This window comes from Chenopodium album, chromosome 7 (genome assembly GCF_948465745.1).
Source record: "Chenopodium album chromosome 7, dcCheAlbu1.1, whole genome shotgun sequence".
In the NCBI taxonomy this organism is placed as follows: Eukaryota; Viridiplantae; Streptophyta; class Magnoliopsida; order Caryophyllales; family Amaranthaceae; genus Chenopodium; species Chenopodium album.
In genome coordinates, this window is record NC_137840.1 from 69,277,065 (window position 1) to 69,348,367 (window position 71,303).

A 71,303-nucleotide genomic window follows, 5' to 3' on the forward strand; every position below is an offset into this window, starting at 1 on the left:
GAACATAGGAAAAAAAAATTAAATCACATGTTTAGAACATAGGAAAACATTTAACTTAGATAAAAAAATAATAATTTAGAACTTAAGAAAAAAATTTAGAACATATGCAAAAGAAAATTTAAAACATTTGAAAAAAAAATTAGAACATAGGCCGAAGAAATCAAAATATAGAACATAGGTAAATTTAGAACATAGGCTAAATAATTAAAAAAAAAAAATATTAAATTAAAGGCACAAGTTTAGAACATAGGAAAACGTTTAGAACATAGACAAAAATACAATTTAGAACATAAGAAGAAATGTAGAGTACATGTTTAGAATAAAGGAAAAAATTTAGAACATCGGAAAAAAAAAATTAGAACATAGGAAAAAATAATATTTAGAACATAGGAAAAAAAAAATTAGAACATAGGTAGAAAAAATTTAGAACATAGGAAAATAGAACTTTAGAACATAAGTAGACTAAATTTAGAACATATGAAAATAAAACTTTAGAACATAAGTAGACTAAATTTAGAACATAGAAAAATAAAACTTTAGAACATAATTAGACTAAATTTAGAACATAGGAGTAGGCAAAAAAAAACTTTAGAACGTAGGAAAATAAAACTTTAGAACATAAATAGACTAAATTTAGAACATAGGATAATAAAACTTTAGAACATAAGTAGACTAAATTTAGAACATAGAAAAATAAAACTGTAGAACATAATTAGACTAAATTTAGAACATAGGAGTAGGCAAAAAAACACTTTAGAACGTAGGAAAATAAAACTTTAGAACATAAATAGACTAAATTTAGAACATAGGATAATAAAACTTTAGAACATAAGTAGACTAAATTTAGAACATAGAAAAATAAAACTTTAGAATATAATTAGACTAAATTTAGAACATAGGAGTAGGCAAAAAAAAACTTTAGAACGTAGGAAAATAAAACTTTAGAACATAAATAGACTAAATTTAGAACATAGGATAATAAAACTTTAGAACATAAGTAGACTAAATTTAGAACATAGGATAATAAAACTTTAGAACATAAGTAGACTAAATTTAGAACATAGGAGTAGGCAAAAAAAACTTTGGAACATAGAAAAAGAATATTCTGCTTATGTTCTAAAGTACGTATAAAAGTTTAGAATATAGATATAAGAGTTTAGAACATAGGATAGATAAAAGTTTAGAACATAGAGGAAAAAAAAAAAAGTTTAGAACACAAGAATAAAAATTTAGAACATGAACAAAAAAAAAATTAGATCATAGGCAAAAAAAAAAAAAAAAAAAGTTAGAACATAGGAAAAAAATTTTAGAACATTGAAAATAAAGTTTAGAACATAGGAAAAAAAATTTAGAACATAAGAAAAAAAAATTTAGAACATGAACAAACAAAATTAGATCATAGGCAAAAAAAAAAAAAAATTAGAACATAGGAAAAAATTTTAGAACATAGAAAATAAAGTTTAGAACATAGGAAAAAAAAAATTAGAACATAAAAAAATTTAGAATATAGCCAAAAATATTTAGAACATACATTAAGAACATAAGAGAAAATTTTAGAACATACATTAAGAACATAAAACCCTAGATTCCGTAATTTTCAACTTCAGGTACATATTCCTTCAATTTCGTTAGAAATCGTTGTTTCCGTCTATACATTGTTTAAATTTAGAACATAGGAAAAAATTTAGAACATAGGCAACTGGGAAAAAAAAATAGAACATAAAGAAAAACTTAGAACATAGGTAGAAAATTTAGAACATGGGCTTTAAAAATTTCGAATATAGGCATAAAAACTATAGAACATAGGAAAAAAAAAACTTTAGAACATATAGGAAAAAAAATAGAACATATGTAGAAAATTTTAGAACATATGAAAAAAAATTTAGAACAAATGTAAAAAGTCATAACTTAGGCAAAAAAGTTTAGAACATAAGAGAAAAATTTAGAACATATGCAAAAAAAAAAAAAAATTAGAACATAGGATAAATAATTTAGAACATAGGCAGAAAACTTTAGAACATTAGAAAACTAATTTTGAACATAAGCATATTACTTTAACTACTTTTGAACATATGAAGAAAACTTAAGAACATTGACAAAAGAATTTAGAACATAGGAAAAATGATTTAGAACATAAGGTTGTTATTAGGTATGCTAATTGCTAAAACCTATTAGCTCAAGTGGTAGAGCACTATGCAAATGCATAGGGGATGTAGGTTCGATTCCTACATAGGTTATCTTTCAAAATAACTTAAAATAACAAAAGTAGACCAAAATATTTTATAAATAATCTAAAATAACTCAAAGTAAATCAAACTAGTGTTAAGTTCTATAAACAAAAAATTGGCTTGAAATCATTAATGAAAGTCTGAAAACTTTGTGACAAACAGATCTAATATAATTCTCTTTTCAACATTACACAAATTAACCTACGTGGGATTCAAACCCACATCTTTGTGCTTTTGCACACTGCTCTACCATTTGAGCTAGTAGGCTAATGTTTATAAAACATCATCTAATTTGCTACTAAAACCATTGACCTCTACACAGACCAAAACTTATAACACAACACTTTATGGTATACATTATGCCATGTGCCCATGCTAATATGATACATTGTCATCTCTATAACTTGGCTCATACCAAAATTAGGCACTAATATACATAGTGCTCAGACAACTGTCAAAAATGGTAGTCTAACTTCTCTCATTGTTAAAGAGATGCCTGGGATGAAAAGCCTACCTCAATCTCTGTCAAATTGTTCTAGGCTAGAGACTTTGTATATTAAAGATTGTCCAAAGTTAGTGTGTTTACCCAGTGGTCTGAGTTCCCTTGTCTCTCTTAAGCATATGAAACTGTATAGCTGCACAGCCTTAGTTAGTCTTCCAGATGATATATTCCATGGGTCTAGTCTCTCTTCCCTTTGTAAATTAATTATCTATGGTTGTTTCAACTTGGTTTGTTTACCTGATGATATGTTCAAGGGTCTTTCCTCCTTGCGTACATTAAGAATTGTATATTGTCATAGGTTAGAAAAGATCCCAACTAGTGTCACGGAATGCACATCTTTGGGAAAACTACAAATATATGGTTGTAAATCACTAAAGCATCCCATCCCAGATTTGAGTAAATTGCAGGGCCTTGTTGAGTTGAAAATTCGTGATGTAACAAGTTCAGTGCTAGAGTGGATTCCACATCTTCCTCACCTTCGATATATAGAAGCTGATGTGGAGCATGAAATAGAAAGCAGAGATAATAGTCCTAGTCCTAGTCCTAGTCCTAGTACAAGGTGTATGTCTTATTTGACGGTGTTCTGTAATGACAACCACCACACCATCACTCCTCCACCCCATAAACCCAATAACTCCCTTGAATATCTTTTTTTGTATGATAGATCAAAAAATAACCAGCAAAAAATGAAAAGTCTGCCTCAAAAACTACTTCAACTCCACCTCCCTAACCTTGAATATCTAACACTTGAACATTTTAAAGAGTTGGAAAGACTTCCAGAGTGGATAGGCACCCTCTCATCTCTTGAAGAATTGCAATTATGGGAGTGCAAGAAGTTGAGACATCTACCTGCCAAAAAGCATCTTCCCCAAAATCTCAAAACAATCGACATTAATGATTGTCCAATTTTGAAAGAAAGATTAAGGGCCAAAGAAGATTCTGGATCTGAATGGCACAAAATCTCACATGTTCCCTTTATTTGTATCGATCATGAAATTATACAAGACCACAGAAAATTTTGAAGGAGCATGGAGTCTGCTTGTATCCTTACATACAATAAGGTTTTTTTTAAAAAAAATTATTTGATTGAATAGATTTTACTAAACTTAATTTTCCCTTTCTAATTGACAACATTTCCTCTCTTTCAAATCAGAAGCAATTGCAAGATTCAATTATATGGCGTCGATGGTGGTGCGTGTTTCAACTGATCGAAAATGAAGGTAATTATCAAGGACTTTGTTTTACGCTTTGTTTGATACTTATATATTACTCTTACGTTATTGGGTGGGGAGCCGGAGCTTGAAGTTGGTTTCCTTTTAATTTGGGTGTCATATACTTATATTCCGTATTCAATTATATAACATCTTCCAAGTTCCAACGTTTGGACCTTCAAAAAAAAAAAAAAAAAAATTTCCAACGTTTGGAAGTTGTAGCTAGTTATATTAGAAACGTTAAGTATGTCGTCTAACAATATGTTTTATCTAAATTTGGATTTATAACAGCCAACACACTCATCGACATACAAACTCTCGCCCTGAAGATAGTCGAGGCGGAGGCTGTGGTGTTAGGCTTATTATACATTGATGCAAAATTGATTGTCGTTGAAGTAGATTGATGCAAGATATAAATAAATACAAGCATTGGACTTGTTTGTGATGGCTCTTACTTGAATGTAATTTATAACACAACTTTGTTAGTTACTTAATTTGTTTGTTCATGTTATTTTTAATAATGTACTTGGAAATATAAATGTTCCAGCATTCATCCTCACACTCTTCTTGAATTAGTTCTTGATCCAGAATTTTATGAATAAAAGCTAGTTACCTTCGGTTTATTATTAAATTATATCAATCATATATACATAATACCAATAACTAGACATTATTAGGATGTTTGTCAGATTGACCACTTATAAAACAAAAAATACAATGTGATCATCTCCTTTTATAATTAGTCATCGTCATCAAACAAGCACCAACTAACTGATTAAGATTAGTAATTAATTAGGTTTGATCATAAGATTTTTCAGCTGAAACTTGCATTGGGAGAGCAAAGTAAAGTGGTATCCCAAATTCCCAACAACATCAAGCCCGGCCCCACTCTTTAAACGTGAATAGATCATTCATAATCACATTGATAATTAAATTGACATCCAAAGTACTATATGTGTGGTAAAATATACTCCGGGCCTCCGTCTCCAAATAATAGTCAATGAGACTATTGAGTTTTATTTAGGGATAAAAGGTAGTAACAAAAGTTACCTTTTTTTTAATTGTTTATAATTAAAGAACTGAGGAGCATTGAATATAGAAGAGGAGAAGTTGAGTTTTGCATCAAGTTCAATTTTAACAAAAATTAGCTTAAATAAACACACAGTAACGAATTCAAATAAAGAGAATATTTAGATAAATTTTCAAAAAAAAAAAGTAACACGTTTAGATAAGTTGTTAGAATTAGAAAGAAATTAAAAGACCTTAATAATCTCATCAATAAGGGACGAATATGAGTCAAGAAGATTTACGAATTAGAAAATTTAATAAAGGCCTTATAATTGTCCACAAGCAATATAATGTCGGAAGCAGATAAGCGAAAAACATCTCTCATACACCACGACAAACCTTTAATTTTACAAAATATATATTTTTAAAACTTAAAAGACTCAACCGTGATACATAATAATAAAAGAAATATTAATCGATATAGAATAGTATTTCATACAATAATATGAATAATGCCTAAATCACAAAAGAAACTCGGTATTTCTTTGAAGAATCACAAATCTTGTAGTCTCAAATTGGGACGATCTATGCACCAATAATAATAACTAGGACCGTTACTGAGAACTTCAGGAGGCCCCATATAATTTCGGCAATGAGGACACACTGGATTTTTATGAAGCCATTCAAGAATGCAAGGCTCATGAAACATATGCTTGCACTCGCACGCCAATTTTACAATCGATTCAAGGGATTGTTCAATTCCATATAAGCTTACTGATAACCACTCGTCGTCAATATTTGAATCGAAATAATTCTTTTGAGACTCCCTATTTAACAATCCTTCAAAACAAATTGCACAATTGATGTCCGGCAATTTATTCCAGTACACAAATTCTTGGTAATGACGAGAGGTGTCGCCGTACACCCACGGCTTTGAGCACTTCAACCAGGGTGGTAACGCCTCCTCCTTTTCGGTAATAACCCTTGAAATACCCTCGAAAGTTAGTATGGCTCTGCAATAAGCATAGTTACCGGCAGTGATCCACGCACTAAACTCGTTCGCATCACAAAGTCTGTCGCCAACTAAATTGATAGTAGTGTTATAATCATATATTATCTCAACATCATCATCTTTTTTTAGTTTTGATGAGCTCTTGTACTTGATCCCTTGCCTCGTTGTTGAGACGTTCTACCTCTGACTTCAAGTTTACCATTGTAGGATACTCTCCTTGCCTTTATATAAATAAGTTATCATACAATAATATAGTTTGAGCTGGATAATTTTATAGTAAAAATAATGCTCCGCTACTTTGATACTTGGTATTTAATTTGTATCTATTTTCTTATATTTTGTAGGATTTTATTTCATTCTTTTGTCTGCTTTTAATTTCTTCCTATTCCAATGTACAATGGACTGATGGACGAGCATTGGAGCCTCTTGTATTGGATGATCTTTACAAGATTCGAACATGCAACCTCAAACTCTTATATTAAATGTTTCACCAATAAGGTATGACATATTTTATGTATTCTTTGTCAAACAATATTTATATATCTAGTGTTGAAAAGGCTTTCCGTATCGATTTTTAAGATTTAGTGGCGATTGTAAATGATACGATTTCTCAAAATTATATAAATGTGTAAAAATAGTGTGGATATATATTATTATGTTTTCCGTATCGATTTTATATGGGAAAACCATGGCGATTGTAAAATGATACGACTTCCTTAACTATTTCACAAACATACTTGCATATTATATCGAATGTACAATCGCTACGAAATAATTGCTACGAAAAGACATTTTTCTTGTAGTGAAACTAGTATAAGTCATGCCTTATCTACTGTCTAACACTCTAACATAACAACAAAGGTATAGTTAAGACTTAAGAGTTTGGAGTATTGAATTTAATTTCTTTCTTTGTTTGTATCCATTTCATGTTATACGACTCAATTATGTATAAGATGGTGTAATGGTGTTTTTTTTTTTTTTTTTTGTTTTGAGAAAAAATGGTGTTATTGCTTGGTGAATGTTAATTATATTTTTTTTTCTTTATACACGGAGTATTTGATTACATCACTTTTCTTAATTTAAGATTTTATCCACCTCGTATATCTACAAGACTACAACGCTCACATCACCCGATGCATTATATTTGAAAATTGTTTTATAAACTCGGGTGTATTATGCACCCAACTAACCCATGATTAGGTTTTGTTTTTCATTTGATGATTAAATAATGAATAATAATAATAATCATTAAAATGAGATCGAGCAAAATACTAATGGGTGCACCATACGTGCATACGTGCACCTAAGTGTATGTGACAATCTCTATACTTTTTTTTATTATTAATCAAAGATTATTTAGAGAATGTTATATTCACTTGATTATTATCACTTATTTGAATTTATTTTGGTTAAAATTTGTTTTTTGGTAAATGGTAAAAAGTGGATGGGTCGTGGGATAAAAAGACGAGAAGGGCAGGCGTAGGTTGGGCTGTTTTAGGTACGGGCGAAGAATAGGGGAAACATGGGGTAGCTGCTTCAGCTTTGCACTGTTCACATTTACTGAAATGAGTTGAACTGAACTGAACTGATTGGAGCTGAACTGAACTGAATTGAGCTGAAATGAATATTTTATAAGAGAAGGAAATTAGGAGCCGAACTGAACTGAACTGAACTGATTGGAGCTGAACTGAACTGATGATTGGAGCTGAACTGAACTGAAATTAAGTAAATATGAACAGGCCCTTAGGATCTGTTCATATTTACTGATCGAACTAAACTAAACTGAACAGATTGGAGTTGAAATGAACCGAACCGAACTGAACTGAGCTGAAATGAATATTTTATGAGAGAAGGGAATTAAGAGCTGAACTGAACTGAACTGATTGGAGCTGAACTGAACTGAACTGAACTGAAATTAAGTAAATGTGAACAGGCCTTTAGGGGCTTTAGATAATGTTATTTTACTCTTTATATCCATCACATCAACTCTTTATTCTCTCTATCTTGATTTTTTTTTTTATCATACTTTACAAATTTCTATAAATCCTACATTAATTGGCTAATTGTGAATAAATACTACTTTTAATCACTATGCAAAATACATAAGAAATAAAAGGAATTAAGTTTTTTTTTTTTTTTTTTTTTTTGGACATAACAGAGTACATGCAACAAAAGGGTGTTTCTCTAATCACTACTGAAAAAAAAAAAAAAAAAAAAAAAAAAAAACAAAAACAAAAAAACGCAACCGAAAAGAAAAGCTTAATTTGCTACTGCTACTCTGCTAGTCACTATTATGAAATTGTGATTCACATCTACCCTTACCAACCCAACTAAATAAGTGACTATGACACAGATAAATAACGAATCAGCTATCTTAAAGAGTATTTCTATTATTCTATATATGGACATATGCAATAGGAAAAAAAAAAAAAAAAAATGGTGTTCTCACTAATCATCTTAAGACTAATTCAATTTCAGGACTCAATTCTAAGTGGGTAGGATGCAGTCCCTTCTCAATTATCGACGAGAGATCATTAAACACGTAGTCCTCGATCCTCCCTACAAGTGCAGCCCTATAGTAAAATCAAATACTTTAGATCTATACCATTATCTCTTAAATATAATAATGGGCGCATGATCAATGTCATTGTTTTGATTGTATCAGCGGAATCTCCAGAGATTTGATGATGATCATGACGCGGGCAAATTAATTGTAGATTTTTGCTATCAAGAGATTCTTAACTCTTAAGGCGATAACTACCCTGGATTGTAGAATATTAATACTTCGAATAAGTATATTAAGCATCAACTACATTAGTACATTGTATGTTTGTTTATTACCGTATTTATTAAAAATAAAAAATAAAAATAAATAAAAGTAAAAAGTACATTACCTCCATTTATATTAATTGCAAATTTGCAACAAAAGAGTTTCATTTGTTAGACATATATAAAAAATTTCTTTCTTATAATTACAACAAAAGTGTATCATTTATGAGACATATATAAAAATATTCTTTATTGTTGTGAAACAGGATAGTATATTTGTTAACAATTTATGATATTTACAATTGAATATATATATGCATCAGCAATGTGATAAAATCATAACTATAAAACCATACGTTGTTGTAATCTTATATTTCATAAATCCACGATGTTCACAACAATACCAAATGTATTATATATCTATGTTAAGTTAATTTTATACATATAAAGTATCTTTAAGACTGTTAATTCGATCTCTTTAGGTAAATTAAACAACATATTCCTTCTTTCTCATAAAAGATGATACAGATTGATTTCTCACATAATTTAAACTGATTTGTTAGCAAGTATGTCAAATTTGATTGTGTCAATATGATATGATATCAATATTCAAACATTAGTAAAGTTTGAAGTTCTCTTTTTCTTCATCCCAAAACTAAAATGATTCCAACTAATATTAAGCTAATTAATAATCAAAATAACTTGACTTAAGATCTAACCAAACCAAAAGTCTATTGAATCCATTTTGACCCACGACATAAACCAGGTTAGACCCGAATCCAAACTCACCTAATTTAAACTCTATATGGCTTGACCCGAATTTTACTTAACCCAAATTCGATTTGTACCTGACCATACTCGAACTCAACTTTGGCTCGAATATAATCGAGCTTGACCCAACTTGATTTGACATGTTAGGATAACATTACCCGTCATCATCCAATTCAAACATCCCAACCTATCGTGACGAGTCAACCCAATTCCATCCGGGTACCCAATTTGACACCTATCTAAGTATCAACGATAATTTACTTACGGAGTAATTACCGAGTGTAATACGACAAAGTTTATGATTATTGAAACATTATATTTCTCTATCTGATGTACATACATCGTAGAAAGATGAAGTTTAAGAAGAGCATTCCTTGTGGTTGGCTAGATACTAAAGTGGACGTTAGCATGTGGACTACAATTTTTTTTTTTTATTTGCATGCAATTAATTTGTCTGCATGGTGGGTCCATTTTATTTATTTTTTTTTGTTAGGGATTCCCTTCATTACAATTGTTTAGATCTGAATTTTAGAATATTGATGTTTTTGGTACCTCCTTTTTTTGTCATTTTATTCATGCTTGCTTTGTTTTTTTATTTTTATAGATCTCTAATTTTGTGAGAGCTTCACTAAGCTGTAAACATGCACTTTAGGTTCTTAGAATAAAAAATTAAGGGGCATAACGGTATTGGAAATTATAATTGGTGTTAGTCATATTTTAATTAGACCAAATTGTGATGATTAATTAATTAGGTAATTTAAAAATCTTGTTTTTATAGGAAGATCAATTAAGATTAATTTTTATAAGTAAGATATTGAAGGTAGTTAAAAAAGTGATGTATATGTGAATATGTGATATACTAGACATTAATACGAATATAATAAGATCTTAATAATTATATTACTTCTTATAAATTAGTGTTGATTTATGCATGGTCAAAGTTAATTTATTCCTAATACAAAATTAATATGTGATGTTCCTTTGTTGAAGAATAGACCTCTTATATATCACCACCTGTAAGTGTCCCACATTGGTTGAAGAAGAGATAGTAAGGCTCTGTTCTTTCGAGGTCGGAGGTCAACAATAAAGTAGAGTAGATTTCAACAAAGTAGTGCAAACTGCATAGCAGAGTTGGACATATTTCAAAAGAGCTCATTTTATAAGGCTAATTAGGAGCTACTCCTCATATTGCCATATGATTTTAGGATGGAACCTCCTTTGGACCTGTGAAGTTAACTATCTCTCTTGATTTGCGGAAGCGGCTCAAACCCGTATTTAACATCCTTTTATATTATCCTAATATCAAGAATAGTTAATTATCTTTTTTACATTATAATTGTATAACTCTTCATTTTTCCAGGCTTTACATTTAACAAATCATACATTTCAGTGTTACACGAGCTAAAATGTTAATTTATTTATAAAACACAAACAAAGATTGAAATGATATATTTAAATAGTGTAAAAATTTAATCGGACAATTATTTGAATACAACATACTCGCATCTTACATTCTTAGGGCCTGTTCTCATTGACTGAAATGAGCTGAACTGAACTGAACTGATTAGAGGTGAACCGAACTGAACTGAATATTTTATAAGAGAAGAAAATTAGGAGCTGAGCTGAACTTATTAGAGTTGAATTGAATTGAGCTGAACTTATTAAAGCTTAACTGAACTGAAGGAAATTAAAATGAAAATAATCGTATCAGAACAGGTGTCATACTCTACACTAGTTTCTTACATAATAGTACATGTCTACATGAATATTTATGGAGTAGAAACGAGAGGGTACATACAAAAAGTCAAATGTCAATATCAAAATGTAATTTCGTTCCTTTTCACCTGACACTCAAAATCACGCAGCAAAATAAACTTTAAACCTTCTAATTTTATTTTTCAATTTTCTATTTTACCAAAAATAATACAGTAAACCAATAATATTGCAAATAATAAAATTTAGAAAAAGACCATCACATGACAGAGAAAGCGACGCAAAGAAGACTGTTGTTTGCGACAGAAAAAGAAATTAAGAAGAAAGAACAAACTCACACTCAACACTGTTAAGTGTTTCTTAACAGAAATAAAAAATTAAATAAATTAATTTTACCTCTTTCTCTCTCCTCTTTCTCTCTCTTCCTCCATTAACAAACCTCCATTTTTTCTCAATTGTACAGTAATATTTTCAACATTTCCTACGTTTTTTTTTTATAATTATACTACAAGTTAATTTATAGTTTATGCAAATTCATTATTTTCATAATTCAATAATTTATCCTTTTTTTTTTTTTAACCTAGATTATTTAATTTTTATCTGATCCGATCTTTGCACATTACTATTTGTGCAATTCGAAGTTTGTTTTTCCGATTAAATTTCGCCATTTTTCGGAATTTCTGTTGAAGATCGGATTATACTTGGCACAATTTTTGGTGGAGGTAATTTATATTTTTTTCTTAATTGTTTGTATGTTTGATTAATCTTTGTAATTGAGTGTTGCGAGTTGTAAATTCCACTGAATGAGTTTTGTATTTTTTTTTCTTTCTAATTTTAGCATTGAAGCTGTAGAATTGGTACAAATGGGATCACTTAGGTTATGAATTTTAGTAGGTGGGTTGTTTGAGACTGAATTGAGTGAACATTATTTTTTTTCTGGGTAATTTATTAGTAATTTGGGGATTTTGAATTGCCAATTTAGTAATATTTTATTGATTGAGTGGATTTTAATTTGTGTTTGGAATGAGCAGGTGGCCAAGTAAATTTCTATAGCTGGCGTTGTTGATGCAAATGCCAAATCTCCCATCCCCTGAACCAGGAGAGCTCGTATCGACTTCGCGGCCGAGGTTGATTTTTGTTTACTCTACTGGACCTTTGTTTAGCAAATTAGCATTGTTTTTGTTGATATTCCCTGCTTTCAGATTAATAGTTTCGTTGATAGTGTGATTTGAACGAGTAATGTGACAACTGAATCTGGCCAGTAGGAGCATGTGCTAATTGAGGAAGAATAAGAGGGAAGTAGGTTCTTGAGAGAAAATTGTAATCTCCATGTATAATGTGTTATGTTTGTATGTTAGTTTGGTAATTTATTCCATGCCATGTCTGAAATTCGGGTATCTTGCATACCCTTAGAAAAATAGGTGGAAGTATGAACCTTAGAATGGTTAGTTAGAGTTCTTTGAAATTTCTTAGTTGCTGTTGGTGTTTTTTTTTTTTATTATTATTATTTTTTTTTATCGTAAGGGATGGAGGAGGAAGATTTTTGTGGGTGACTCTACGGAATAATCACTTTTAGCTCATGTAGCCAACCCCACTTATGGGGTTAAGGCTTTGATTAATTGATTGTTGTTGGCGTTATTTTTCATTTATTTACAATTGCTGATTTTTTACAAGGTAATTGCATGATCGATTTCTCAGGGAACCAAATGGAGCAGCACAAATGGATGAAGAAGAAAGTACTATGGCTACAGTTGCTCGACTTGTTGAGCAGCTGCATGCCAACATTTCTTCACCTCATGAGAAGGAACTTATTACAGCACGATTGCTTGGTATTGTTAAAGGGAGGAGGGAGGCAAGGACAATTATTGGCTCCCATGGACAAGCAATGCCATTATTTATATCTATACTCAGGGCTGGCACTCCTGGAGCTAAGGTGAATATTGCAGCAACTCTTAGTGTTCTTTGCAGAGATGAAGACTTAAGGTTAAAGGTGCTCTTAGGCGGGTGTATACCTCCGTTGCTTTTGCTTTTAAAGTCAGATTCAGTTGAGGCTAGGAAGGCAGCCGCAGAAGCAATATATGAAGTATCAGCTGGTGGATTGGCTGATCACGTGGGTGTGAAAATATTTGTCACGGAGGGTGTTGTCCCAACTTTATGGGAGCAGCTAAATCCAAAGAATAAGCAGGATAAGGTAGTCGAAGGCTTTGTGACGGGAGCCTTGAGAAATCTTTGTGGTGACAGGGATGGCTACTGGAGAGCCGCACTTGCAGGTGGAGGTGTGGATATCATTGTGGGCCTTCTTTCTTCTGACAATGCTGCCTCTCAATCCAATGCTGCTTCTCTTTTGGCCCGTCTGATGTTAGCATTTAGTGATAGTATACCCAAGGTAATAGAGTCTGGAGCTTTTAAAGCTCTGCTCCGACTCGTTGGTCAGGGAAATGAGGCCTCTGTTCGTGCAAGCGCTGCTGATGCGCTGCAGGCTCTTTCTTTAGAGTCAGATGAAGCTAAGAGAGCCGTTGTTGATGCTGGCGGGGTTCCTATTCTTATTGGTGCAATAGTTGCACCTTCTAAAGAAGGCATGCAAGGGGAGTTTGGTCAGGCTCTTCAAGGGCATGCCACTGTGGCTCTGGCTAATATATGTGGTGGAATGTCTGAATTGATCAAATATCTTGGAGAGCTTGCCCAGTCACCTCGGTTAGCTGCTCCAGTTGCTGACATAATTGGAGCACTGGCCTACTCTTTGATGGTCTTTGAACAGAAATCAGCCAGGGAAGAAGAACCCTTTAATGTGAAGCTGGTAGAAGACATTCTGGTCACATTGCTTAAGCCTCGCGACAATAAGCTAGTCCAGGATCGTTTACTTGAAGCTATGTCTAGTCTCTATGGGAACATTTATCTTTCAAAATGGCTTTCTTATGCAGAGGCAAAGAAGATACTAACTGGCCTGATAACAATGGCTGCTCTTGAAGTGCAGGAACACCTGATTGGTTCTCTGACTAGCTTGTGCACAGATGGAGTAGACATCTGGAACGCCATAAAAAAGAGGGAAGGAATTCAGTTGCTGATGTCATTGTTGGGGTTGGCCAGTGAGCAACATCAGGAGCATGCTGCTCAGCTGCTGGTAATTTTAACTGATGAAGTTGATGATAGTAAGTGGGCTATAACTGCAGCGGGAGGTATCCCCCCGCTAGTGCAACTTTTAGAGGTAGGATCTCCAAAGGCAAAGGAGGATGCAGCTCATGTTTTGTGGAATTTGTGCTGCCACAGTGAAGATATTCGTGCATGTGTTGAAAGTGCTGGAGCTGTCCCAGCTTTCCTATGGCTACTGAGGAGTGGTGGACAAAAAGGGCAAGAAGCATCTGCCAAAGCACTAATGAAACTTGTCCGGACAGCTGATTCTGCAACCATCAATCAACTGCTTGCTATGCTTCTGGGTGAATCTCCAAGCTTTAAAGGCCACATAATCAGGGTTCTGGGTCATGTGCTCACTATTGCATCACACAAAGAGCTTGTGCAAAGGGGAAATCTTGCTAACAAAGCACTGAAGTCTCTTGTCCAAGTGCTTAATTCTTCAAATGAAGAGAACCAAGAGGGTGCAGCTTCTGTTCTTGCTGATCTCTTTAGTTCTAGACCTGAGATTTGTGAAAGTCTTGCAACTGATGAGATTATTCAACCTTGCATGAAGCTTTTGACTAGCAAGACACTACTTGTGGCTACCCAGTCAGCTCGAGCCCTTGGTGCATTGGCGCGGCCTACCAGAACAAATACTTCAAATAAGATATCTTGCATATCTGAGGGAGAAGTCAAGCCTCTAATTAAGCTGGCCAAAACTTCCTTAATCAATGCTGCTGAGGCTGCTGTTGCTGCACTTGCCAATCTTCTTTCTGATACTCGGATTGCATCTGTAGCACTAGCCGAAGATGTCGTCTCAGCTCTGACAAGAGTATTGGGAGAAGGTACTGTAGAAGGCAAAAAAAATGCAGCATGTGCCATATACCAATTACTGAAGCACTTTCCAGTTGGGGCTGTGCTAAAAGGGAATTCTCAATGTCGTCTCACTGTGCTTGCTCTTGTTGAATCACTAAATACAATGGATCTGGAGGAGATTGGTGCTGCGGATGCCTTAGAAGTCCTTTCACTTTTGGCTAGAACAAAACAGAGGGCTAATTTTACATACCAACTCTGGTCTACCCTTGCTGAAATCCCTTCAAGCTTAGAACCTCTCATTCATTGCTTAGCTGAAGGGCCTCCTGCAATTCAAGACAAGGTGATAGTAATTCTTTCTAGGCTATGTGGAGATCAACCAGTGGTGCTAGCCGACATGTTGATTGCTAAATCAAAAGCTATTACTTCTCTAGCAATAAGAACAATGAGTTCATCTTGCTTAGAAGTCAAAGTTGGAGGGACTGCATTGCTTACTTGTGTTGCAAAGGAGCACAAAAAGCAGTCAATGGATTCACTTGATTCTTCAGGATATCTAAGACCCTTGATATGCTCTTTAGTTGACATGATAAGGCAAAATTCTGGTTGCTGTTCGTTGGAAATTGAAATAAGAACTCCAAGAGCCTTGAGACAGAGAACATCTTTTCAAGAAGAGGATGAGTGTGAGGTTCCTGATCCAGCCTCTGTATTGGGAGGTACAGCCGCCTTGTGGTTACTTTCCATAATGTCTTCATTTAATGAGGAAAATAAACATGCTGTTATGGAAGCTGGAGGAGTAGAAGTCCTGTCAGAGAAACTCACAAGCTACACTTCCAATCCACAGGTATAACTTGACTTTATGTGTGTGTGGGGGGGTTGCTTTATATATATAAGACAGTTTACTAGTAGTTGAACCTAATTATTTTGCATTTTGAGAGTGCCACCGAGATGATCATGCTATATCCCTAATATAAGTTTTTGTTGCTTCAGGGTAATAACAACTGTTATATCTAACGAATGGTAATCACAAGTTGTTGATGAATTTAAATACTGGACTGGGTGTTTATTTATTTATTTATTAATTTTTCTAATACAGTAAATCAACTGGAGTTCCATGCTATATAAAGATAGACTTGTGAATATTGTATTTATCTAGGTCAATTGTTGTTTATATAGGTTTAGTTTCCAACCAACTCTGTATAGATAATTGTAAGCTTTTGGAGAATAGCTGATGGTCTCATGTCCATAAAGAATGAGATACGTAATGCATTCTTGCTCATTATCATTTTTAGGGCATGGTTGTTTAGATTGTTGGTCTTTTTTTATAAGTATTATAACTCTATATGCATAAGTTAATTAAAAATTACGCTGCTCATGTTTGCCGAGTCCACTTGTTTGATTTTATGCAAAGATTTAGATTCCTCAGATTTCATGCCGCTGGCTTGTTATTGCTGTCATTTGTTATAATAGTTTGATTCTCATTTCTGCAGTTTCACATTAAAGATAAAGTGGTATATCAGTATTCATATAGACACCCTAACCTATCTTCTCATGTCAAATAATTGAAGAACTTCTGTTTGCATTCAAATTGGTTTTTTTTTTTCTTTTTCTTTTTCTTTTTTATTTTTTTTTATTTTTGTTATTTTAAGATGCTATGATCTACTTTTAAATCGTCACAATCTGTTGATATAAGTCTGATGACAATGATGCTCATATTTAGCTACTTCTTTTACATTGGCAGGCCGAGTTTGAAGATGCCGAGGGTATATGGATTAGTGCTCTGCTTCTCTCTGTATTATTCCAAGATGCTAGTGTTGTTTGTGACCCTGCAGTTGTCCGTGTCATACCTTTGCTTGCACTGATGCTGAAATCTGATGAAATGATTGACAGATTCTTTGCCACTCAGGCAATGGCTAGCCTTGTCAACCATGGAAATAAGGGGATAATGACAACAGTTGCAAACTCAGGTGCAGTTGCTGGCCTAATAACCCTCATTGGTTACGTGGATACAGATATGCCAAACCTTATTGCCTTAACTGAGGAATTTTCTTTGGTAAGGAATCCTGAGAAAGTTGTGCTGGAGCACCTCTTTGCGATAGAAGATGTGAAATTGGGTTCTACTGCACGTAAAGCTATACCATTACTGGTTGATCTTCTGAGACCGATGCCAGATAGACCCAGCGCACCTCCTGTTTCTGTCCACTTATTGACCCTTGTTGCTGACGGTAGTGATACAAATAAACTTATTGTGGCAGAAGCAGGAGCTTTGGAAGCTCTGCCAAAGTATTTGTCATTGGGCCCTCAGGACATCACCGAGGCTTCTATTTCTGAGTTGTTGAGGATATTATTCACCAACTCTGAGCTATTAAAGCATGAAGCTTCTATAATTTCACTCAGTCAGCTAATAGCCGTTCTTCGTTTGGGGTCAAGAATTGCTAGGCTCAGTGCTGCAAGAGCTCTGCATGAACTTTTTAATGCTGAAAACATCAGAGATTCTGAATCAGTCAACCAGGCCATTCAGCCTCTGGTTGACATGCTTGATGCTACATCTCATTCTGAACAAGAGGCTGGTCTTCTTGGACTTCTCAAGTTGACTACAGGAGACACTTTGAAGGCTAATTTGTTGATAGATATTGAAGGCAACCCACTGGAAAGTCTCTGCAGGATTCTGTCCTCTTCTGCATCATTGGATCTAAAAAAGAAAGCTGCAGACCTGTGTTTTGTTTTGTTCAGTAGTCCAAAAATAAGATCGACGCCAGTTGCCACTGATTGTATACAGCCTCTTATATCACTTATGAGATCTGATACTGATTCAGCTGTGGAATCTGGTGTCTGTGCTTTTGACAAATTGTTAGATGATGACCAACAGGTGGATAATGCATCAGCATATGATGTTGTGGATCTCCTTGTTTCTTTGGTTTCTGAGTCTAATTATCGGCTTACTGAGGCCAGCATATGTGCTTTGATTAAGCTGGGGAAGGACCGAACTCCTCGCAAGCAGGATATGGTCAATGGTGGAATTGTTGATAATTGTCTGAAAATTTTCCCTGCTGCTCCTAGCTCTCTTTGCTCAACAATTTCTGAGCTGTTTCGCATCTTGACTAACAGTGGCGCAATTGCTAGAAGCTCAACAGCTCCCAGAATAGTGGAACCACTTTTTAGTGTCCTGCAACGTCCTGATTTCAGTATGTGGGGACAACACAGTGCTCTGCAAGCACTCGTGAATGTCCTGGAGAAACCACAGAGCTTAACAATCTTAGAACTCACTTCTAGTCAAGTTATTGAACCGTTAATATCGTTTTTAGAATCACCGTCTCAAGCAATTCAGCAATTAAGCTCTGAATTATTATGTCACCTTCTTGCCCAAGAGCATTTCCAGCAAGATATAACAACTAAAGGTGCAATTATTCCTCTTGTACAGATTGCAGGAATAGCAAATTTGAACTTACAACAAACAGCTGTCAAGGCACTGGAAAAAATTTCTCTGATTTGGCCAAAAGATATTGCAGATGCTGGAGGTTTATTTGAGCTCTCCAAAGTCATAATTCAGGATGATCCTCAGCCACCTCACTCTTTATGGGAATCAGCAGCACTAATCCTCTCTAATGTTTTAAATGTGAACGTAGAATATTACTTTGAGGTGCCGCTGGTGGTTCTAGTGAAATTGTTGCACTCATCGCAGGAAAGCATTGTCAGTGTGGCTCTTAGTGCTCTCATTATACAAGAAAGAAATGATGTCCGCACTGCTGAATTAATGGCTGAAGCTCGAGCTACAGACGCTCTCCTAGACCTGCTAAGATCACATCAGTGTGAGGAAGCAGCTGGAAAATTACTGGAAGCCTTGTTTAATAATGTGAGAGTTAGAGAGATGAAGGTTACTAAATATGCAATTGCACCTTTATCACAGTATCTCCTTGATCCTCAAACCAGATCGCAACCTGGCAGATTGCTTGCAGCTTTAGCTCTGGGTGACCTCTCACAACATGAAGGGCTTGCTAGAGCAAGTGATTCTGTTTCTGCTTGTCGTGCTCTTATAAGTTTGTTGGAAGACCAACCAACAGAGGAAATGAAAATGGTCGCAATTTGTGCATTGCAGAATTTTGTCATGAACAGTAGGACAAATAGACGTGCTGTTGCAGAAGCAGGTGGCATACTTGTTGTTCAGGAGCAGCTATTATCCGCTAACTCAGATGTTGCCATCCAGGCAGCTTTGTTGATTAGGTTTCTATTCTCAAATCACACACTTCAGGAATACGTATCAAATGAGCTCATAAGATCTCTCACAGGTAACTTCCGATTTAACCATCCATAATTGTATTTGTATACGCTAGTCAGAATCAATCAATATCTCTTATTTAACATTTAGGTGGAGTTCCAACTAATTGTATTTACTTGTTCAATACCAATTACTTAGAGGACTGAAATAATACGATAGAAAAGAGAAGATAGAAAAAAACACTATAGCCCTGTTTGGCAACAAGAGATTAGTTGTGGTTAGTTGTTAGCTGATTTTATGAGCTGGTTTGACTAGTTACTTGTATTAGTAAATTATTGTTAGCTGATAGCTACTTTATTGCATAAAATGACCAACAAGGATATACGGACATTTTATTTTTAGTTTGAGCAACCTTGATAAAGGGTAGTAAATTTGATCAACATTAGGATAAAAATGCCATTTCCTCTCAACTACCAAAACCTCTCTCACCAAAAAGTTCTATTTTTAGGTCTTTCAGAATTAGCTTTTTGGACTCAAAACTCTTATCAATCCTCTCGACCAAACATTCACATTAGAGGTAACCTCTGTTTTGCTCTAAACCTCTCTTTTTTCCTTAAACCTCTTCTAACTACAATTTGTCTTAAGAGTATTAAAAATTTCCTACAACTTGTCTGAAGAATATTATTGAAAGACATCATTGGTACAAAAATGGGAAATCTGTTGCGAACCTAAGAACTATTTTGCTTCAGTTAAACACAGGATGTAGTGCCTGATCCTTAAATATTGTAATTTTACCTTCCTGGCTCCAACCAAACACTAAATTGTCATGCAATTAAGCTCGTTAGTTATTTGCCCCTCTTCTTCCCTAAATTCGCAAACTTTTATCATAAGAAATACTTCAATTTTTCTGAAATCCTTTATTTGAGATCACTGTAATTTGATTTCTCTAAAATTCTAAAGTTCATGATGTGTGGATAATGGTTCTGCTTTTTATGAAGAATTTAATTCTCTTTTTACTATTGGTGGCTTGCAGCTGCATTGGAGAGAGAATTGTGGTCTTCAGCAACCATCAATGAAGAGGTTTTAAAAACGATAAATAAAATTTTCACCAACTTCCCTAAGCTTCACATATCTGAAGCTGCAACTTTGTGTATTCCCCACTTGGTAGCAGCATTAAAATCAGGAAATGAGGCTGCTCAAGAATCTGTGTTGGACACCCTATGCTTGCTAAAACATTCATGGTCAACCATGTCCATAGATACTGCTAAATCACAAGCTATTGTTGCAGCTGAAGCAATCCCGATCCTACAGATGTTGATGAAAACGTGCCCTCCAAGTTTCCACGAGAGAGCAGACAGCTTGTTGCATTGCTTACCAGGGTGTTTGACTGTCACAATAAACCGTGGTCACAACCTAAAGCAGGCTATGGGAACCACAAATGCTTTTTGTCAATTGATAATAGGCAACGGCCCTTCTCGGCAAACCAAGGTAAACATTTATAACTGTATGAGCCTTAATTAAAGAAGAGGAGACCTTTGAAAAAAAAATTCTGGTTTTGACCACCTCTTATATTTATCAAGTTTTTGTTATGATAGATCTTTGATGTTTTACTGCCATTTTGAAATATGGGAATTTCAGTATTTTTCGAACACCATGGTGATTTTCTTACTATGTGTATGCGGATGTATTAAAATACTGCCTCATTTTTCACTACTAGCAATATCGAGATATCTAAATATTATTGGAGATGGAGAGTGGGAGAGAATGTCATTTTTGCCAGTGTGATTCAGAGAAAAAGAGTGTATTTAAAGCTACCAAAGGTGGATTGATCCGTATTTTCCCTACAAAAGTTGAGAATTATGTGCTAAATTTACGTATTAAAAGTTTCCAACATAGGTAATGTTGCAAGTACTGTGAAATGTGAGAAGTGATTTGTTGCATGTAGAAATGAAATTTATACATTCTGTCTCTCGTAAAAAACAAAAATAAATAACTAAATAAATAAAAAGGCATTATAACCCTTAATAGATTCCAGTGATTGTTTGTTTATCATAAATTTGGCCCCCAGAAGCACAAACTCATTCGAAAATTTTCTCTACTGAGCTTCAAAGAAAATAGGAAATCATTTCCCTTATTTTCTTAGCCCTGTGTCTTTGCAAGTTGTAGCTCTTTCCGTCAAGTATAATCTGTTCCTATCTAAAAAGGCCATTGCATATACATAACACATACCTGCATTCTCTACATGTTGCATAAATTTCATGGAACTGTTTTCTACCGGGTGAGTTTCCTTTAGACAGATAAGCTCATTGTTATGAGATTGTAACTTGCTCCTTGTGCTGGTTTTCAGGTCATGAATCATAGCATATCTCCCGAGTGGAAAGAAGCTTTTACATGGGCATTTGATGTGCCACCGAAAGGACAAAAACTTCACATCATATGTAAAAGCAAGAACACGTTTGGAAAGGTGACAAGCATTAACACTGACTGCTTTTATTACTAAACCCAAAAAAGTTATATTACCTAGATCTCTTCTTTGACCCAACAATGTTAGACTGCTAGTGTTCAGTCACTGACTGCAACACTAGTTCTGACAAGCGAGGGGCTTCATTTATACAGTAGATCATTCGGATAAATTTTTTTTTTGAACTTGTATCTCTTGTTGTTAATTGCGGCCTAGAAGCCATAAATCTGCTCTAATTGTTACTTTCTGATGATATGGTCCTCTTTGCAGGCAACTCTAGGTAGAGTCACTATTCAAATAGATAAGGTAGTGACAGAAGGAGTTTACAGCGGCTTGTTCAACCTTAACCATGATAGCAATAAAGATGGATCCAGAAAACTCGAAATTGAGATTATGTGGTCCAACAGATTGTCCAATGATAGTCTGTAAACAAAAAATCATTAGAGAAGGAAGTTCTATGAAGCAAGTGAAGTTGCAGCAATGCTGCCGGTGAAGTTTTGGTGGTGTGCTGTCCCTGTAAATCCAGAATGTTCCTTGCATTGTATGTACTCTCCTCTAGTCTCCTTTACAGCATACAGTTTTGTAGTGAAGATTTTGATGCCAAAATAGAATGTATGATCTTCATCAAATGTTGAGGTGAGAATGATCCATACTTCCTGCAGTATGAGGAACTTTTACGATGTTTCAAGTTGGTTGTACAGCTGAATTATAGATGCTAGGAAATCCATTTCTGGATAAGTTGTCCAGAATTTATATTCTTGAAATCAGAAAGGAGAAAAAAAAATGTATCATTAGCCTTATAAAGTACTGGCAAATTGGCAATCTGATATTGCAAAGTTAGAGGTGAGAATTGTCTTGTGTTTGTATCTTACCCCTTGGGAACTTGTTTATGTATAGAAATAGAACGACCATCAATTGGTTGTATTAATTATATGAAGTAAATAGTATCAGAAAGCTGGTCACTATTGCAATGTATGGTTCACTGTACACTTGGCCAAAGAAGGCCATACTTGAATTGTTCAAATGAAAGTACCTGTCCTAATTCCTGTCCATCTTTGCTGTGGAGAAAGTTCACTGATATTTAACGCTCATGTTTATTTCAGCAGAGCTATGGCAAGGCACTTGTCGTCTCGTGGCACCATCAGTGTAAATTCTGATGGCTTCACTTGCCAAGTTGCCATGTGTTAGTGAATTTGGGCATATAATTGCCGATATGGGTTGCTTTTAAGGTGTGGTCCTTGGATTCTCCCTGAGTAGTTTGTACAATAGGTACAATCCCAATCCCCTAAGGCTCAATTGAGCAACAACATTGTTCATTTCTGGGATTTGCACGTTGGAAAGGGAAAAAACCTTAAAAAAACCTAACTTTACGACTGATGACTTTCATCAAAAAAATAATAATAATAAAATAAAATAAAACAGCCGTATTTTTGTTTCCTGTGTTCATATTTTTGTTTCCTGTGTTCACATTTTACTATTGAGGGAGGTATGGATTAGGAATTTAGGATAGCATAATTTCTACCTACCTTGCTCATTTGTAAAACAAACAAGAAATGACGTAAAAGACTAAAGGGGTTTCATGCCAAAATCTCACTTCAAGCTTCCTTTTTGTCCAGAGAAATACTTGGCACAGTACAAAAGATTAAGCGTTTGAGAAGTTGCCTGCACTGATCATAAGAGATTTTCTAAAACTTTGCTGTTACATTTCTTGCCTAATATTTCTTCAACTTACAAACTTGAAGCCACGATAACTTACTCAGGTGGACAACGAAATGGACAAAATACATTCCAACCCTTGAAGAGGTACCTTTACATGTCCCTCTCAGCTCTCCTTTACACATTTGTTTTGGAGGGTGGAAGGTTAAGGTTCAAATTACATGTTACACATGAAATCTTGAACCAAATCTGGAGCGAAAATGAAACCAACTACTAAGCAGGTCAGATAGCTTTGATGAGTAAGTGCAAATGTACAACGCACATGCTTAGGCAGATAAAGGCAAACATCTCAATTACTTCGTAGGGAAAATCTACTTTGCGGCCGCGACCAATGCAGAACGAGCTTTCGTGAATGAGGCAATGAGGGATCCAAGCTGCAATTTATCGCTACATCCAAAACTTAGTCTATACCTGCAAGCAAAATGAAGTGTTATCAACAAGGTTTCCACCAGATGGCTGTTATGCTCAAAAGATTAATGCAGTACCAAAAATGGAAAAACCTTACAATTGGCAAGACTGCAAGAGGGTCACAGAAATTAAGTGGGAGGGAAAAAATGCTTCCCTCTAGTGAACAAATACTGAAAAACTTTATTAAGGTGGGAATGCAAAATCCATGAACTTGAACAGACCAACAATCAAACTACACCTGCACAACACCTATGTAAGAGAAACTCTTATTTTCCCAAAGAACCACCCAAGTTCAGTTAAGTATGTATTGGGAGGGGGATTCTTAAAAGACTGCCAACTCTCTTAAAAATTATAATCCTCAAATAATAAGCAATATAAGTCTCTAGTGACCACCTTTCTAGTACAAAACATTTTCTCCGCCTTTTTATGATACTTCAATCTTATACTCTTATCGCTTAACTCTAATCTTCATTTTGTTAATATTGTCCCCTATATGAAGAAAGATCTTCATATGGTCTTTATTGATTTAGAGAAGGCATATGACAAGGTGCCAAGAGAGATACTTTGGTGGGCAATGTTGAAGAAAGGTATCCCACGAAGGTATGTAGACCTAGTTAAGGATATGTATCGGGATGTGTCAACAAATGTGAGGACATGCGGAGGGTTGACAAAAGATTTCCCTATTACAATCGGATTGCATCAAGGGTCTGCATTAAGCCCTTTTCTTTTTGCAACGGTTCTAGACGAATTAACTAGACCAATTCAAGATGAGGTTCCATGGTGTATGCTGTTCGCAGATGATATCGTTTTGGTGGATGAGACTAAGGATGGGGTTAATGTCAAGTTGGAGCAATGGAGGCAAAGGTTGGAATCTAGAGGGTTTAAGCTAAGTCGGAGTAAGACTGAATATTTGGTATGTCGTTTTGGCACTCAGAGGGGGACAAGCAATGAAGTGGTGAGTTTGGATGGAAAGGATTTGACCATGAGTGAATGTTTTAAGTACCTAGGGTCGATCATCCAGAAGAATGGTGACATTGATCAAGACGTGACCCACAGGATTAAGTCAGGGTGGCTTAAATGGAGAGCGGCCACGGGAGTGCTATGCGACCGCAGCATTCCCTTAAAGTTGAAGGGAAAATTCTACAGGACTGCCATAAGACCAGTGTTGCTCTATGGTACAGAATGTTGGGCTTCTAAGAAAGAGCATATTAAAAAGATGGAGGTTACGGAAATGCGCATGTTAAGGTGGATGTGTGGAAACACTTTAAGAGATAGAATCAGAAATGAGGTTATTCGCAAGAAAGTAGGTGTGGCGGGCATTGTAGATAAATTAAGGGAAAATCGTCTGCGTTGGTTTGGACATGTAAGACGGAGACCCGAGGGTGCACCGGTGCGAAGAGTGGAAGAGTGGGACCATGGAGGGATTAAACGAGGAAGAGGGAGACCAAAGATGACTTGGTTGGAAGGAGTGAGGAAGGATATGAAGTGCATGGATTTACGTGAGGATGAAGTTTTGGATCGTAAGGGATGGAGGAGAAAGATTTATGTTGATGACTACACGGAATAATCAAATTTGGTTCATGTTAGCCGACCCCACTTTTGGGATTAAGGCTTTGATTGATTGATTGATTGATTGATTGATTGATATGCCTCCACTAGTCAAATGTCCTTGTATTTTAATTTTGTTTTTGGGTTTTGGATCATATTTGATAATCTCTAATCTTTGCTCAATCCTCTTCAAAAACTCTTCTCTTCTACAGTTCTACTTGGCCCTAGTTGCTGAATTCATGAATTCTAGAAGTGCAGGTGTTCCTTATGTGAGGCATCTCCCCCAATATCCAGTCATCACACAGTTCTTTTGTCAGAGTCAAACTAGGTTTAAAGATCTGAGTTCTTCGCTTGCGGGATTATTGACAATTCGCTAGCTTCAACTTTTTCATGGTTTTCCATCTTCTTGTCGACTTTCATTACAGTCATCTTTGTTCTGGGTCACTAGTCAATAGTCATTGCTTACATGGGCGGTTAGCCTTCTGTCCCTATCATGACCACAAGTAAAAAAAAACAAAAAAAAACTCTGCTAGGCTTGGGTCTGGGGCTAGGATTCCATTGCCAAGGCAGGAGTAGAGGTCGGTATACAGTGATTTTTAGTGTCCTATAGAAAAAGGTATGCGGGACTTAAGAAAATTCATAAACCCCTCCAAGCACCTAATTAGTCAGCAAACTTGGTCACTAAATTCCAATGCACTTAATAATCCTTTAGGATTGTATCAAGGGCTACAAATCTACAATCACGTAGATTCCACGCTACAATACTTCAGACAATCTTCAATAACCAATCATTCATGTGGGCATTACAATCAACCATTTTAAGAAAACACTAAAAACAAATTAAGTGTCAACTTAAATATACCATGATGCTCATAAGATGTAACATTTATTGAAAAGGAAAAAAAAATAACAAAAACAAAAGAAAAGAAAAGAGATGCAACAGCACATACTCTATATCAGCCATATCATTAATCAGTTGAACTCGAACATCTGCCGGCATTTTGATTCTAAAAACAAACCTGGTAACACCACCAATTCAACAAGTTAACTTAGAGCAGATTAGAAGATGGGTGTATAGATTTTAGATAGAACACTTACATTGTTACTTCTCTTATGATATCCACCAAAGCTAATCCTTTTCTGGTCTTAATTTCAGATATTCCTAAGAATAGTTTAAGGATAACAAACAAACAGAAATGCAGATAAAAAGATAATCAGCTTGGCTTAATAAACACAATAACACACAATTAACTAGGATACGGCTGAAGCTAGTAGCAAAAGTCTCATTGAGAAGCCAATGTGATATTTGTTCAATATCTTTCGGCAGAGGATTTCCAGTGCACAGGTAAACTGCTTCTTCTGTTATTTGCGGTGATGCCATGTGTGTTGACTGCAAGTATTGACAACAAAGAATAGCTTTAAAAAAATGAAAAAATAACAGGTCAACATAGTTGTAGTTTCACCCACAGAACTTTATCTTGTGCCCATTAATGGCAAAAGGAGTACTACTAATCAGCAATTAATGAATAGAAATTTTCACAAGGTCAATGAATAGAAATTTTTCACAAAGGTCACATTAAAAAAAATGAGGAATGACATTGGATAATGTCCCAATTTGAGGCCCGGAAACAAAATTATCACAAGCTGCCTAATAACTATACATTAGAGCCTTGGAGGTAATATCTGTAATCACTGCCAAAAAATCAAAGGAAATTCAAGAGCAGTGGATATTCAGTAACAAACTACTGTTAGACCACTCAAAGAAAATTCTATTTAGTCTAATATAGTCTAATCATTAGACCCGATGCGATTTTGGACTGTCATTCTAGGCATGATAAAGAAAGTTATTATTTAGGCCACTCATCCTGCAATTTTAAAATTAATTAAAAAGAGGGTAACATACCTGCAAAATGTTCAAAGCCTTTCGCATATCCCCAGTACTCAATCGCACTAGTGCAGCTAAGCCCGACTCCGTTACATCAAGCCTATTTAAGAAAAAAATATTAAGTGAGATTGTAAGCTTTCTCAATTTGAATATGAAACATCCAAACAATAAAATCAGAATCAAAAGAACCATCAAGCAAAAAAATAGTCATAAACCACAACGCGGTCATGTAAAGTTGTAAAAAATATCTTAAAATAAAAAGAATTGCAATGGCATCTCTTTTACCTATGGCATGACCTTCTTAATTACATACTTAGCATAACAGCAGAAGTTCACCCAAGTACCACAGATTCATAAAATAGTGCAAACAATTTTATAATATATTTACAGAAGGATTGGCATTTGCACGTTATAAGAATGCTTACTCACTTCAGGTTACTATGAGAGAATCTACGAGAAAAGAACTAATGTATGCCTATAAATGTTACGGACACTTGTGATCAGAAAAGGAAAACAACATTGCAGCATAATGACAATAAAATAGACCAAGGGCCAGATTAGACTCAAACTTAAAGAGTACTGTCACCATATTTTCCTTTCCCAAACAAGAACAGTCTGAACAATCCAATAGCATAAGATATATAACGAGCTGTAAAGACTCATAACAGTCAGAAACAAGAAATGTAGATCGTTAAGGCTTAGAGAAAGCTTTGACAATCCTTTAACATGTTCAGCTTTCTTCTATTGTTATTGTTCAATGGGATAGGTGGCCTAGTATTATAACTCACCCTTCAGCCTCAATGACATGTTTAAGCCGCTCACTGACATGGATAGAATCAAGAGGAGCAAACCGGAAGCGTGTGCATCTTGACTGGAGTGCAGAAATGACCTTGTTTACATTGTTACAGATTAGCGCAAATCTCGTGCTTTTAGTGTATTTCTCGATCACTAGATCAAAAAAAGGCACCAAATTAACATGGTTGCACAGGGAAGGGGCAAAAAAAAAAGAGGACGACAAAGAAGTGACTTTAACATACCTCGACGTAAAGCAAATTGTGCATCCTTTGTCATTGCATCTGCTTCATCCAGTAAAACTAATTTCACATGTGCCTTTGAACTGCCAATATCAGAGCAATAGCAAATTAGCAAAGATCATCAGTGAAAACATTTAGTGCGCTGCCAACTCGACACTGAGGTCCATGACCAAATTTACCAAAGCATATACCAAACAACACAATTAAAATATAAATTAATTTCTTTAGTTTTTTTTTTAAAAAAAAAATGTAATCAACTAGAACCATGGCAAATGCATTTACAATCCTGAAAATAAAACAGATGGAAGATGCTTGGATCCATTTTAAATCATACACACCAAATATAGCACATGTAAAACATCTCGTGTTCACAATTACAGATGAGGGAAACAATTATTATATATTTGAGTAATATAATAAAACGGAAACCGCTGAAGCAGGTATTCCCTCCAAAAATTCCCTTCTTAACTCATTTAGACTAAATAATGAGTTATGATTGCAAAAGATATTATAGAGGGTTCTCAGCATTCATAAACTAAAATGTAATTTTCATTGCAGTCATAATTTTAATGCCTTGAAAATTAGCTGATTGTGACTCAAGTATTACCAAGTAATTATCTACAAACCATTTCACTAAATGCCTGAAATGCCTATAATATAAATGAGCAGTACATGTTGTGTCAATGCCATTACTTAATCAAAGAGAGCCTGCAAAATATATAAATGTGCATGACCACATTGCCTTTGGTATCTCTATGACTCTATCTATCTACCTATCACCAATCATGGCATAACTCGTAAACTGAAATTACAAAGACGGGGGACACTTAAGACCCTTAGAAAACAGCACTTTAGGACTTACAGTCGGTTACATACTTACATCCATCAATTAGGCATAACTCATACATATAAAAATTAAAAAAAAATAAAGAGAGAGGGATATTCATTGCCAAACTCTATACTATAACTACAAATAACACAAAAAGGTATAGTACAACATCCTTTTAGGACACCTCATCACTTGGAATGCTATGCTACACGTACTTGGATGCTCATGTCTAGCACGGATTCATCTCTAGGTGTCCAAATTGGCTATTTTGTGAATTGAAAAGTTCGTGTACTGTACACCATGGACATAAAATGACATCATCCTAAATTAGACCAAAAACTTAACAAAGAAAAACAGGATAGCTGAAAGCAGCCAAGCCCACCCGATTAACACTAAATCTACAATTGTAGAACACTCCGCCTTACTCTTACTAATAGTCTAACACTAATATGTTTAAAGTTTAAACCCCAAACAATGTGGTTTCTTGCCATGCTTCTATCATCTAAGAGCATCTTTAGTGGTAAGCTACAAGGCTTGTAGCTTATCTTGAAACATCAAAATTTTGGGCTAGTATATTATTAAGCTACTAGGTGCTCCAATGGTGAGAAATAAAATGTTGTAGCTTGTAAAAATAAATAAATTAATTAAATAGTTTTAATTATACACATGTCATCTATGTTACTCGGACTCTTTCATATACCTCACGTGTCCGTGTCGACACGACTCGTGTCGGACACCGACACCGACACTTGGACACTTCATTTTTAACTAAAAACACAACTTTTTTCAAGAAAATGGGCGAGTCCGATGCTTGGACACCCGTGTCTAATTTGACACTTCATCCGAGTCCAAGTAACATAGCATGTCATAATATAAGTAGGTGAAGTGTTTTTAGAAAAATCAAGCAACATATCTTGTTTGAGCAACGTTGCTCGATGTAGCTACATCAATATTGTCACTCCAATAGTAAGAGCAACTCCAACAGTGTAAAATTAGGACTAGCTTGCAATTTATGAAACTAATAAATAATTAACTTAACTATTGGAATTGCATTACCAAATTAGCTGGGCAAAGCTATTTGCTTAGCTAAGCTAATTAGCTTAGCAAATTGTGAGAATTAAAAAAAATTAAATAAATAAAAAAAATTATTGAAAATTAGCTTAACCATTGTGGGATTAATTAGCTACAAGGTAGATTAGCTTTGCAATCCTAGGTGGCATGGCAAGCTAATTTCACAATTAGCTTACCATTGGAGTTGCTCTAAGCTACATGCTTACAATATAATTTAATTTGCAAGCAAGTCCTTTTTGTAAACCATTGGAGATGCTCTAATCACCCCTTCCCCCTTCTTACTCAAAAAACAATGTCAAAGAGGTTTCTCAGCATCATATCAATTAGAATTTACTTTCTAAATTTCACCTCACACAACCAAAGCCATTGATAATCAATCAAAACATCAACACAACATATACAAAGAAAAACATAAATAAATTCCATCAAAAATAGATATTTTTATGAAAAATAACAAAATTTACCCAAAGGAGAAACTTTGGGTGCTGGCAAAATCCTGAATTTGCTGACGAACAACATCGATACCGCGCTCATCGGAAGCATTAAGCTCAAGAATCATGTTATGGAACTGATTCCCATACAACTTCCTGGCAACCGCCAAAATTGTCGACGTTTTCCCTGTTCCTGGAGGTCCATAAAGCAGTAAATGCGGCAATTTATTCTCACTCGTCAACCTGTCAACTGCACCCAAAACACACTCAATCAGACCAAATAGGGGGAAAACAAACCCTAATTTGCGAAAAAATCAATCACAATCAAACGAAAATTGGGAGAATTACTTGTATCAATAATGTCACGATGTGCAGCAACGTCGGCGAGAGACTGAGGCCGGTACTTTTCAACCCAAAGGCCGGATTTTCCGTCGCCGGGAACGACGACGTTTTTGCCTTTGTTAGGCTTGGTGATAGGTTTGGGAATGTTGTCGTTGTCGGGTTCGTCGACGTCCATGAGAGAGATTGTTTCCGCCATTGATGAATGTTTAAGGTTTAGGGTTTTAGGTGAAGAAAATTTGGGGAGTTTTTTTTGGGGAAGATAGTAGTGAAGTTGAAGAGAGGGAGTGGTAATTTTGAGGGTTTGGGCTGGTCGTTCCCCAAATTGGCGCCAAAATAGATTTTTTTTTTATTATTATTATTATTTTTTTTTTTTATATCCCTCCGATCCCCGATCATAAAATAAGTACTTTTTCGTCCCTTAATTACATTCTTATACATTTATTCCTCACATAATAAAGAAGAGTAGAAATTTAATTTAGGGACAGAGGTAATAAAAATTCATCTGATTTATTTTGACTAATATTTGTGATTTTATACATAAAAATAAATATAGTTTTTTATAAATATGTTGCAATCGTCTTGGGTTAATTATTTTCATATGTAGGAAGATTGTTTCATTTCTAAAACTTAAAAAAAAAAAAAAAAAAAAAAAAAAAAAAAAAAGAGAGAGAGAGAGAGAGAGAAAGAGGGGGGTAGAATCGTCAAAGAAGATGAAGGAATTTAGTTATTAGATATATACACGTGAAGATTGTGGGATATAAAATGACATATTATATAAAATTATACTTAAAGTCTAGGAGTTGAAAAGACAATTTTTATTAATTAAAACATTATTTTATTATGGTGGAAATAAAACACTTTATTTTCTTAGTTGAATTTGCAAGTTGTATAATGGATAAAGATTTACCATAAATATTAAGTGAAATGTTATGTGGCATATGGGGTGATGCCATGTGTCATATGAAAAATTTATGTTTTGTGTTTTTAAGGAAAATTTGCAAATTGCAGCCATTTAAAATATTTTTTGCAAATTGTAGCCCAAAGTCCGTATAAATTGTAAATTGCAACCCGATTTAATTTTTCATCGGTTAACATGTTAAAAAATCTTCGGTTTAGGTTTTAGGGGTCATACTAGTCTTAGGGGCCCGTATTGAGCTCGAAATTAGCAAAAAAATAACGTAAGTGTCTCATATTTACAGTTTCCCACAAATTGATACATTTTTATTACGCAAAACGAGATACTTGCATTTTTTGCTAATTTTGAGCTCAATTCGGACCCTAAAGAACTAAAATGGCCCCTGAAACCTTAAACGAAGATTTTTCAACATGAAAACCGATGAAAAAGTTTAATCGGGCTGCAATTTACAAATTTATATGAACTTTTGGGCTGCAATTTGCAAAAAAAAATTAAAATGGCTGCAATTTGCAAATTTTTCGTGTTTTTAAATACTAAGTATAGATAGATATAGATATAAAAGTATAGATTAGTGGAGATATATTTAACTTTTAGGTCATGTATCCTTTCACCTTATTTTTTTACTAATAATTAAACTGAAATTATTTAATTGATTTATTATCATTCTTCATTAAAGTTATTGATTTCTACTAAATTGAAATTATTCTTACTTATACAACATTATTTTTCTAAGATGAAAAACAGGGTTTTAGGCCTTGTTTAGTTCAACTTATTTGTACTTATTTCAGATAAGAATAAGTTCATATCAAATCATCATTTATGTGCAGTTTCTTTATTGCTAAATATATATAATTTCGTAATGAAGTAAATTATGAAAATTACAAATTAATAAATACACACAATTACGAATCTAACAAGGACCCTACTTGATATAATTTTTCCTTATAGATTATCAAACATTTAAGGTCAAAGTTTAGTTAAATTAGACAATCAAATCATATCATATCAAACCAAAATCTGATAAGTTCAGATAAGCAAAATTAAGTCGAACTAAACAAGCCCTAGTTTGAGAATGAAATAACATGGAGTAAAAAGTAGGGTAGGCAAAGTTGGTAGGAGATAAACATTATACTTATAAATAAGTCTTACACACTTTATTGTTTTATATGCGATTTTTTATCGCTAATTAGTGGGTATGCAATCAATAATTTTTTTAAAAAATGCTTTTTAAAACTGAAATTGTCATTGTTAAACCAAAATTGAGTTATTATTTGAGTATTTTACCTTGTAGTTTGCACATACATATATATTTTTTTACATATTAAATTGCAGTTGGTAATTGGCAATAATCATTTTTGTTAGTAACCTCCTTATCCTTATGTTTTTATATGGAGTAATGGCACATTGGGACCGGAAGAGAAGCTTTCAACGACTTGAGCTATATACAGTTCATTTTTGTATACTACCTCCGGATCGTATTATATGCAACTTTGGAATTTTTTATATCTCACAAATAATACCCCAAAACTACATATAATAAGATCCGGATGTAGTATTTAATATATTATAACATGACTGTTAAATTAATAATCTATTCAAAAAAATATTACTCATCAAGAGTTAGATTAATTGATTAAGTATGATTGGGAAATCACAAATCACAAACTGGTCATTACTACCCGAAAAGCTAATTATATGGCGGATTGGCCAACAACCTTTAGTGTGACCTTTAATTAGAAGTTAGTCATTTTTGAGGCGGTTTCAGAAGACACTCAAGGATAATTTTTGTTAATTACAAATAAAAAAAAAAGTTAGATAAAACTTAGATGGTTAGAAATTCCCTTCACTTAGGCCATGTTTGATTCACTTTAAAAAAAATAATATTAAGTAAAAATAATTTTAGTTCAGTAAAAATAAGTTCAGTTCAGTAAAATTAATTTCAGTTCAGTAAAAATAATTTCAGTTCAGTAAAAATAAGTTCAGTTCAGTAAAATTCAGTTTTATTAAAGAAGAATTATAATAGAAAATCAGTTTAAATAATTTCAGTTCAGTAAAAATAATTTAAGTTCAGTAAAATTAAGTTCAATTCAATAAAAATAAGTTCAGATCAATAAAAATAATTTCAGTTCATCAAAATTAAGGTGAATCAATAATTGCCTTACATTATCAAATACAAAGTCCAAAACAGAGGAAGTACTCCTATTTGTTATGCCGTTAAAGAACGATTCTCTGATTGCGAATCTCCAAAAGAAAATTCAAGATATAATTATTTATTTATTTATTTTTTAAAAAAGGGCTACAAGCACAAGACAGTAACTCCAAATATTGCTGTCAAAATATTCATCTCCACCAGATAAATGCACACACAACACGAGAGACCCCACCTTCTGATTTTCTGATCCAACCCACCCACCTAATATTATACGGGGTCAAATACTCTAATTAATCCAATTTTATCATTCAAGTACTCCATATTATAAGTCTTGAGCTAACCCAATTTTATCATCCAACCCACCCACCTAATATTATACGGGGTCAACCCACCCACCCGGTTCGCCGGAGCTTAGCTCCGACTACATCCGGATCCGACTCGGGTAGCACACCTGACTTATGGTGGGTGAGTTTCCCAACAAGAGTTTCTGCATACGGTGAGGCTCGAAACCGAGACCTCCCTTAAGCGACATCAAGTTGCTTACCACTTGAGCCAACTCTTATTGGTTAAGTACTCCATACGTTAAACATGTTAATACTGTATTTTTATGGGTTAGACGTAGTAATTCATTTCACCATAACCAATTAACCATCACAAACAATACCCTTATTATTTACAAGTATTTATTATTCACTTGATAAATTTCTTACCTTAAATTCTAGAAGTTTAAGGTTCGAATCTTACTAATAGGGATTTTCTTACTTTTCCCTTTACTCAAGAGTCTGATCTGTACGTATTGGATAAAAAAACTGATAGGATTGAAGTTTGATTAAGATCTTACATATTTTCTACTCTTTCTTTTATTTATGAATTCACCTCACGAAATCACAAACACTTACGGAATAACCCCTTTATTAGAAACCGAAATTAAATGGAGCGAGTTAAAACAAACCTGTAAACAACAACCAAACAAATAAATCTAGAGATTCTCCAATTTTTTTTTTTAAAAAAACTAACCCCAATTTTTGGAGGGACACTCAAATAAACAATCTGATAGTGTTAATAAAACCTTATAATTAAGGCGGCAATGTCAGTGAAGGCACGTGACCTCCACTCCTCCCTCCTTTTTTCCTCCTTCATTCCAACAATCAAAATTTAACACAGACAAAACAACAGTCTTTTAGAGAGAGAAACTCAAACCAGAAGAGAGAGAAAACTGAAGAATAGCAGCTTGAAGCTGCAACAATGGTGGGAGGAAGCTCTACTTCTTCCAAATCTCCTCGTTCCACGTCACCTTTCCGATCAAAAAAAGGCTCTCCTTCGCCGTTTTCTTCGCCGGCGATTAAGAATGTCGCCGGACGTCCGGCGAGTCCGTCGTCGGAAAGAGCTGAGTTTAGTAAACCTAAGGAGAATGTCACTGTTACTGTTCGATTTCGTCCTCTCAGGTTTTGTTTTTGATTTTTTTTTTTTTTTCTGGAATTTTTTTGAATTTTTTGATGTGATTTTTGGTTTTGTTGTTGATGATGATGGCAGTGCGAGAGAGATGAAGCAAGGAAATGAGATAGCGTGGTATGCGGATGGAGATTGTACTGTTCGGAATGAGGTTAACCCTAACATTGCTTATGCATTTGGTCAGTTCCTTTGCTCTTTTTATTTCTTAAATTACTTAATGTAAAGTGAAATGTATAAAATCATTAAAATGTGTTGTGGTAACAATGTCACGAAGATACGTGTTCGCAATAGCACGTAGTGCTAAAATGAATGAGTAAATTGAGGATGAGGATCTTTGTGGACCGTGGTCCGTGGAGGACCTTTTATGGAATGTATCTTGGTTCATGTAGACGACCCCGCAGTTTTGGGAATAAGGTTTTGGTATTGTACTATTGTTGTTGTTGTTGTGGATAAATGTGTTATGTTGATGTGATGCAATGGTTGAGATTTTTTTAATGAAAAGTGCATATTTGCCTGAAATAAGGTGTATGTACAAAAAATAATATACTAGTATTTCAAAAGAGGAAAATACCTTTTATAGAAAGTTTTAGTTTCCTTTTGTGTTTCTTATGGGGAGAGGAAGTTTTTAGTCTTCACTAGTTAGAGGTAAGGTTGTGTACGTCTTGATGTTTACCAACTTGGCCGCGAGGAGTAATTATTGGGTCGTAAATTGTGTTTTTTGTTCACTTGTTAGAGGCTAAGGGCTCTATGGTGCCTCCCCTCCCCTCAAAAAAAAAAAAAAAAAAAAGGGAAAAATTGTCAATAACCACCCCTTAAATCACCAAAAATAAAATTGATTTTACCACCTATTTTTTTTCTTTATTTTAAATAATCACCTCTAAAAGTGAAAAACATTAGAAATTAACACCTTTTAGCATTGGTCCGATCATGTTTTCGACTATTTATAAGCTAATTTTTGAAGGTTCTTCTTCCTTCTTTAGTGTACTTTCTCCACTTTTTGTCCTAGTTGAATTAAAATTTGGCTAAAAGTGATAATTTTTTTTTTAATGTTTTTCACTTTTAGAGGTGGTTATTTATAATAAAGAAAAAAGGGGTGGTAAAATCAATTTTGGGTGATTATTTACAATTTAAAAAAAAAAAGGGGGGGGGGGGGTCTATGGTGCCTTCTTATTATTTATAAATGCACCCTTTTGGTTTGTGATTTTCTTGATTTTATTTAGTTGTTTGTATATGGTAAAACTTTGAAATCGTGTATTTGATAGAAATTTATACCAACTATGTTGCTCGGACTCTTCATTTCACATCAAGTGCCCATGTCAGACCTCGACTCTTGGACTTAATGGCACTTGGACACTTCACTTTTAGTTCAAAATCATGGAGATTTTTTCACAAATAGCCAAGTCGGATGCTTGGACGTACCCATGTTGGACATGGGTACCCGACCCCAAGTAACATAGTGAACCAAAAGTGTATTAGTCCTATTTAAACAGAAAGTATAAAACTTTTTTCATATAATTGAAGGCTGCCTTGTCGATTTGAATCATTTTCTCTAGTGACTTTATTAATTTATTAATGTTCTATTCTCTTCATTATATAAGAGGTATTTAGCAAGTTTTGATTTCCCTGATGTACTTTCTGAATATTCACCCTGTTTTCTCTAATTAAGGTGTATTAAAATGTAGTGCTGGTAAATTTATAGAATTTAGCTCTCAATTGCTGTAATTATGCTTGATGCAGATCGAGTATTTGGCCCTGCCACAACCACACGTCATGTATATGATATTGCTGCTCATCATGTTGTGAGTGGTGCTATGGAAGGAATAAATGGTAATTACTCGTTCTTTCTAAAATATGCTGTGAATGTCAGCAAAATTGCCTGTTAGAGCAACCAAATGTTTTTCTTTTGTTTCTTTTTAATGGCAAAGCAACAAAAGATTGCTATTGCCCTTCCATTGAGGAACCATGGATACATGATCAATGATAGTGATATGCTGTCTCTTTCTAGTCTCTTGCTTTCTTCCTGCTCCCAATTCCCTTAGTTTCTTCTCCACAGTGTGAAATTGCCCTCATGTCTGGTTTATAATTTTGAATGTTCATGTTCCTCCTTTGAAATGTTTGAGTTCTGGGGTCAATGTGAAGTTTCAATTTATGCATTCTGAACAATAATGTATTAGTCCATGATGTGAGTTGAATGCTTAGTAGTTGGAATGTGGAATATGTTTCATGTTATGACTCTCAGCCTACAATGGCCTTGCTTTGTGCAGGTACTATCTTTGCATACGGAGTTACTAGTAGTGGGAAGACGCACACAATGCATGTAAGTGATTTTCTTAGTTCACTAATTTTACTTCTCAAATTGTAATTGTTTCTTTTCATCACTTTTATCCTTCTATTTTATCATTCTGATGAGGAGCATATGTTCCGATTTGAGATCATGAATAACACATTGTAGTTCCTTTTGGACTTTTGGTTAATGTAGTAATTCAATGTGATTTGAACTGTTCCAGGCATTGGTTTCCAACTGTGAAATTATGTGAATATATCAAAGTGAGTGATCAGTATTTCAGTGCCTCCATAGTATTCAATGTTTCATCACATCGTAATAGTAAATGGATGAAATATGATATATAAGGGGGGTGTGCAGATAATAAAGATCTGATTTTCTGTAAAAATGGATTACAAGACATGTCTGGTTCTTTACCCATTCTTTGTCAGTGTTTATTCAAATACGATGATGTGTTGGATTTCTTAGCCCTTAGAACTGCCTAAAAGAGGTCATTAAGCTACTTTAAAGAATTTATCTCGAGTAGTCATCCATTTTAAGTGTTGGGTATGTGCTCAATTAGACATGGCTGGGCAGATATGACAGTTGGGTCTCTTGGGTTTAACTAAAATTTGTAGCAGATGTCCTTTACTAGTCTCCTCAGGAGTTTATGTGTTGATTTATTCACTTCAAGCAGGGCCTTCTCGATGATTATAAAGCCTTTTTGCAGTTAAGACAGATTTGGGCCCTCTACAACTTTGCCCTTAAAGTTTCTAAGTTTGATATAGCCAAAGGTAACCAACCACTATCTGAAGAAAAAATAACAATTAAGCTCTCATATGATGCTGATTGAGCCAACAGTCTAAATAATCACTAAAACAAGAAGGGCAGAGAAGTTTAAGGTATATTACCTTTCTAGTAATCACCATTGATTGAATATAAGAAATATTAGCTTTTGCAAACAAAGGACAGAGTAGTATCCCCTTAAAAAATAAAAATAAAAACAAAGTACAGAGTAGTAAATAATATATACCGTAATACCCTTATGGGATTCGTTACATGTTAAAATATCTAATGTACTGTGATGGAAGAAATTTGAGATCTGGAGTTGTGGGGAAACAGCAAAGGAAGGTAAGCAATGATTACCAATTTACCATAAATTATTAATGAAAGGTTAGTGAAACTAGAGGGCTTTTGGAAATCTAAAGATTTAAAAAAATAACAATGTATAGGAGTTTGTGATCTAGAATCGCAGAGATCTTGTCTCAATGTATAGAATACTTCATTTAACCAATTATTACTGAGCCATACGTAATAAGTTGATTACCAGTTGAAAGTTGCTACTTAATGAAACTGTATTAATAACTGAGGTCCTTCTATTTTAGGAGGCCCTGTGCTGCCACCCTGGCTGCACCAGCCAAGAGCCAGCCTTGACTTCAAGCTGCTGAGCTGGGAACAGCAGGAAGTGTGGACAAAGATGCTGTTTTATTGTAAATACAATTTTGTGTTCTTCAGCCTTGTTGTGCTAGGATTAGAACAAAATAGTCAATGACTGAGGGTATAAATTAATCTGCAATCTGATCCAAGTGAGATTTGTCTTCCATTATATGAAGTTTCGTCTTCGGTAGAATGTCGCTTTTCACCAGTTAACCGTTAGAGGAATGGATACTTCAAATACTTGCTGTTTGTAAGGTTACAAGTTGTGTGCATTACGGATAAACATAAAAGTTTTTTTTTTTGTTTTTTTTTCTTTTGGCGTGTGTATGTGTTTCCTTGTTAATTTTTGAATGAGATAATTTTTTTCTTTGGAGTTGGGACTTAAATTCCCAAACTCTAGAAGACTTGGAAAAACATAAAAATTTCATTTCTGCTATATGAACACAAGGAAATATGCATACCTTTTCACTAGAAAGCTTATAAAATAGAGTTTAGATGACTAGTTAGTTGTTCTGCTACATGGAGCAATTGGCTTTTGCAGTCAAGGACTTACCAAAATTTGGGGGCCATCTTCTAATAAACCATCTGATTATGTAATTCTTTGGATTGTGTAGTATGATGCTCTTCGAGCTTGCATAAGTTGCTATGTTGATGCTGTGATTTTGATTACAGGGGCTGCAGAAGTCTCCTGGAATCATTCCATTAGCAGTGAAAGATGTCTTTGAAATCATACAGGAGGTACCTCATTATATTACTCATTGATTCTATACTGAAAGCTTTACTCTTTATTATCTGTATGTAAACTCCACATGGGTCATGCGTTTCAGACACCTGGCAGGGAATTTCTTCTTCGGGTTTCTTATCTGGAAATCTACAATGAGGTTAGTATTTCTCTAATATTCTTTTTGAATGGCTGAATTACTACAAAATCAACCTTGTAAGATACTAGCTTCAGTAACTGTTGGTATAATAGCCGGTTGGTCATGTTGATGTTTAATCCTTGAATGAATTGATACAAAGAAATGAGTAATGAAAGATAGACAGATGAATTAGATATGAGGGGTGTCTTTTATGGTGCTCCCTAAGTCCCTACCATTCTGTTTTGATTCAAACATTGCATAATGAAGATATGCAGGAAGCAGCGCGTTCGGAATCCGTGATAGAAGTATAAGAAAGTACTGTCATATATGCCATTTAGTTGTAAAACAACCCTCCTCCTTCTGGGTTTTCTGTTGACTTTAAAAACTCATATTTCCATAATATGCTAATATCTCTGAAAGTTTACATCCTTGTATATATTTGAGGAGACTGAACACAAAATTTTCTGCAATGGAAAAACATTTGTTGTTGAAGAATCACTATTGTTTTGTTATTGGAAGTTCTCATTGAAAACAATCTCTTCCCTGTTTTGAGCTGTGAGCATCAGCTCTTAATTAAGAGTCTGCCCTTTTGCAAGAATTGTTTAATGGGTTGGGATATCATCATTTAATTGTACTTTCTCTGTTCTTTGGTTTTGCAACGGTTTCCTTTTTATAAAGTTTTAACATACTTGTAACATTACATTTTTTTGGATCTGGGTTGCCTTTTTCTTCATCACATCTGTCCATGTTTATCTCTCTATTTTTCTCCTCATCACATCATTGGTCTTTGGTCCCATCATATGACTTCTTAAAATGTGTGTCCCCCACATGTTGCAATTTAAAAGAATGGAGGAAGCACATAATTCCCTATTTTTTTTATAAAAAGTTTATGCATCAATTTGAATAGTCTAGAAAATCAGATTTTTAGGCTTAACATCTTTAATTTAGGGACATTATGGTGGTGCTTTTGTCAATGATTTTGTATGTCTACCATTGAACTTGTTAAACTACCTCGTTAATTCTTTATGTTGCTCTTTTAGGTTATCAATGATTTGCTGGATCCAGCTGGACAGAGCTTACGAATTCGAGAAGATACTCAGGTACAGGTGCTAATATTGAAGAGTTGAAACTGATTATGTTACTAGGATCAAAGGGACATGGAACGGTCTACTTTATGAACAAATCTATTTACAGTTGCAGAAGCTGTACAAAATGATGTTTTATTATAATAAATTACAGATACTTACTGCAGGATCTGAATTTAGTGTTTTAAGAATAGACAAGTGGGAGGATATGAGTTTTTTTTTTTTTTTTTTTTTTTTGTTGTTGTTGTTGTTGTTGTTGTGGAAGAAATTAATATACGATCCCTAATTCCCTACTCTCTCTATTTTGAAATGATAGATGAGAATACATTTTAGAGAGATGAAAAAAATGTGACCAAAGGTTTAAAAAAAAAAAAAAAAAAGTGACCTAAAATGATGTCCAATTATGTTTGACCCCAGAATTAGTACAATGACTGTTACCAATTTCTAAACCTTTTACTCGTCTTCCAGAACCTACTAATTCTAGTATAATACGAATGAACTAATTACAGCTGATATATTGATTGCATAAAAAATTTCTTTATCTTCAATAAATTTCATAAAGTGATCACCACAAGTGTCAATAGAAGGTTCTGATTGTAAAAGAATAAGTGTCAAACTAATAAACTGTTCTATTTGCTCTGGATGTTCAAATATGTAGTGTTTCTTCCCATTGTTGTCTTGATGATATGCAGGCTATAACTTTTGCAGGGAACTTACATCGAAGGAATTAAAGATGAAGTTGTACTCTCACCCGCTCATGCATTATCCTTGATTGCTACTGGTGAAGGTATGCTTGAGTTGTATTTCAGTGTCTTCTGTTGAAAAGGTAAACCTATATTGGTTGCTTTCTGAACGTGTTTGCTCCCTGAGGGCTGTTTCTGACATGTATTTTACATAAGTGTTCTTAATGTTAATAATATATGTCAATATATGTCCTTTATGTTCGTGGATTTTATTCCCCCTGATTTTATTGCTGCTGTAATGTTGTCAATAGTTGGCTTTTTTCAAGATTCACAATCAAGCCCCTGATTAATCATCTGAATGGTTTTATTTCTAATATTTCCAGCGCATAGACATGTTGGCTCTAACAACTTCAATCTACTTAGCAGTCGAAGTCACACCATTTTCACTTTGGTAAGTGTATATTTTATGCAAATAGGTTTCTGGCATGCATGCCCGGTATCATACTTGATCTGCCAATAGGTATGTGGTTGAGGGATCGTGCCTTTCAGCAATAAGAGAAAAGTTTGGTATATCATAGGTCCTCCATACTCTGCCAAGTTGGGACCCTTTGTAGATGTATTTGTAGTATGGAGGTGATTTTTTCTTGACAGCAAACAACAATGTAACACCCAAGGAATTATTATGAAAGTCTAATTTTCTGCTTAGGCTCTGTTCAAAACCGTGTAAATAAAGCAAATTTCAGGAAAAATTATTGAGATAAGGGCTTCCAATATCCAATCAACTTACTAGTGATGCAACTACAAAGTCTTACTTTCTCTATTATATTTAGAGGCTACGTTACAAGAATGTTAAGCAAAAAACTTAGTAAACAAATCAACACTATAGTGCTACCTGACCAGGCCTTCCTTTGTTATGTTGTTGCTCATTCCTAGCTGACATTCCTGTGGTATGTGAAACCCCCTTCTGTCTTTTGCCCTCTTCATTCTGAACTTTTTCAATTTGTCTAAGTTAGACCATAGTACACATAAGGCTTGATCCAACGGGGTGGAATAACCCAGAAATGATTTATAGCAGCATTTGGAAGTGGATTTACTCACTTAGTGACTTTGTTACAATATACTCCTTTGTTCTGGCTCAGGAATCAGGACCATATATGATGGGAAAACCCTTCAATTTGGATCAATCCCTGGACACTCCTGCATATTTCTTTTTGTCCTCGGGGTTCTGAGTCTTGAGTTCTGAGATGCATTGCAACTTGATACTGTTGCTAGTGGTGAATGATGTTGAATTTTGTACTCAAATTTAAATATATTAACTTGGTTGGCTCTGTGAAAGTAGGCTATTGTTTTAAAACTCTGTTTATCCTTCATGTTCTTGACTCAAATATGTCATCAAAAGTAAGGGGGTCAAGGATAGATAATTTGCCATGTACCTGTGAATTCAAAAAATTGGAAGTTATAGCTGTAACTCGTAACATTTGTTTGCTAAAGATTGTGAAATAAAGCCTTATACCTTTCACAAACATTGGCTACTTATTCAAGGTGAGTTTGTACTGTCCATTGTTCAAGTTATTTACCTTGAGTATCGTGGCCATGATGGAATTTTTCTCAGTTTTGAATTTTCTTGCGTTATGCTTTGTTAATGTTTCATTTTTGTTCATAAGATCATTGACAAAATTGATGGCCTTTCAGACCATTGAAAGCAGTCCACATGGTCAAAGTCAAGGGGAAGAAGACGTATCACTGTCTCAATTGGCAAGTCTTTCTATATATATCATTGTTCAATAAGATACATTATTTAAGTTTTATATCAAGATGTTTTAGTCACTTTTTAACCCTTTTTTAAAAAAAAAAAAAAAAAAAAAAATTTCTCTATCTTTACAGCATTTGATTGATCTTGCTGGGTCTGAAAGTTCGAAGATTGAAACAAACGGTTTACGTAGAAAAGAAGGCTCATACATAAATAAAAGTTTGCTAACTCTTGGCACTGTAAGTGGTTTCTTTGCCCTTAAGAAGCAAGATATTTATGTAATCATCCAAATAACTAGTTTAATTAATCATTGATTTATTGCCTGATGGGAAACCTACCCATGCTGGCAACTTAATGAGACTCTTTCCATTCAAGTCAAAAGGTGTGGAACATAGATAAAGAACTCTTGCTGGACATCCTGTAATTATTCTTCATACTTGATACTGTATATTTTTTTCTGGTTTGACATGGCAAGTTCAGATCTAATAGTTTTTCTTACATGACTGCTTGTGATATGCTGTCAATGATTATTATTTGCTATTGTAGTTTGAATTTTTGTTAATGAATCTTCTGTATCATTGCAGGTAATCTCTAAGCTAACTGATGGTAAGGCATCTCATATTCCTTACCGTGATTCAAAGCTCACCCGTTTGTTGCAGTCCTCTCTCAGTGGCCATGGACGAATCTCAGTGAGTTAATTTCAAAATACTAAGTATTGAGGCTGCTTTCACCTAAATATTGATTTTCTTATTTTGTTGACAATTGTTCATGTGCTTGATCTTATTGTAGCTTATCTGCACTGTGACTCCTGCCTCTGGCCACAGTGAAGAAACTCACAATACTTTGAAGTTTGCACACAGGAGTAAGCATGTAGAAATTAAGGCTTCTCAAAATAAGGTAACTTTAGGAGAGCTTCTGTTTTGTATTTCTAACATGCTATCATAGAAATATTGCTACATTAGTAATGCTTGTTTGTCATTGACTTTTATTGCTGGTAGATATTGGACGAAAAATCTCTCATTAAGAAGTACCAAAAAGAAATTTTAAGCCTAAAGCAAGAGCTTCAGACACTAAAGCATGGCATACCAGAGGATACATGTGTGAATGTGTCAACGCCAGAAGATTTGGTTAGCCTAAAGCTGCAGGTACATGCCACTGGACTTATGTGTATGTTCAGCAGTTTAACAAGGATATTGTACTAATTAATGACCTTTTTTTATCACTCAGAAAACAATTAAGGTCAAAGGACTGATTCTCATACATCAGTCCCTAACTTGTGTATATTTGTGTTCTTCCCCTGCTTTCTTTTGGTCATCACATAACTTTCACGTTAGTCTGGTGGTTGCTTTTAGGGATGTCACCTATTCTACAACTCCTTAAGACTTTTATGGTTCTTTGTATACTTCAGTATGCTTAATCTTATCTCATAAGTCACAACTCTCTCTTTTATAGTTTTATGTGTGTTTTTGTGATGGTTTCAGTCAACTTTGGAAACATCCTTTCCATATAGACAATCATGATGGTATTAATGTACTCCTAAAAAAGAAAAAAAACTTAGACGGTGATGCAATATTTATGAATTATAATTGAGGCTAGAGTGTTCATATAGCATGAGGAATTTTGCCAATCAATTCGGAACCCTTAGAGCTTCAATATTCGCGCACTAAAATATCGATTTTTTTTTTGTATAACTCAATTCTTTCTATTCCTCTCATGGATAGTGATGATATTAGCTCTGTCACATTTGCTGATATCTCATTTGGAGTGCAATTTTAGAGTTTCTAAGTTATAGTTATATGCTAACTGAATCAAACTTAAAAGTTAACACTGTTCATGCTGTAGCATATACAGGCTTGACAACTGTTAGTCATTAGTTGCCTGATTGGATTGTTTGGGGGGCCGGGGGGGGGGGGGGGGTTCTCTTGTAATCTTAAAAATTTGATTGACAATTTTGTGTACACGTTTTTATATAGTGAACAGTGTTGCATATGTGCAGAAAAGTATGGGAATCTCGTTTTGTGCCTTCTTTCAAATAATTTCCCCATGTCTTCTAACTTCCTCCCCTCTCTCCTATAAAAATGTTTTCAAAGCTGGAAGCAGGCCAGGCTCAGTTGCAGTCAAGCACAGAGGAGGAGGAACAAGCTAAAGCAGCTCTTACAGGAAGAATTCAACGGCTCACAAAATTAATTTTGGTTTCAACAAGAAATACTCCAGGAACAACACATGTCCCACAAAAGTCTGTCTATACAAGAAGGCATTCCTTTGGTGAAGAGGAGGTGCTTGATTCAGCACTAAACTTCTCTATTCTAAAATTCTGAATTTGTTAACTTTAACTCTTATTATAATTTGTAAGTCTTGAACTGGATGCAGCTTGCACATTTACCAGATAGGACAAGGGAGAATGCTATTTGTTGTGATGATTCTGGTGGTGGAAGTCTGGATCCCGAGGTTCAAATTGATGGCTGTGCCAATCCAACCAATCTACATGAGATTGTTAAGGATTATAAGAAGAGTAAAAGAAAAGGAATGCTTGGATGGTTTAAGTCAAGAGTAATTATTTCTCCCATCTTTTTCTCAGAAATTTCATTTCTTGATTGGCACGGCCACATGAATATGAGAACTATGCTTTTATGTATTGAAATGCTTGCAGAATCTGTTATCTATTGGAATTACAGTTTTCTTTCTTTCTTTGCTTCTTCATTCATTCTTAATCTCCTCTTCTAGTCTATTTGGTGTTATCCTCAGTACAAATGTGCTTTTCACTTATGTCTGGATCTGTTTTTTTGTCAAATGTTACTACTTATTGCAGTGTGAAAATTTTAAATCAAAATAGCTGCAATTGGATTATTCAATTTGTTGAAATTCTGTTTTGTTTAAAGAAAATGATGTCAAATGAGAATCTCTGCAATGTTGATTAAGTGATTGTAGGGACGGAACTGGATCTAAGACTAGACCTAGAACTGTTTGGATCCAAGATCCTAACCCTACTCATAGACAAACTAAGCTTTATTATTTTTTTTTTTTACATTTAATAGAATATTTTATTTAGCTTTTTGAAATATGGCATTTAACTTGCAAAATTGATATATCCTGCCGTACATCTCTCCTTGTGTTATCACTCTAAAGTGTTAATATTATTCTTTAATCATCTCACGCTATTTACTTCTATCTCCATCACTTTAACATTCCAACATTAACTTAGTGTTTTTGATAGTTTGATTTTTTTTTTTTTACATTTAATAGAATATTTTATTTAGCTTTTTGAAATATGGCATTTAACTTGCAAAATTGATATATCCTGCCGTACATCTCTCCTTGTGTTATCACTCTAAAGTGTTAATATTATTCTTTAATCATCTCACGCTATTTACTTCTATCTCCATCACTTTAACATTCCAACATTAACTTAGTATTTTTGATAGTTTGCAAATTATTGAGATCTATTGATAGTGATGAGTATTAGGAGGATAAAAGTATTACTTATAGAGTTCGGGACTTTTCATCTTTCAAACTATCCTTAAACATTTTTTAACGCATTTGCATTTATCCTTAAACATTTTTTAACGCATCTGCATTTACTACGTAGGTTATATATGATTTTATGCTAAAAAATTTAAGAAAAAAATCAACAACGTGTATGCAAATAAAAAGTAAGTTTTTTAATTTAAAGAAGATTTTGGTTCTTTGTTTCACATGCACCACTATGTTTCCTAAAGGCACCATCTTCTGCTGCACATTCGTCTGATATATTTATTGTTAGATTATATTATTAATCATCATAAGGTTTAATCAATAAATTCATGCATTTTTCTGTAGAAACCTAATCTTCCCGGCGGATTGTCTCCAGTTGCCACTGATGACGGTCAGTGTTCAACTAGTGGATCTCCTGCAACGGCTTTCAGATACTCACAAAATAGAGTAATGGTTTCTGATGTAAAAGAAAAACAGAGGAAAGTAGTCAATAAGAAGCAGGGTGATATTCCAATTACGAACTCGTCTCCAGAAAAGGGTCAAATCGACGAATTCTTTAGCACTGGATTTGAGATTTCTCATATTAATTTGGTGAGAAATCATCTAGTCTTTTTAAGTAATATTAAATCATACACTTATAATAGATCAAAATCATCTGTCTTGCTTGTTCTTGTGTACTTCTTTACCACCGTTTTTATTGGCTTTGTTTGTCCTAATTTATTGCAGAACATCTTAACTGATGTTTTTTTTTTTAAAGAAACACCGTAACAGATTTGAATTGCCATTTTGGTATGGTGGTTGATGTTAGGGTTGGTGAGTGCATAACGGAAGTAAAGATGTGTTTGATTGAGAAGTATAAATTGAATTGATAATTGACAAGATATTAATATATATGAACACACGATTTTATGTAACGACGAGCACTTTTATTCTACTATTTGAAAATAAACTAGTACAAGTATCCTTTAAGAGTTTATATTACAATATGTCTCTCTCTATATTAGGAAGTGGATTCGTAAAGAAGGTAAATAGTACAAGGAGGTGTAGTGTAGGAAGGCTTGTGTATGGTATGGCTTCTTGTGTTATGTTGTGTTCGATAATTGAATGCCTATGACCTATATTTATAGGTGTAGATGGAGCTTGGAAGAAATGGCTGGAATATTCTAGAAATTCCTCCATCATTCTTGTATCCATAATGTTCTAGAAAATTCACGAACATATATTATATTCTAGCTAATAGCTTCCAATGTCAATAATGCTCTAGAACATTCAAGTAGGATATTATTCAAGAGAAATCAAGAGCAAGTAATGACCTTGCTTGATTATTCCGGAAGCTTCTATAACATGTACAATACTCTACCAAAATAATGGGCTTATAAATTTTGGGCCATACCCAACAGTAGAAAGAGCTTAAACATCCACATTACCTTTTGGGGTTCAAGGATCTTAACCATTTTGGTTTATAAGAGAGCCTAAAGTTCATTTTGGGGATTTTTTATGGGGTTGATGCCGATGGATGTGTTAGCCCTTATATATTTATTTACCACTAACACCTACTTCCAGTTATCTGCAAGTTAACGGTCTATTCAAAGCTTTAAAATTAAATGAAGTGTATATTATCATCAGCTTAAGTTGTAATAAAATTACTTTTGCTGACAGCTGACTCACTCAATACTGGCCTTATAAACATCTTTGGGTGTTACCTTCCATCATGCCATTCCTTCTTTGGCTTGTTGATAATTTTAGTACCAAGAGCTTGTTAATTGTCGATTAGCATAAGTGCAAGTATTATGTCCATTGTTAAAATACTGATTCAGAAGAAATTGTTTTTTTTCTCAAGAAGAATATAAAGATACTGCCCTTCCTTCAGATTAAATTTCTTGGTTTGTACTGGACCAAAATTTTAAAATATGCATTTTGCAGACTGGAACAACAATTACTGATCAGCTGGATGTCCTTCAAGAGCAAGTAAAATTGCTGGCTGAAGAGGTTGCACAGTGTACCTACTCTCTCAAAAGACTATCAGGGGAAGCGATTAACAGCCCAGAAAAGTATCGTGATGAGGTATAGTTTGTGACCTCCTGCACCAGCCAGATCAGGATTTTAAATCTTAAACAATAAAAAGAATGATGGTTGTAATGTTGTATTCATATCTTATCGGTATGTGATTAATAAAGGTATATACATTGCAGGAGCAAATACGGAAGTTGAAGAATAAAATCACTGAAAAGAAGCTGCAAATACATCAGTTGGAGCAGTGCATAATAGTATCACTGGAAGCAGCTCCACAAAGTGTGCCTAGGTCTGAGCTGTCTCAGGTATTAATTATACTTCCTCCGTTCTCTTTTACTTTCAATGGTTTGACTTTCACTTTTGCCAATGCATATCTTCAACTACTAAAATCACATCATTAAGTAAAAATTATAAATTATTGTTAGTTTGAAAATATACATTGAGACGAGTCTAACAAGATCCCACTTGATTATACTTTGCCTTACATATCAAATCACTAAAGATGGTCTAACAGAAATTGTCAATAGTGGCAAATGTCAACAATTTGCTAGTAAAACAGAACGAGTATAATGATATGTCTTCTTATCAGAAATGGTTTACAAAGGACTGATAACTATGACCCATAAGAAGCAATTATATTAATTAAAGCAAGACTTATTTTGTAAAAAAAACAGTAAGAAATCAAGTGGTATGGTCCAACCAAATCATCAATTTAGTGCCTCTCACAAGGCTATTAGCTGTAGCGATGTATAAAGGAACACATATTTATTTCCTTACACCTGCTCACACCTAGATAAGAGAATCAGCAATTCATGCACTTGACAACTGAGTGTTGAGTCTGTCCAGTGGCTGCCTAGCTGTGAAGTAGAATATCAAAACAAATTATAAGAAATTATGATCTGCATTTACCTCTCTCTTTTTCCATCTTTTCTAGTAAACACGCATTAGTTCAGGGTAGTAGCTGCCAATCTTCTAGTAGAGTAATGCTGTGCACTTGTGTAACTTGTCTATCAACTTGACTATACCTTGACTACGGGTTGGAATTATAGTCAATTATGATGAAGCTGCTGCTGTGCGCTTAAGAGCTATGTTGTCTGTTGTCAAATATGTATGACTACGTTAACCTGATACCCCTGGTTTACAAAAAAAGAGTATATATGGCTGTTCTTTTTTCTTTTCCCTTTTTTTTTTAAAACTTATTATTATATTATTTTATCGATGGAGCTTTTACTTTCACAAATTCACATCATTGCTTTCTCATGTAGGCTTTAGCTAAAATTGCTACTCGGCTGAGTGAGAAAACCTTTGAACATGAGGTTGGTTTGATTCATCTAGTTTTATATTTTTAATCATTCTTTAACTTTTTTTAATTTATTATTAAAGGTCCTCCTTTTCTTCTCTCCTTTTGGGAAAGTAACAATAAACTATAATGATATTTTATTGATGGTTTTCTGTGGTTGTTTGCTCAGATCGATTCTGTGGATAAAAGGATTCTTTGGGAACAGTTACAAATGAAGGTAATTATCGTGCAATTTTTATACTCTTTCTGCAAATCTAATTAGTTTGCTGAGCAATCTCCATGGTTTATTAGATCTCAGAGAATGCTGAGATGCAAGAAGCCATCCTTCTACTAAGACAGCAACTTAGCACATCGTCAGATATTTGCTCCATCTTTCCCGAAGGACAAAATCAGTCTGCTATGCTCAATGCTTCTGCTTTAGATTCTAATCCTATCAATTTAGATGAGAGAAACAAAGGAGGGAAGGAATCACCTCTTGATGCAACTACACCTACTAGCGTGATAAGTTTGAATCGGTTCTTTGGTCAGGATGATTCAAAAGATTGCAAGAATGCTACAAACTCAAATTTACAGGTAATTATGCTGGTTACTTTTTCTGTTTTTTTGAATTTATAAGCCCATCTTATTGCTTTTTCTCAACTGACATTCACTAGGACCAAAAGAGCTACTTTTTGTTTGAAAGAGAGAGAGAGAGAGAGGAGCTATTAATATTGTTGTTTAGATGGTCACTTAGATTGTTGTTTTGCTTCTTAGATTTCCAATATTGAGAATCTGAAGCAAGAGAATGCAAGATTAGCTGAAGAAAAAGTTGGACTGGAAATTCATAGCCAAAAGCTGGCAGAAGAGGCTTCATATGCAAAAGAACTGGCTGCAGCTGCAGCAATTGAGCTTCAACATTTGACAGAAGAAGTTACTAGGTTGTCATATCGGAATGCGGAGCTGATTGGTGAGCTGGGTTCCACGAAAGAGGTCAATTCTGGTTCTGGTTGCTGTCAACCTTTGTCTGATGTGAAAAAAAACAATAGTAGTTATGCTGACATTGATGCAAGCTCAAGGAAACTAGAATATGAACAGTTGGTTGAGTACTTGCAGAATGAGCTTCATACTAGATATCAAAGAGAAGCCATGCTAGAAGCTGCTTTATCCGAGAAAGAGCAAGTAGAGCGTGAGCTGGATAAACAGCTTAGCGAGGCAAAGAGACACGAAGAAGTTTTACAGAGTGACTTAGAAAATTTGTGGGTTCTGATAGAAAACATGAGGAAATCTGGCATAGAAACTGATGATGGCTTATCTCACAGGATTGGTACATCTAATTATAGATCAGCCGAGGTTCCAGTTGGAATTTCCTTATCAGCAGGAAGTCAAGTATCTAGAAATTTGGACAAGATAAGCGCAGCTGGTGCCAGCAATTTGAAAGAAATAGAAAGGTCCAAAGAGCTAGAGAAGCTTATTTCAAGACTGAAGGCATGTAAACAATGACTAGATTTTTCAAGATTATTTGATCTTAATCTTAATTGACCTTGAATGTGATGTATGTAAAAAAAATCCATATGCTTAATCACATCAATATTCTCTCTGTGTATATACTTTTGTCAGAAAATGCATGTTAAATACGTAGTATTTTTTTTCCCTTTTTTATAAAGTGCCTTTTGACTTTTATATCTTGATGAACTTTGTTGCTCCCTAATAGGCCTTGTGATTGTTCAATATTTGCATTTTGTTCTCGGTATGATCCAGGTTATTCTCTCATAAGTCTTACGTCCTTATCTCCAGCTATTATAGTTTCTGCACCACATTATTATATTCTTTGATTAAATTTACTAGAAACTTGTCCCAAAATCTTGACAGTGCATTATATTTGCTATCATATTTGCTATCTAGATGTATGTTGTCCTTTTAGTATGTACGTTGTGCAGGTTGAAGGGTTGTGCATTATATTTTCTTTTCATATACCTTGTACCATCTGTTGTAGGATGGCTTGTACTTTTAACTTATATCTTGATTTGGTACATGTTTATAGCAATCAAATGCACTGCAAGTGCTAATGAATAATATTTTTTTGTTTACCCAAGTGATTTTTTGATCCTCCTTTTTATAACCAGGGTGAAGATTTGTCTGGCCTCGATATGGCTACTCTTGAAGAACTGCAAAATGTTCATGTGGAGGCTATAACTAAGATATGCCAAGCAAAGGTGAGAAATTTTATCCTTGTGTAACATTGAGATGAGAATCTACATAGTGGCATTTCTTAAATTAGCTTAAAATTATAAGCTGATGAAGGCTGTTTGTCAAGACAGAAACTGTAGTATTTCCCATGATTTTTTATGTGACAGAAGAACCCGAGACTTTGCACTTGGCTTCAATTGTGTTTGTGATTCTTGTACATTGACATCATTTATACTTTTTGGTGGTATATTGCAGTGCGCTAATCATATATTGTAGCAGGCCAACAGATACCCCTTCAAATGGAAATTCTCTGAACTTGAGGTTTGTTTCTACTTTCTTTTACAATCTGGAGTCTTTATTTGCATGAATTATGATCAACAAGGATGCTGCATTTGTAAGTTGTAATAATGCTGGTTCACCATAAATGATTGATGCTCTCGGCACTTGTATAGGTAGGGGGTTACTGGTGTAGTGGTTTTGGTAAAAATGCAACATCATCAGAGAAATTTGAAGTTCAAATTTCAAATGTAGAGTGGCAGGTAATGTTTCTGATACGAAGTTAGTTGTTTTGAGTACATGTTTATTAGAGGGTTTTCTAAGGTTGTGAATAATTCTGTATGGGATGTACTTTTCTTCGTCTGCATTCATTCTTCTGTTACGAGTCAATTTTGATTTCTTCTCTCTTTTGATTGTGCAGGATCTTTTGGACAGTATATGCACGTCATGATACCTATTCTGCATTCTGAGATTTACCACTATTACCAGGGACTTAACCAGCATAATGTACGTATACTAATTTCTTTTGGCAAACATGCAAATTTTGTACAGTCTCAGACCCCAAGAATGTAAAGCTTCTTGTGAGTGATTGACGTATCTTGGGACTTGCTGACCATTTTTTTTTACGAGAGCATCAATACATGTTATTATCTATTGAGGCATATTTGTAATAATCTTGTGGCTTACTGATGTCTTCATGTCTAGAGTAAATTATTGAACTAAACATTGATCAATGTAAATGTATATTTATATACTTCTAATTTTCCAAAATGAAATTTGTTATTGAAACCTGTAAACTCCTCAGTAGTTGATTACTTTGTTATCTTACCTGTAATCCTTTCCATGATATTATTCTGAAGAACTCATTTGGTTAGCACTAATTTGATTAATGTCCATCTTCATATATTTTCGGCAGTCAGTTGTCTGCGTGTAGCAAACTAGCAATGTCTGCTGCTGTGAAATGCCAAGGAAAGTTGGCCTTTTTTCTTTTTCTAATTCTTTTTCTAACTCCTTATTTGATTATTAAATACGCATTTTGGCCCTATACCTCAAACCTCTTTTAAAAGGATTCTTCATACCTGCGAAGGCCGGCGTCCCCTGCCACCAACTGATGTTCACCTGTAAGCGTCAGTTAGCCGTAAACATTGAAATACTACCTCCGTTGTAGGTTATGTGCAACAATTAGACATTTTCCTTCTCTGCTTTATGTCAAATCATTGTACATAACCTGTAACGGAGGTAGTATATAATTGTGCATGGGCTGTGTACCCCTGTCCATGACTCAAAATGGTTTATAACGCAATAACCAGAAGTAGACCTCTTGATATCCGGACATCCACCCCAAGTCCCCAATCTATGTTGATGCTAAAAACTGCTTATGATTCGAATTTCGAACTTGACCTAATAATTCAAAAAATATTTCATATATATACAAAGTATTTTGTTACCTAGAATGTAACCAACAGTGTATTGAGGAACTCTAATTGGTGAAGATGTCAATTTTTTTAATTAAAATTTATATTTATTATTTAAGACAGGGGTCATGTAGTGGCTTATTCTAATGCAACAGCCAAATAGCCAAAATACGGCTGTGTTATTGGTACCCATGATCATAGCACTTCGGGCAGTTCGGCCTGCAACCTTATTAGATAACACCATCAACACCTGCATTCATCTAGTTGTACATCTTTTTCTTAATCATTTTGATCATTATTTATTGATAAATTAAAAATGAATTATTTGATACTTTCTTTCATGGATAAATATTCATATTCTTCAGATGGAGTTAAGTATAAATTATAACAATTGAAAATTAACAATCTATTCATTGAAACGATTCCAACAAGTATTCACGGGACTATATTTTTTCTTATATATAAATCACAAAGTAAGACAAATAAACACTGAAAAAAGTAATAATTGAGTAAGTATTTAAAAACGGAGAGAGTATTAATCTCTTTCCCATAATTGCTTAACCAGTTTTGCACCATTCATGTGGTTACTTTGATGCATAATTTTTCACTAATGTAGTTATGGAATATTGTTGAATTAGTAGTAATTAATATTTCCAAAATGTCATATTGTTGTAGTTTTTGCTGATACATAAATTATGGGCGTAAGTTGTGTATTGGTAAATATGCCTACTCATAGCCAAAATGGTTAAAATCCCGTAAAAAAAAATGGTTAAAAAACATATATAATGTAAGAAGAATGGAGTATTTGACTGAGTATTTTTCAACACAAATTCTTGAATAAGATGAACTTTTATTAAGTTATAGTAAGATGATTTAAAGTTACTCTAAAAATATTTAAAGTTACCATTTATACTACAAAATTTACCATTTTTGTAACAAAAATTTTACCCTTAAAAAATATTTATAATGTATTAGGTTAATTGTATTAGCCCCTAAAGCATTTATTTATTAGAAATTATACATTAAAATACAATCAAATTATAAAAAAAAAATACAATCAAATTAAACTTATACAAATTAAAAGTTATCCTTAAAGGGGTTAAAGTTATCATAAAAATTGTTAAAGATACACTTAAATTGACCATTACAATAAAATTAACGTAACCCGTCTTACACAACATTTATTGATTTTTAATAATGGTAAGAAAGCCCTTTAAAAAAAAATTAAAAAAAAAAAAAAAAAAAAAAAAAAACTTTATTAGTGTCTTGTATGAGTAGAGTATTGATTAGTTAAGTTGTGACTCTTGCGAGTTTTAAAATAGTAGAGTAATTGGGTTATTGGTTCAACTGTTCAAGGTTGTTTTTTGTTTTTTTGAGGGGAAGATAGTGACATATATTGACCAAAAAACACATACTCCATACTGTACTTTGTTTTTTTGGACTCGTACAGTACAAGAATGAAAAATAAAGAAAGACAAGTGAAATGTTGAATACATCCATACCTAGGTTAACCATTATTTAGTACTCATTACAGAGTAGATAATAAACTAGATAAAAACTACTTTGTAATCCGTAATTAGACATGTAAGAGGTTAATTATTTCATGCACTTGAGAGTATCGAGATTCGAGAATAGTGCTTTTAACAGTTTGTTGTGCAATATATTTTGCAAGTGCCTATATGTGTTGTCGACCGTATCCATGGGGGGAAGATAAGGGAATCCCACTCCCCCAAATTGTCACTAGTGGGGATTGAACCCCCAACCTCATGGTTGGGCGGTGCTCTCCTTTCCACTAGATCAAGCTTGGCTTGGTCGACCATATCCATGTGGTGTTAAGGAAAATTTTATTGATGATCTTGATTTGTGTATGCATATACTATTCAATTCATGTCAAGCCTTATCCTATTCACCCTAGACAATATAAAACTTTGTATTGTGAAGGACATGACTAGTACTAAAAATCAAGCATGTACAATTTCAATTCAACAATAATCATGTGAAAATAACACAATCTCTATAAAAGGAAAAGATCACGCTTGTAATTTGAGTATATCCCATATAATTTTCCAGCTCCATTTATTGTGTTGTAAACTTCTCATTGTGTTGTTTGTTTGATAAATTGGAAATAAATTTTCTACTTTATTATTGTGTATTTTTTTTTCTAGTTAAATATATGCTTTGTATTATATTATAATCAAATTAAATTCTTATGGAAACATTAGATGAATTCCTTAATTATTCCATACGGTCAATGATTTAACAATTAACACTATGTTAATATTATATAAAAGGTCTTATCATATTCCATAACGTAATAATTTTCCTAATAACATATATAAAAGCCCACCTCATATCACAATTTTGCTCCATGCATAATTAATTAAGCCAAGCAAATTTAGTTGTTCGATTTCTCTCTCTTCTTTCTCTCTCATCCCTTTTTTTCTTTGTTATTGTTCTTCTTTCTTGCATTTTTCATGGATTATGAAACAGAAAAATCTCATCAAGAATGCTATAATATTCCCAAAATTCGAGATTTTTGGAAGAAATATAAATCTCATGCTACAAAACGGTATCATCATGATGATGATCATCATCAACACAAACATCACATTTCATCAAATAATAAGATCAAGCCAAATGATGACTTCAAAACTAATCCTCATGATTTTGATGAAGAGTTTTTTAAGGTTTGTTTTATTCTTAATTACATTTAATTTTGAATATTTTCCCTAATTATTGTTGATGAAAATAATAGTTTTTCATGTTTTATTAATGTTTTGTTGTAATTTCTTAACCTATTTTTTATGTGTATGTAAAAAGGGTTATAATGATGGATGTACAATACATTGATGTATTGAAATGAAAAAACCAATGAAAGTATTTATTTTTATGTTCTTTGAAATTATTATATTTTGAAGGGAACTAATTTTTTTTTAAAAAAAAAAAAATTCTTGTCCTATTTATGTGGTTGAAAATGAACTTTTATGTTTTAATATAATGTATTGTTTTAGGGGAATAAGGAATTAAGTTTATAGTTGAAGTTAAAAAATTAAATAAAAATCTCTTTATAAAGGTAACTGATTCGGTTCTTAAGATAAGAAATTGGCTTATAGAGCTATAGTTGAATGTGGTGATCAACTTGGCAAGTCGAGATATGCAAAGGATTTCACATTTTTGTCTATATGCATGTACAAAGTTAAACATACGGTTGATATAATGTTTATTTCATTATAATTATTTTGCTTCTCAAACAAATATTTTATAAATGAGAATTTGACCAAATATATGATATGCTTATAACGTGTACTCACCTAAACCTAGCTACCATAAGTTATCTTGTACACTAATTAATTTGTTTTATTTTTCTAATACTTATTTTAACATGAACTTTGACAGGCCACCCAAGATTGGCAGGCAAACCATGAAAAATTGCAAGATGTCAACCATCATTTTCACAAGGTCAACCAAAATGGAAATGAAGTGGAAGAGCTTAACAAAATGAGTCAAAAACATGGGCATGATAATGATAATTATTATCATAATAGCTGTTTTAAAGCTTTTATTTTATTAAGTGTTGCCAAGAAAAAGAAAGGCCCATCACAAGTTTCATCTTTAGTTGATCTTCCAAAAACCCATAATTCCCAACGGTTTGAAAGGAATTTTCCCAAAGGAAGTATTTTCCACTCAAGTCCTTCGTTAGGTAAATTACTTATCCCATTTATCTTAATCTTGTAATAATGCAAAATACCGTATCATATCATATTATATCATATCGTATCATGTTTTTGCAAAATTGAGTGCTCAAGGCTAAAACACATTTACTTATTTTGCTTATGCACTTAAACTAATTGCCCATGTAGATAAAACACGCCTTATGTAGTGACTAAATTGAGTGCTTATAAAGGCTTTGGCAATTTGGCGTAGTCATAAATTCATAATAGTCATGATTGCGAGTCTATGTACAATATGTGAGAGGTTTATATCTCCTCTTTCCCATTTGTAATTTGTAATGCCCTTGTGACTCATTCGAAAAAGAAAAAAAATAATGACAATCATAATTCAATAACAATTCCTTAAATTAAAACCTTTTAGAGTTGGTTCACTATTTCTAAGGGCTTTTTATGACATACTCTTACACGCAGGAAGATCAGAGAGTATAAATACAAGCAGGAAGGAACAAGGGACTAAATCATCCAACATTTCAAGAGCACCTTCAACAATAAGCAGGGCGCCGTCAACAACTAGTAGAACAACCAGCATTAACGGCAGGAATGGATCCACCAATAGACCCACCAGCATTGCTAGATCAACTAGTGATGCAGCAACCAAAGCGCGAAAAATGAATGTAAGTAGAAGTGGTCCGATGATCATGTTCTCCAACTCGAGTGGAATCTTGAAGCCTCCTGCTACTGAAAAGCAGCTTGAGTGCACACTAGAGGAGTTATATCATGGTTGTGTCAAGCACATTAAGGTTTCTAGAGATGTCTTCTCTATCACCGGGTACGTTTCCTAGCCTCTAATAAAATCATCTCATTCCAAATAAGTTCACTAAAGTTTATTGACAGTTATCATACATAACTCCAAACCTGCAGGCAGATTGTCCAAGAAGAAGAGGTTTTGACAGTAAACATAAAGCCGGGATGGAAGACAGGAACACGAATAACCTTCCAAGGAGCTGTCAAAGAGGAGCGTCAAGGAGAGTATCCAGGAGACATAATCTTCGTTGTTACAGAGAAACACCACCCTTTGTTCAGGAGGAAGGACGACGATTTAGAGCTTGAGATAGAAATTCCTATGGTGGATGCACTGACAGGGTGCAACTTATACATTCCTTTACTAGGGAAGGATAAAATGAGCATGAGAATTGATGAGATAATTTACCCAGGTTATGAGAAAACTTTTGTAGGTCAAGGTATGCCTAACCAGAAGAACCCTCATCATAAGGGGAACTTGAAAGTCAAGTTCTTAGTAGCTTATCCCAACAGCCTAACTGATGTACAACGGTCCGAAATTTTCAGAATATTGAGTAACTAGCTAGTGTTGGTTTCTCTCTACTGCTTTTCTTTCCTTTGTTTGGTATAGATTAGGGAGTGAGGTAATGATCTGAGGGAACTCTGTACATAGTTTGGAGAGTTTTCGAAATGTTTGGTTTAGGTTTTATGCATGCTGCTGATTCAAAATCGAATTATATAAATGAAAAACAGATTATCTTTGTAGTGTAGTAGTATTCTAATCTTTTACTTTAACAGTTAAACTCAGTATTCAGATGCTACTGTCAAATAAGAATAATAAAATAAAACAAAGAAATAACGTTAATCCTTAACTAATTAACTATCTATTCAGACAACAGAAATTTGGATCAGTTGCAATGGTTCATAATTGTCCAAGTAATTGAGAGATTTATACTGTATCACTTTTGCTGTATACAGAAAATTAATTAACCCAACTTAAATTAGAATACTAAACATTGAGCTAAAGACAGATTTCACGAAACTGCTGATAGATTAGGCTTAAGTAATGGCGGTAATTTTTCTGCGTCTGTTGAATTAAGCAACTAACGGCAAAATAACCAGAACTCAGTCATATGCACTTACATAAGAAGATAAAGCCATCATTTATTTATCTACGAAAACCAAATAATTATCGCGTTCAGAAATCATAAATAGGATAGTGATAATTACACAAATAAATGATGCAAATCTCTAATTTACTTAAGCAGTTTACTATGCAGACTTTTCTTTATGGGCAGAAGTTAACCATCCTGTCAAAGCTTGAAATATGTCCAAGATACTTCCAGCCATCAAAGCACTCAATAGTCTCATTTTCCCACGGGTGTAAGGAGGGTAACGAGCAGGAGCATCGCCCAGAAAGCTTCTGTAAAGAACGGCTTTCTTGTGGGTGAAGGCGTCAAAAGAGAATTTCCCATGGTATGAACCCATTCCGCTCTCATCCACTCCACCAAATGGTAAACCATGAACTGCAAGCTGTACATCAATCCCAACAGAAGTAAAATGAGCTTTATCAAAGAGTAATGTGCATATATGTTGTATGATACACCAAAATTACAATCATCAAATGGTGACTTGCTGTTGTTTAAAAACAGATAAATGTTGCTTCGTAATTTGGGACAACTCATTTCTTTTTTAGTGGCGTGCATCATTCATTTGTGTACTTAGCTTTGACGGGATGGTTAAGCAGTTTACTATGCAGACTTTTCTTTACAGGCAGAATAAATGTTACGGAGTACCAGGGACATTTAACTTGTAATGGAGACAAATAGCAGAAACTCTTTGTACCCAACTACCCACTAATCAATCAGCGTAAAATATTTTTCTAGCTTCTTTACTATAATGTAAAGTTTAAATTAATAGACTGAAGTTTATACTTTTCTGCCGAAGATAAGTAAAGGACGTATTCAAAGCAAGTGACAACTTTTTTTTTTTAATGACAATGATGCAGGCATGCAGTGGCATAAAGATCAATAGTCTGGAACTCTTACATTATCAGATTCTGCCAACGTCAAATACTCAATAAAGAAGTTGAATGAAGAACCATAAAAGTGTTAAATAAAATTCGAGTTATGAGCACAAAATCTCACATGCTAGAGTTTGTACTAAAGTGATTGAATTTGAATGTAAAATGTTGCAGCACTTACATGTATGGCCGAGTCATTAATGACCAAACCACCGGCAGAGACAGTCCTCACAAATTGATCCTTCAGATTGTTCCTGTTGGTGAATAAGTATGCAGCAAGGGGCTTTGTTCGTGACATTATTATTTCATAGCATTCTTCCAGCTTATCAACCTACAAACAAGCACATTAAGAAAATCAATATACAATACTCAAGTAACTAACCAAAGGTGTATTATGATATGGTGATATGGTCCATTGTAGCTTAAAGGTTGGTTTCGAGTAAGTGTTTTCATCTATTGTCATGTATTCATGTACAATCCTTTCTGAGGAAAATCAGGAAGACAATAATCTATTGATTCAGACAAATCTTTTATGATTAAATCTTAAGACCTACATCTTTTTTCCAATAATTAGTCCTGAACTCAAGTTATAAAGATATAGGTTTTTGTTCACAATGATACAAAGATTGGAAGCCGGAGTCTTCTTTGAGAATCATCAATTAAAAGAATACAGAAAGGATAGGAAAAATAGAAATCTCAATTATACCATGATAATGGGAAGTAATGGACCAAATATCTCCTCATTCATGATTTGAGAGTCTTGAGGGACATCCAGCAATAATGTGGGAGCAATTTTTCTGTAGCACATTGAAAATTTCCTCATTACTGTAAATAACTTTTTCTTGCAAAGTAATAAGAAATTAAGCATTAATTGCTAAGCTTACAGATGAGCTTTGTCTCTTTGACCACCATAAACAATTTTACCAGCTACTTTATCCTCATCTAGAAGCCTTGCTAAACGATCAAAATGGTTGGAATTCACAATTCGAGACAAATCAGGAGATTGCAGTGGCTCTTTACCATAGAATCTATCCAATTCACGTTTTAGAGTATCTACCTGTATTATAGCAACATCAGCGAAAAAGCAGCATATATAAAGATTATATCTCAGGTTCTTAGACCTGTTAATATTTCAGAATCTTACCAGTTTGGGAGCAAAATCTCTTGTAGTGACAATATAATCAGGAGAGATGCATGCCTGCCCATTGTTGTTCCCCCACTTGCCTGCAATAATTCTTCTAACAGCAATCTACAAGCAAGAATCCCAACATGTCAGGAGAGAGAGTCCATATATTAAGGTGCTTGAATGCAAAAAAAAAAAAAAAAAAAAAAAAAAAAAAAAAAAAACAGAGCTCTTTACTTTTAGATTAACATCGGGATCAACTACTGCTGGAGATTTTCCTCCAAGTTCCAAGACAACAGGAGTAAGGTACTTGGCAGCAGCTGTCATCACTACACGTGCCACTTTTGCATTGCCTACAATTTCATGGAGCCAATTGTTATTAGAAGGTCACATTTATAAAGACAAAGCATCTATACAAAGGATAGCATAGCAGTAATGCTAAAAGAAACTAAGTCAATGACAAAGCTTAATAAAGCCAAATTTTGCTCATTTATAACGACAGCTTTTGTGAGCGAAATTATCTTGATTAAAGCAATTTCCATGTAAAATTAGATTAGACAGCTACACCACTACAATGAATAGCAATCACTTGTCCAGTGACGCAAAGAAATTTAGAGAAGGGTACGTCTAAAAAGCTTGTATTAATTTATTGTTAAACATTTTAAAGCTTCTCCCAGATAAAGTAACAAGTCACCTGGGCCCTGCCCCACTATAGATTATTGTGAGACCGTCTCAGTCTCTTGGACAAATTTTGCCTTTAGAGAAGTGGCCCAAAAGTAAGACAAGTTCTATTAGAAGTTAGAACAAGTTGACCACGCACCAAAACATTGCCTGGTAGCCAAATTACTACATAATTTAATTCTGAAACCAACTGCAAACAGCATTCTGATAAAAAAAAATTGACAACAAAAATTAATAGCCTTTTATGTTTCAAGCTCAGAGATTGATTTGAGAGCTTATACAATGGAAAACAAAAACCAGCAATTTGTCAGGAGTGCATCAACAAAATTACATGAGCCACTATTTTATCCCATTTTGTAGTATTTCAGAATCAAACCTGTATAAAATATTTTATCCCATTTTTGTTCCAGAAGAGCAGAAGTTTCAGGAACGGCTCCTTCTACAACTCTGACTGCAGAACTATCCAGATATTGTCCCACGTACTTTGCTAGCAATGAAGACGTAGCAGGAGAAATTTCAGAAGGCTTTAAGACGACTGCATTACCAGCTGCTATGGCTCCAATAACAGGATCAAGTGATAACACTGAAGAAAGCAATCACGCACAAGGTAGATAATCACTCAGTTGTCCCACATACTTTGCTAGTAATAGACAAAAAGAAAACTATAGATTCAAATGCAGAAACAAAGCCCATTTATTTATTACGCACCAAGCCACATAGAAACCATGACATATGACACAATTTTAAAAAGGGGGCAATGGCAGATGCACGGTATAAAGTGTCTCAAACTCGTATATTAAGTTAAAGTGATAAAAGTTTAAAATATGAACAACACTTGCACAAGAAGTATACTATGAATCAGAATTCCAATATCACAGAGAGAAAAGTGCACAGCCTGTTCTAAAAAAGTGAGAGATAAGTTTTCATTCCATAGTCCATTGAGTTATTGGTTGCTAATTGCATGGGGTGCCTCATCAGTTTAAAATAGTATCTGCATGCTACAGTGAGGATTTCCATCCTCTACATGGCGTTTAGGTAATCCTTCACAAAAACTGTATTCTTGTTCCATTAGTGATTATTCAAATAAATAGATGAGATAACATGTTTGAAGAGGCAAAAGAATATACATCACATAATTCGGCTACCAAGCATTCTTTGAATTCAGCTGTTGTTGACAGAGAAGACTTGAAAAAATTATCAATATTCTAAGTTCTAACTGCAATCTTGGTTTAGTGAGATGAAGCCATTCATGCATGTGGATCGTGGAAGTCTCTTCTACTTTCTGAAAGGTCTATGAAGATAAAAACTGATCTTCTTTTGAGAGGAGGGCGAGGGGAAGAGACTCTTTTGGCTGAGCTGAGGTAGACAATAGATGTTACTCCCTCACCACTAAAATGTTAACAGGACTCTCTAATATCAATTTTCAATTTGTATTCAACAAGGATTAACCACACATCAGACATTACTAATGTAATATGGTTTGAAGTTTTTCATAAGAGTAATGTAAATAAATTAATTAATTAAATAAAGACACATTTTATAATCATAAGAGAAACATGTAGTGATTTAAGTGAGCAAATTCCAACTCACGAATTGGATAATTCCACGCAGAGATAATCAACACAACGCCTAATGGTTCTGCTACTATTTCTGCTGATGAAGGAAATGCGAGTAATGTAGTTTTCACCTGAGGCACAACCCAGCTAAGTTCAGTAAAACTCAAAAGCACAATAGGCAGTGCGGTGCATACTACTACGTTTTCAACTAATACTACCAAGTTTTACCTTTTCTGGCTTCATCCACTGCTTCAATTCCTTAAGAGCCACTTTACATGAAGACTTCAGCAATGAAATCTGAAGTAGCAATTTGAAATCTCAGGTTAAACATTTACAGGGTATTTCTTTTTACTACCTCCGTTACATATTATTTGCAACGATTTGACATAAAGTAGAGAGGGAAAATGTCTAATTGTTGCAAATAATATGTAACGGTGGTAGTAGTCAGAATAAATGAGGGGGAAAAAGTGGAAAAATTCATTATATATTTATATGCCAACATAAGTAAAAAGAAAAAAACTGGAATAGTGAAATTCTACGTAGCATTCTAGCAGAACCTTGCTGTTCTCCCCACCTCTATGACTTTATCTTTTCATTGTAACAACTTTCCTGGTCATATCACAAAAGCATAAGCTGTGGTGCTCTATCTTGGAACAGAGAAGCTATCTCTATCAACTTTTTTGCACCCTTTTTTAAATAAATATTTTAGGGAGAGAAGTAACGGAATAAAATGTAAACAGAAAATACAGAGAAATTTGTGGAATGCACTTCAATTTACATTGTGGCCTAAGGAACAAATATCAGACCTATTAACAATACCATCCTTTTTGCAATAGCTAGACCCCGGATTTTGTAGCTACTCATTCTCAGAATACCCTGAGACACTAAAGTGTGAATTCAAACCAGTTAAAGATTAATTATTAAGGTAAAATGGTAGGGGTAGGACACAAGATTGTAGTTATACACATCGAATAATTTAAGGCTAATATGCCCTCATCCCCTTCTCTCCTTCAGGCTTTAGATTCAATATGGTAGCTTTTTTATTCTGATATATGCATTATATAAAGTCGATAAGTTTTTTATTATTGACATTGCCATTGGAATTATAGGTATATCTTCCCCTAAGAGCAACTCCAATGGTTGGGAAAAGGGACTAGCTTGCAAATATTAAAAAGCTTAAGCTAGTAGCTACACCATTGTTTCACATCTTGTTGATTAGCTTTGGCAAGCAAATTAGCTTTGTAGAGCTAATTAGCTTGGCAAATATTTATTAGATTAAAATTATTATTAATTTAAAAATAAATTAATTTACAATTAGCTTAACCATTGGAGCAACACATAGCTTGAATTGTTGTAGCTTAAGAAGATGATTTGGCATGCTAAGCTATTAAATAAATTAGCCAACCATTGTAGTTGCTCTAAGATGACAATACTCACCATAAAGAGTGGGAAGAACAAAAACAAATTGTGCTTACTCTATTAAAAACAATTGCACTTGAATGCACAAAGCACTAATATCAAGCAGCTATGACCTTTCTTAAAGGACAATTAAAGTAATTTATTACGTATGATTCACACCAACACAACAAAAAATTAGTTATTCTCACACCACCTACCAAAAGTAATGGTAAATTAATCACCAAGATGCAGAGATGTATAACCATAGTAGAAAAGTCAATATTGATTATTTACTTGCAGCATCTTGTTCATTGCATTAGCCTCCAATTGACCATAACATAATTTCCTTCTTACCTAGCAAGCTAACAACTTCTGTCTGTTGGCCAATTATCACTTATCAACTTAATCCAGCACAAAGGAGGGCGCCCAAAAAAAGGAACAAAGAGAATAAACACTATAGAAGGCGCGTAGATTTTATTAAAAACAAAAATCATCTGAAATAAACTCGTTACAGAACACATGACTAAATAAGAGCTGTATCCAGCAACAACTTGGTAAGGACCAATACTTTACAATAAATTAAGAGACGAACGTTTAAATGATCCTAAGACTCAGAATCACATCTCGTCCACATCAATGCCACGACGTATAAAAGTTCCTAAAATACATAATCACATCTCGTCCACATCATTGCCTTTTATGACTCTTTCTAAGTCGCTAAACCAAAAAAGAACAAATCCCCTCTTGAAATAGACCTAACTTCATTAATACTAAAATCCCCAGCACCAATCAAAGAAAAACAAGGGAAGCAAATTAATTTGCCATAAATGCACAAAACTAACCCTCCATAAAAGTGTCAACATGTTATGTCAGTTTCAAGGATGCAAATCAAATAGGAGAAATACCAAGTAGAAATAAACCAGACCCACTGGAATTACATTAAATGCTCATTTTACAACTTTCTAATCAGTCATTCTCAGCAACAAAACACATGAGTTCACACAATCAGCATGATTTTATCATACTTCATTAATTAATACTCCATATAAACCATCGCAATTCGCAATCAAATAAGCAAACAAATAGTCTTGGTTATTTATTCAACGCGCAACATTATCACATAAAATCATCCCTATTAACACAACATATAGGAAAAACATATACGTATAGTCTCATACCATAACCATACGTCAATTACGCATTAAAATAAACATTAATAACACCGATAGACGCGATTTAGCCGCAATTTCAACAAATCTCAGTGACAACAATACAATTTAAAAAATAAATCCAAAATCCACAATCCACGAAACTCAACAGCAATTTCATGCAAACATAAACAACAATTAAAAATAAAAAAAATTAAGAATGTAAATAAATACCTCAAATAAAACGGATTCAAATTCAGGTTTATTAAGATCAGAACGCAGAGCATCAACAATCTCAGTCTCACGTTCTTCAACAAATTTGACAATATTCTTCAACTGAGCAACTCTCCACTCGTAACTCCGAGTTTTACCGCTTACGAAATTCCGGCGAAGCTCCGTCACCATCTCCGCCGCATCATCGCCGCCGAACGTCGTCGGAACCTCCATTAACAAACTCGAGGAGAGAGAAAATAATAATAAAATAATAGTAAAATAAAAAAAGCAAAAAAGCGTGATTACTGTATTTCTTAGAAAGAAGGTAAAGGAACGAGTTGAGGAGAGTGAAACTCGGTGTTTGACCCGCGAGTTAAGGGAATGACTCAGATGAATTTAGAAGTTGGCAACGAAAAAAAAAATAAGGGAGGGGGTTTTGATAAAGGGAAGGGGAGAGTGAAGTGCACGTGCTAATTAAGCGTGTGAGGGGATTAAATTAATTGGTTTATTATTTATTAATAATTATTATTGGAGTGTGTTATTTAGATTTTTTTGTGACGTGTTTGGTAATTTAAAAGTGTTTGTTAAAATAAATAAAAAAATTCTAATTTTTTGTTGGGAATTTTGGCTAAGGTTAGGCTAGTTGTTGGGTAATTGGATAATAATTTGAATATACATGACGTCATAATGATTTTGGCATGAGTTGATTAGACATGTTCGTTGACGTCATAAAGTATGTTATTGAATTTTCTTGCAAGAAAATTACAAATACTGACTGTAGGAGTATATTTTTACAGTACTTAACATGTACCCAAGAGCTAAGAATAGTATTTTTAACTCATTTGTTATACTGCGTATTTTGTTTTCATTTTTATAACCTTGAAATGAGAAGAAAAAATATCAATTAAATGAGTAAGAAAATCACCCTTGGTTTTTATGTACACATGAGTGTATATAAAAGGGTGTTGTATTATCTATATCAAACTTTGTTTAGTATAGTAAATGGGATTTACATCAAGCTGAAAAGTTGGGTTATTTAGCTAAAATTAGATCGAAAGTTACTAACATCCAACTTGTAAGATGGTGTGAAAACTCCTTGCCTAGCATATTCTCATTCATCAAATATATAGATTACAACCTAGGAATATCAACAGGTACAATCCTAAGTATATGAGAAGATGCATTACACCAAAGGTCATCAAGTATTTACTTGGAGTATTTACTGTGAGAATACTAATCATATTCTCTAACACACCCCCGTAGTCGAAGCGGAAGGAGGAAGGACGCTAAGACTATGCTTGAACTCGATGAACAATTGCCTCGGAAGACCCTTAGTAAAGATATCGGCGTATTGATATGCGGACGGAACATGAAGGACCCGGATGTGACCCAAAGCCACCTTCTCACGAACAAAATGGATGTCCATTTCAATGTGCTTCGTTCGTTGATGATTAACCGGATTGCTTGACAAATAAACCGCAGAAACATTATCACAATACACTAAGGTTGCCTTCCGAATGGGGCAATGTAGCTCAAATAGCAAATTTCTTAGCCAACATGTTTCAGCAACCACGTTTGCTACACCGCGATACTCGGCCTCGGCACTAGAACGAGATAAAGTAGCTTGCCTCTTTGCGGACCAAGAAATGAGATTATCCCCCAAGTAGACACAGTAGCCGGACGTGGAGCGCCTAGAGTCGGGGCAGCCACCCCAATCGGCGTCCGTATAAGCAATAAGGCTAGTCGGAGCGGAGGGATAAAGGTGAAGACCATGATCGATTGTCCCCTTGATGTATCTCAAGATGCGTTTGAGGGCATTAAAATGAGGCACTCGAGGGTCATGCATGAAGAGGCAACATTGTTGAACTGCGTATGCAATGTCGGGCCGAGAGAAAGTTAAATATTGCAAGGCACCAGCTAGACTACGGTATAGCGAAGGGCCCGAAACAGGGGCCCCTGCCATGGCACTTAGTTTTGGTTGTGTGTCCACGGGGGTGGAAGCAGCTTTGCAAGCCGACATATTTGCTCGGAGTAGGATGTCTTCGGCATATTTTTGTTGAGAAAGAAACATGCCATGAGAAGTTCGGCTAACCTTGATACCCAAAAAATAACTAAGCTGCCCAAGATCAGTCATGTGAAATTCGGATTTGAGCAATGTGATGATGGAGGATTTTAATTTTTCGGAGGAGGCCGTAATAACAATATCATCCACATAAAGCAATAGGTAAGCCGTGTCTTTCCCTTGATGAAAAATGAACAGTGAAGTATCACTTGTGCTACAAGTGAAGCCAATATGCACAAGGTAGGAAGCAAACCGTTGGTACCAAGCACGTGGTGCTTGTTTCAACCCATATAAAGATCTCCGGAGCTTACACACATGAGTGGGATTTTTTCGATCCACAAAACCCGGCGGTTGATGCATGTACACCGTTTCTTTCAAGTGACCGTGAAGAAATGCATTTTTAACATCCAATTGATGTATAGGCCAATTCTTCCCCATAGCAATACTAAGGACGGTGCGAATGGTGGCCGGTTTCACAACCGGACTAAAAGTTTCGTCACAATCGACTCCAACCTCTTGTGACTTCCCATTGACCACTAGCCGAGCCTTATGTCTCTCAAGGTCCCCATTTTCTCTAAATTTATGCTTAAATAACCACATGCACCGAATGACGTTAACTCCATCTGGTTTCGGAACAAGATCCCATGTATGTTGGTCGGAAAGAGCATTAAATTCCTCGACCATAGCCGCATTCCAATTAGGATCAAGCAATGCAAGTTTTGGACTCTTGGGGAGTGGAGAGATGGCTTGAACATTCAAATTGAACGGCACTTTGGGTGTAAAGATCCCGTGTTTAGCTCGGGTCTGCATTTGAGGAGAGAGAGGAGGTGGAACTGGGCTAGCTGGAGTAATTGGGCTGGAGGGAGAGGATGGAGTTGGGCTCACCTGATGGGTAGTACGCTGTTGGGCCGGGGCTGATTGAACAGGCCCACGCCCAACAGGCGGGCTATTATGCCCAGCAGGTGATGGTGGGTCATGAGGTAGGACGGTGTGGAGGGGAGTGTGCTGTGGGCCGGTGTGAGAAGTGGGCCCAGCTGGAACGTGGGTAGGAGTGTGAGGTGGGCTATGATTATGGAATTGATGAGTGATTGTTGGAGGAAAATCAGAATCAAGAAAATCATAGTCAGACTCCCTAAAAGCTTGTATATTGGAAAAAGGAAAAATGTGTTCGACGAAAGTGACATGACGAGAGAGAATTGTCTTGTTAGTCGAAAGATCATAACAAAGATACCCTCTATGGCTACTCGGATAACCCAAAAAAATGCACGGAGTGGATCTAGGTGCCAATTTATTTGGAGCGGTGGAGGAAAGGTTAGGGTAGCACAAACAACCGAAAATTCGGAGGTGGTCATATGTGGGAATACGACGAAAAAGAATTTCGGTGGGACACTTATTTTTCAAGGTAGTAGTAGGAAGAATGTTAAGTGTATGTGTGACAACCGATAGGGCATATACCCAAAAAGATGGTGGGAGTGATGCATGAAAAAGGAGGGTGCGAACCATATTATTGATGGTACGGATCATTCGCTCGGCCTTCCCATTTTGAGAAGAAGTGTTTGGGCAAGAAGAACGGAAACGAAGGCCATTTGTCAAACAAAATTGTTCAAAAGGGGAATTATGAAATTCACGCCCATTGTCACTTTGAAAAGATTTAATGTTCTTTTCAAATTGAGTGAGAACATAGGCCCTAAATTGAAGAAAAATATCATACACTTGAGATTTAAACTTTAAAGGATAAACCCAAACAAAATGTGAGAAATCATCAAGTAGTACTAAAAAATACTTGTGGCCCAATTTGCTAGTAATAGGGGAAGTCCATAAATCCGCATGGATAATATCAAAAGGAGAGAAAGTAACCGATACAGAGGATTTAAAAGGAAGTCTAACATGCTTTCCTAATGGACAAGAATAGCAAAAATGGGAGGATGATCCCTTATGACATTGAAAGAAGTTTCTATTCCTCAAAGCATTGAAAACTGGTTCGCTAGGATGACCGAGACGACTGTGCCAGGTGGAAGGAGATATTGCAGCTAAAGAGAGTTGTTGGTTGACTGAAGTAGCGGAAGACGGAGTGAATGGATAGAGGTCCCCCACACTACTGCACCTCGCTAGAGGCTTCCCCGTATTGAGATCCTTCACAGAAAAACCAAAAGGGTCAAACTCAACAGAAACTGAATTGTCACTAGTGAACTTCCTAACAGAAATTAAATTTTTAATGATATTAGGAGTAAAAAGGACAGTGTTGAGGGTAAAAGGAGGATGGGGGGGGGGTGGTGTGGTGGTAGTGCCATAGCCTTGAATTGGAATGCGTTTACCATCTCCAACCAAAATAA

General features: G+C 34.5%; 5 protein-coding genes across 5 annotated transcripts; 3 read left to right on the forward strand and 2 right to left on the reverse strand.

The window, feature by feature from the left end:
- Positions 1-11,626: 11,626 nt before the first annotated feature.
- Positions 11,627-22,841, forward strand: LOC145639313 (protein CELLULOSE SYNTHASE INTERACTIVE 3-like). The gene is made up of 7 exons (XM_081690525.1): positions 11,627-11,936; positions 12,246-12,341; positions 12,913-15,979; positions 16,877-19,421; positions 20,385-20,839; positions 21,699-21,815; positions 22,083-22,841. Exons 2-7 carry the CDS (start codon positions 12,280-12,282, stop codon positions 22,239-22,241), a joined length of 6,405 nt encoding a protein of 2,134 aa, XP_081546651.1. The 5' UTR covers positions 11,627-11,936; positions 12,246-12,279; the 3' UTR covers positions 22,242-22,841.
- Positions 22,842-23,445: 604 nt separating this feature from the next.
- Positions 23,446-31,334, reverse strand: LOC145638244 (replication factor C subunit 3-like). Its single transcript, XM_081689209.1, has 9 exons — positions 31,083-31,334; positions 30,768-30,984; positions 28,407-28,486; positions 28,158-28,317; positions 27,388-27,469; positions 26,745-26,874; positions 26,583-26,646; positions 26,435-26,503; positions 23,446-23,939 (listed from the first exon to the last, which is right to left on the reverse strand). The coding sequence occupies exons 1-9, from the start codon at positions 31,270-31,272 to the stop codon at positions 23,840-23,842; spliced, it is 1,092 nt and encodes a 363-aa protein (XP_081545335.1). The 5' UTR covers positions 31,273-31,334; the 3' UTR covers positions 23,446-23,839.
- Positions 31,335-35,295: 3,961 nt separating this feature from the next.
- Positions 35,296-53,806, forward strand: LOC145639314 (kinesin-like protein KIN-7C, mitochondrial). The gene is made up of 27 exons (XM_081690526.1): positions 35,296-35,589; positions 35,678-35,775; positions 37,334-37,423; positions 37,861-37,913; positions 39,969-40,034; positions 40,124-40,177; positions 41,197-41,256; positions 41,950-42,028; positions 42,308-42,375; positions 43,617-43,679; positions 43,809-43,913; positions 44,259-44,363; positions 44,464-44,571; positions 44,673-44,819; positions 45,765-45,950; positions 46,045-46,224; positions 47,491-47,736; positions 49,069-49,209; positions 49,338-49,463; positions 50,424-50,474; positions 50,628-50,675; positions 50,750-51,031; positions 51,212-51,922; positions 52,561-52,650; positions 52,880-52,945; positions 53,077-53,163; positions 53,322-53,806. Exons 1-25 carry the CDS (start codon positions 35,390-35,392, stop codon positions 52,898-52,900), a joined length of 3,378 nt encoding a protein of 1,125 aa, XP_081546652.1. The 5' UTR covers positions 35,296-35,389; the 3' UTR covers positions 52,901-52,945; positions 53,077-53,163; positions 53,322-53,806.
- Positions 53,807-56,789: 2,983 nt separating this feature from the next.
- Positions 56,790-59,520, forward strand: LOC145640591 (uncharacterized). The gene is made up of 4 exons (XM_081691844.1): positions 56,790-57,002; positions 57,712-57,817; positions 58,458-58,815; positions 58,908-59,520. Exons 1-4 carry the CDS (start codon positions 56,790-56,792, stop codon positions 59,347-59,349), a joined length of 1,119 nt encoding a protein of 372 aa, XP_081547970.1. The 3' UTR covers positions 59,350-59,520.
- Positions 59,521-59,909: 389 nt separating this feature from the next.
- Positions 59,910-67,322, reverse strand: LOC145638245 (aldehyde dehydrogenase family 3 member H1-like). The gene is made up of 10 exons (XM_081689210.1): positions 66,930-67,322; positions 64,378-64,446; positions 64,184-64,280; positions 62,970-63,176; positions 62,150-62,265; positions 61,934-62,038; positions 61,674-61,846; positions 61,496-61,586; positions 60,971-61,120; positions 59,910-60,299 (listed from the first exon to the last, which is right to left on the reverse strand). Exons 1-10 carry the CDS (start codon positions 67,140-67,142, stop codon positions 60,039-60,041), a joined length of 1,482 nt encoding a protein of 493 aa, XP_081545336.1. The 5' UTR covers positions 67,143-67,322; the 3' UTR covers positions 59,910-60,038.
- Positions 67,323-71,303: the final 3,981 nt, after the last annotated feature.

What these genes read in the sequence shown, in the direction of transcription:
- LOC145639313 (XM_081690525.1), top strand. Translation starts at nt 12,280, where the DNA reads ATGCAAATGCCAAATCTCCCATCCCCTGAACCAGGAGAGCTCGTATCG. An exon ending in GTATCGACTTCGCGGCCGAG is followed by an intron (nt 12,342 to 12,912) that starts GTTGATTTTTGT and finishes TCGATTTCTCAG; the next exon opens with GGAACCAAATGGAGCAGCAC. An exon ending in GCTACACTTCCAATCCACAG is followed by an intron (nt 15,980 to 16,876) that starts GTATAACTTGAC and finishes TTACATTGGCAG; the next exon opens with GCCGAGTTTGAAGATGCCGA.
- LOC145638244 (XM_081689209.1), bottom strand. Translation starts at nt 31,272, where the DNA reads ATGGCGGAAACAATCTCTCTCATGGACGTCGACGAACCCGACAACGAC. An exon ending in TTTTGCTACTAGCTTCAGCC is followed by an intron (nt 26,647 to 26,744) that starts GTATCCTAGTTA and finishes AACTATTCTTAG; the next exon opens with GAATATCTGAAATTAAGACC. An exon ending in ATCATAAGAGAAGTAACAAT is followed by an intron (nt 26,504 to 26,582) that starts GTAAGTGTTCTA and finishes TGGTGTTACCAG; the next exon opens with GTTTGTTTTTAGAATCAAAA.
- LOC145639314 (XM_081690526.1), top strand. Translation starts at nt 35,390, where the DNA reads ATGGTGGGAGGAAGCTCTACTTCTTCCAAATCTCCTCGTTCCACGTCA. An exon ending in ACGTATCACTGTCTCAATTG is followed by an intron (nt 43,680 to 43,808) that starts GCAAGTCTTTCT and finishes CTATCTTTACAG; the next exon opens with CATTTGATTGATCTTGCTGG. An exon ending in GTTTGCTAACTCTTGGCACT is followed by an intron (nt 43,914 to 44,258) that starts GTAAGTGGTTTC and finishes GTATCATTGCAG; the next exon opens with GTAATCTCTAAGCTAACTGA.
- LOC145640591 (XM_081691844.1), top strand. Translation starts at nt 56,790, where the DNA reads ATGGATTATGAAACAGAAAAATCTCATCAAGAATGCTATAATATTCCC. An exon ending in TTGATGAAGAGTTTTTTAAG is followed by an intron (nt 57,003 to 57,711) that starts GTTTGTTTTATT and finishes GAACTTTGACAG; the next exon opens with GCCACCCAAGATTGGCAGGC. An exon ending in GGAAGAGCTTAACAAAATGA is followed by an intron (nt 57,818 to 58,457) that starts GTCAAAAACATG and finishes TCTTACACGCAG; the next exon opens with GAAGATCAGAGAGTATAAAT.
- LOC145638245 (XM_081689210.1), bottom strand. Translation starts at nt 67,142, where the DNA reads ATGGAGGTTCCGACGACGTTCGGCGGCGATGATGCGGCGGAGATGGTG. An exon ending in GGATAAAATATTTTATACAG is followed by an intron (nt 62,266 to 62,969) that starts GTTTGATTCTGA and finishes ATGAAATTGTAG; the next exon opens with GCAATGCAAAAGTGGCACGT. An exon ending in GAGATTTTGCTCCCAAACTG is followed by an intron (nt 61,847 to 61,933) that starts GTAAGATTCTGA and finishes GCTATAATACAG; the next exon opens with GTAGATACTCTAAAACGTGA.